Genomic DNA, 72,089 nt, shown 5'->3' on the forward strand with positions numbered 1-72,089 from the left:
TGTGGTACATTTATCTGAAATGTTGTGAATAATTAGAACATGAAACCAGTGAACAAAATTTCATACTGTACTGATGTCGTGTTTGAATAAACTTAAGTTTAACGTGACGAATAAAGCTGCTGCTGTTGCTCATCAGTAAAATGAAAAACAAACCAAAAACCAGAGTTTCAGGACTGTGAAAGAAGAATAAAAAAAAATTTGCCCTCATGATTGAAAATCTTGATATTTTAAATAATCAGATTTATTGTTGTATTACTGGTGTGCAGAGCTAAAGCCCATTATGTGTTGTTTTTTTCAGCAAATGATGCTCCTCATTGGAACACACCTGTGGTCTGAAACTACCTGTTCTCAGATATTTATACTCTGCAGAATCAAACTTCAGATCGATCAGTTCAAAAAATGGCTTCATAGGAGGGGGCGGCTGTTTGTTCTGAGGAGGAGACGAAGGGCTTTTTTAAGGGCTTGAAAATCAAAACCTTTTTTTTTTTTTTTTTGGTGCAGCTGAAATTTTTTTTTAAACCAGACACTCCCCCCCTAAAGGATGATGATGATGATGATGATGATGATGATGATGATGATGTTTTTGTCTTTCCAGGATGATTCTGTGTTCTTGTGCTGGTTGAGAAGAAAAAGAAGAAAAGATGGAGGGAAGGCTTCAAGAAAGGAGAGATCAGGAGAGGATATGTAAGCAGGAGGATGGATCTCCAAACCTAATTTAAGGACAAGCGCAGAAGAGGAAGAGGAGGAAAAGGAGATGGAACTGATGAAGGATACTTCCAGAGACAAAGCCCGAAATGGGGTGATCAGCGGGCACACCCCAGTCTCTGCCTCTTCCTCTCTCACCTCTTTTCCTTTTATCTCCTCCCTTCACCAAGGAAGAGGGGGTGAGGACAGCGAGGAAGAGGAGGTCAGAGTCGCCATACTCACTGTTGAGGAGGAGTCCTGTCCCTCAGAGCCCTTCGGCACCGCCCACCTCGTACCAACCAATCATGCAGTCGTACAGGCAGAGAACACAGGTGATGAACAGGGGGACGAGGAAGGAGAGGGTAAGGTGAAAGAAGGAGAAGAAGATGAGGAAGAGGAGGAGGAGACGGTAGAAAACACTGAGAGAAGAGAAGAGGAAGAGGAGCTGACGTCACCTGCGGCTCATCTGCAACACCAGGTAGGACTCCCCAGTGATAAGTCGTGCACATGTAAGCATAACAAAGACGCTCTTATAGTAACGTGTTAATAAATAGTGTAATGTGTGCAGTTTGTCATGTTAACTTATTTCAGTTTTCATGTAGTGATCTCTGAGCACTGTGTGTTTCACCAGGAAACACCGGGCACCACACGTGTGTGCAGTTTACTGAACAGACATTAAATCACTGTGTAAATTATGCATGTGTGTCTCACATCACATAAACCCTCAGCTGCAAGAAGGCTTTATACCATGTAGTGAAGCAAAACAAGGAATTCTGATGCCGTGTAGCCAACTCACTGAAAACTGCTTCACAGGAGCTGAATATGACAGCTGCTGATAGTTCAGGGCATTAATAAACCAAACGCATCCTGATGTAAAATCATGCTAATCAGTCTGCAACTGTGCTGCTTGCATTTAGTTCGATGCCTGTTTTTTCAGTTCAGCTGAAAGCCTGTGTTCGTTTCTCTCTGTTTGGTTGGTTGTGAAGGCCCTCGGGTACATTATTTGTCTTCAGTTATGCATCATGTAGCAAATGCATGTGTGGGTATGTTAGATTTATTCACAGTCAGTGTTTTTTTTTTTCTTTAATAGCAAAAGAAAAAATGCTGCATCCATTCCTGCTGATATGCAGGATTATTAGATTTCTGAGTCTCTGCTTCTTCTGGAAACAGCCAGCAGGTGGCGACAGTCCACACCCCATCTCCTCAATGTGAATGAAACACTCCTGACCTCAGATGTTGTGTAGTTAGTTGACACACAGATACTGACTGTGTGGTGTGTTGTGTGTGTGTGTGTGTGTGTGTGTTGTGTGTGTGTGTGTGTGTGTGTGTGTGTGTGTGTGTGTGTGTGTGTGTGTGTGTGTGTGGGGCATCTTTTTCTTACAACAGGAAATGCTTAAATGGGTTTAAAGGTGAAGGTGTGACAGGCTTCGTATTCAGCCTGCAGCTTTCAGGATTCAAAGATTGGGATTTCTTGAATAATTCCTGAAAATAAATTCAGTTGGATATGATTTATTCTCTGTGTTAAAGAAGGCTGGGAATAATCAAAGCTCAGTGCAGCACGACGCCAATTAAAGAGCTTTAAATTCTTGTGATGTCGACAGAAAAACAGTCAAAAGTTCTCACATTAAAATCTATCAGATCTTTGCTCTGAAAGATGGCCTCAACCACCAAGTTACTGAAAGCTTTAGTGATAAATATGTTTTGTATATATGTGTAAATATCAACTCTATAAATGTTTTATGTACACAAAATAAGTTTGTTTATTTTTTGCTGGAGGCTGTTACACACTGCTCTGTGAATATTGCCAGTGACAGGACTTTATTCCTGGACTCTAGCAGAGTCATTTTGCATGATTCACACATCAAAATGATCCTCATCTCTTTTTTATACTCGGCCATCTCCGTTCAGTCTGTCTGAAAAGAACTGTTTTAGGTCCTCCGTGTTTAAGCCAACTTTATTCTGATTGGCTGCCCCCTGTAAACCAAAGGTTTGAGCAGCAGTATAGAGACACTGCGTGAACCTGAGTGTTTAGAGTGGACTGAAGCCTGAGCTTTTGGCTCACGGGATTGCTAGCCACAAATAAATGTTAGCCTGGGGAGGGGTGAAGTGTCGCATGAACGGGAGAATCATGACATCGCACAATGCGTGAAAATTGCCACGCCCACTGGTAGATTGCTAATTGCGTTGAAATGACACTGCAGTTATAAAAACGAACCTGTAACGGGCGAGAGGACGTCAGCCCGGCGCAGTGACCTCGTTTGAAACTTTACGTATGACAGGAAGCAGAAAAGGTTCACTTTCAATTATTATTTGAATTCGCTGCATGGTCCTTTTTTGCTCCTTATTTAGATCCATGACCTTTCAGGAACAAGAGTGATGTGCAGAGCTGTAGTTACTGCAGAGGGATAAAGATGATGAGCTGCACCGTGAAGATACAGGAGAGAGATTTTGAAGCTAGGTTAAGGAGAGAGGTGACGATCAGTGAGCAGCAGTATGGCTCCATGCTGAGAGAGCACTGCTGCAGGGTTTGCTTTGTGTGTTGGATGGAGTCTCTGGACTATGATGTTTGCATTTGATGTTGTGATCTATAGTGAGAGTAGGGAGCAGGTGAACCAGGCCTGGAGAGGTGGAGGTACGCTCTGCAGAGAAGAGGAATGAAAGGCAGTAGAAGCAGGACAGATTGCATGTGTGTGAATGAGAGGCAGACGGGTGTGATGGTGAAGGTGGGTGAGTTTAATTTCCTGGGGTCAACCATCCAAAGCAACAGATGGATGTTGGAGACAGAATAATGATGCGCTGGTGTGTTTTCGCTCTGTCACTGGTTGGAGGACTTGTTTGGTAAAGTGTGATGTCAGAGCTGTAAATACTGGTCATGTTCACTGTGCTGTAGATACTGCAGGGGATCCAGCAGCGTGTGCTTAGGGTGGGGCCCATCTTGTGTCTTATAATCTAGTACAGTATGAGCGTGCAGTATCCACCCCTCACTCGAGACAACAAAACATGACACTGGCGAGAGCCCAGAGGCCAGTTTGACACCTCGCAGTAGCTTTAAAAGCTTCACAGACTGAAGACTTCTGAATACGATTGATTGATCATCCGGATTCAAATGTTTCGGTCTCAGATTTCATGAATTTGAATAAAAACCTCAGCTTGCTGTCTAGTGTCCACAGAGAGAACTGCACAACTGATCATCAGGTATCCCATCATGCTCGTGGCTCCATGCTGATAATGATGACCTCAATCCCAAGGACTCAAACCAAATTAGCCATCACAAAGATAGGCATACTGCACACACACAGTAGGTGTGGGTGGGAATGTGCAGCAGTCAACATTCCTCAGATTCCTCCCACAACTGCGGGATCATGGGATATGAAGTCTGTTCCCATGGGAACTGATGGCTTAACGCGCACACACACACACACACACACACACACACACACACACACACACACACACACAAGCACACACACACAGTCATACTGGTGCAGAACCAGTAACGGCGCCATAGACGTGATGGGATGGCCGAGGATAAACTGATGCTTCTGGCAGTTCTCTCTGTGGCCACTAGAGGACACATTGTGGTTTTTATTATAGTGAAAACAAATGGAAGTTTCAAACATCAAATTTGCTGATGGATGATGCATGACTGTCTTTGCAGGGCGTGATTTAAGTTTTAGAAATGGACGGTGAGGATATTGTGGGTTTCTTGGCTCAAGGGTCCTTCTAGTTTCATTAGACTTGAGTTTAAGCTTTTAGGCGTGATGGTTAATGAATCAGCGAGGGTCCTCGCAAAGAGGTAAATACAAAGGTTTGTGTTTGTGAGGGAGCAGACAGAAAAACTGGGGCATTAATCTGTAATCTAAGAGCATTTTTTCTAGATTACTACATGTATATGGGGATTAAACACACACACACACACACTAATACAGGAATTATATTAATAGAGTTTAATACTCTGTGGAGAGGTTTTATCTTTGTTTTATAAACCGATTTAGTGCAAGTCTGTTTCTTAGTCACCTCCAAAAATGTCTCTGAAAGAACGCATGACAGACACACTGACCTCGCTAGGGTCAGATGACTGGTGTGAATAGAAGCACATTAGAGCTGCAGCGGCATGTCTGGTATGTGAGCGTGCACATTTCCTTTCCTTTGCTCATACAGTGAACAAGGTGTTTCAGGAGGAAGGATGGACCTAATTGTGTTACCGTCGCTTCCTGCCTGAGGAGGCTGCGGTTTAATGTCCACGTCAGAAAGGAGGATGTGCCACTTTTTGTGTCACAAAAGGAGACAGTTGTTAGTACAATGAGAAACATCTACCGAGCGCCTCGGATGATTTTATGTCATTCATCTGCTTTGTTAGTCTGCCGCCTCGGATGGAGGAGGGTTTTGTGCTGCAGCCTTGAGCCGACTGATTGACCATCTTTTCTGTGAATGCGTCATATTCCTAGTTTTTAAGGAATAGTCCATCACAAGTAAAGTGAGAAAAGAAGCCACAGAACTGGCAGAGAGGTCTTTGCACGTTCTTCTCTATTAAAGGTGTGTTTGCATAGACTGTATATAAAAGATGGATGTGTGTATCATCTCATTGGTTTCTGGACTCACATTAAAAAAACATTTGCCAATAAGTTGGCGCTTTTTTGGAGTCAGAAGTGAACATATTTGGAGACGAGGGTGGAGTGCCAAGTTATCAGCCAACAAGCTTCATTAGCAAGCTGCTAAATGATGCAGACTAATAAAATACTAGAATTTTAGTCACCAAAACTAAACCACAAACTCAGTGGACAGTCTGTACCGCACAGCAAGCTGTAATATTTCAGATTATTTCATTAAAATGCTCAGCAGGCACCAAAAACCACAAAAGCATACAGTTCAGACACTTGAAGTGATGTTTTCACACGGGATTGACTCATGTTTAGAGACAGCCTCAAGTGGACATTAGAAGAACTGCAGTTTTTGGTGTTTTTTGTTTTGTTTGTTTTTTCCAGACCTGGTGGATACTGCTTGTACCTTCCCTGAAACTACACCCTGAGTCTGTATGTGTGCTTCTTTTTTTTTTCTATTTTGCATCAGTTCACAAACATTTTCGGCCACATGTCGGCCTGTTTTATGACTCATCCTTTTCATATCTGGTCTAGTTTGTCCTGTACAGCCCATTTCTGCCATCAGCAAACAAACCTCCCAAAAAAAGCAGTTAAGACATAATTCACTCGTCAGTCTTTCCTTTCTCCTTCCGACCGTCTCTTCCTTTGCCTCATACACACCTTAACACACCCTCATACCCATGCAATGAGTGTCTGTGTGCGCGCGCATGCAGTCACATTCCAGTGCCGGGCAGCATTCCAGCCAGTCAGGTCCGGCCATACCAATCACGCAGAGTCAGCGCGACACACACACACACACACACACACACACACACACACACACACACCACACACACACACACACACACACACACACACACACACACACACTCTCTCTCCTCGAGCTGCAGCAGCATTCCTGGAGTCTTCTGCTCGTCAGCAGGGCAGAGGCTTGAACCTGCGACCTTCCAGTTACAGTGCAGTGTTTTTGAGGCGGGTTGATTCTGTTACTGAAGAATTTAATTAAATTCTTTCATATCTGACTTTTTTCTAGGGGAAAGTAAAAGAATAGTTCTTACAGTTTTTTTTTTTTTTCTCAGTTTCTCTTCATAATTCAGTCGGCAGCCCGACAGGACACCTTTAATAAACTGCCGGTATTCCCCTGACTAAAGCTTTGGCATCATCACTTTTTTATCTCGTAGTTTTTCTTTAGTCATCTTTTTAATCTTCGAACTTTTACATCAGTGCTTCATTTATTTATTTAGACCTTGCATCCAGGTAGTAACAGGAGTCATTGTCAGAGAAATAAATGCATCCCAAGGGCCAGATTTAAAGAATTATGTTATTGTTTTTAATGCCACGGCTGACCCCTGATTTTTAAGTTCTCTTTTGTAAAGAAGAAGTTCTTGTACTCAGTCATAAACTCACATGTTCTCCTGTCAAAGTTGTCAAATGTGGGAACAGGCCCCTACTGTTAGTATTTTTAATGCAGTAGCTGAATGTAGATACAGTAGTGTCCCCATTTGTAATCCTGCATATTGTGTGCCCAAGACTTAGAACCAGCGCTTACAGCTAATAAGCGAGTCACGCTTCCCCAGCAGGTTTCCCAGGAAGATTAAACTATGAATGTAATTCTGATAATCAGGAACAAAAGTTGTAAAATTTAAAAATGGGTATCTTTTGAGGTGTCTCGTGTGGTGTCATGTGCACATTACTCAAGAGTTGTCAATCATATTGGACATGATACAGCCACCAGTTGCTAGGGAAATGTATATTCCCCGACTGGTTGGCAGTGCTTCCTGGAGGTGGTTGCCAGGGAACCACCAGGGGGGTACTGGAGAATACTCATGGTTGCCAGATGGTTGCAGACCAGTCTCTAGGTACGTGTGACTTGGGCCTTGTTCACCTGACTACATGGTCACCATGATGCTCACACGGATGAGTTAGCATCACATGTCTGGAATACCTCAGTGGTCTGCAGCTTTTTCAATAGCCTGCATCATTGTCTCAGATTAGTCTTCGTCTAAATAAGCCTCTGACTGTACAAACATAGGAATAAAGCTTCTAGTAAACCATGAAGCCACAAAGCTTAACTAGTAAAGGTAACTGCTCAGTCTGGTAATAAAATTGTTGTAATATTTAGTATCTTTGAGCATTTTGAATAAAAGGGAAAATAAAAACTGCTTTAAAAACTCCCGGGTGCTCAAATGTGGAAGCTGAAGTACAAATCGACCTTCTCCTTTCCCTCTTATTTTTTTTTCTTACCACTCGTGTCTTTCTCTAACTGCACCATCACCATGGCAACCACACAGACCTGCGTTCTCATTGGTGGGCCGGTATTCTGCTGACCCTCATTCACACGTGTGTGTGTGTGTGTGTGTGTGTGTGTGTGTGTGTGTGTGTGTGTGTGTGTGTGTGTGTGTGTGTGTAGCACAGTGAGGAACAGGTGCTCTGCTGTCCTGTCTCCTCTGTTTTTACTGCAGCATGTAAGGCGACACCTGAAGAATGCCAGTAAAACCTTGAGGCTTGTGTCGTTCTCGTGCCCCCCCCCCCCCCAGTCTGTTTTTCTTTCTCTGAATGCCGTCTTCACCCACACACCTAGTTTTTCTTCCTCTCCACTCTTTCTGTAAGTCTCTTCATCTTAATATTTTTTCTCTTTCCAAACCTTCGTACATGACGTTTCTGACTGACGTCATCGAATCGCAGGCGAGTAACAGAGATGCGGCATTGTGAGATTTCTGTGTAGAAGTGAAGCTGGTGCTAAAGCAGCTTTTAGTGAGTGGAAAAACAACACTTTTGAGGTGAAGTCTGCAAACTTTTTAAGCCTTTTTTATAAAAAAAATCAGATGTGACTGATGATCATATTGAGGTTTTGCAGACATGTGACAGCTAACTGTGATGTTAACTTGTCCGTCATTTTGGACGTGCAACAAACGTAGTGAATTGAATAAGGTCCCAGCCACAGAGACTTGGAGACCAGTCTGCAACCTTCCAGAAACCAGCTGTCGCTAGGGAAAAACGTGTGTTTGCCAACCGGTCATGACCTCTGTGTGACCTAAAAGTCATGTTTTCATATAGCGATTCGTTCTTCACACAGAGCTTCGTGGCTGATGGTTGGTCACTGTAGCGAGTGTTCAAGGCTGAGGATATTTCACCTGTCATCACAGCAGGTCGCTGGATTGGATTGTGCAGACTGCCCTATAGAGACGAGCCGAGGTGCTCGGAGTAAACTCGTTGCTCCTTGATGTCCAAAGTTTCTAGCTCTGGTGCCCCCCCCCCGAAGGTTTTCTTAGCTCACCCCACTGAGAGGAGCCCCAGCATCTAGCAATCAGATGGCTTTGACATCATTTTGTATTTTTATTGTGTTGTTGTGGTACAAAGTAGGTGGATGGTGTGAGCATTATATTACAGCAATGTTCCAACTCTGCAGATTCCTTAGATTACCCTCTTTACATGCTAATGCTTCATCACACACAAGGCCAGCATATTAAAGGTCCTCTTATACTTCCTGTGAGTGTGTATCCTAATTCTTTCCTTCCTTTGTGCCTTTTTTCCTTCCATCCTCCCGTCCTGATTGCTAGTGCTGTTGAATCTCTATTTCTCCCCTGAGAACGATTGGAGCTTAGACACACACACACACACACACACACACACACACACACACACACACACACATACACAGCTACTCATTAAAATATACATGAGCACTAACTCCCTTACATCCCTCCAACACTGTCTGCATTCATATGGATGAACACACACGGGCGCACACACTCTGCACGGTGCAGTGGCATTGTTTTACTTCCTTTATAACCACTTGTTGTTTGCTGCATTGCACCTCTGTTATGTGTCCCACTGGAAACGGCTTCTGCCTTCAGACCCTGGCAGCGTGTTAGCTTGCTAAGCTTGGTTTCTTCTCACCGTAGCTCTTCCTGCTAATTGAAGATTATTACCGTAGCATTTTATTGTCAAAGTAGTTCTTAATTGAGGGCTGACAGAGCTACAACAAATTATTCAACCACAGCTACACAAGCTGGGTTTGGACCCTCGAAATGTCTCAGTAAAAAAACAGAATAAGAACCGTGTCTGATGGCTTACAGTGAAGAACACGGGTGTAGCATTAAATCTGAAAATGTTAAATGACTTTGATAGTGTAAGAAAATGTTGTCTACCTAAATGGCCTTTAATAAAGGATGGACGTATGGATCAGCTGAACATTGGTAAATGCCTTGTTGACTGATATCAGTCATATTTAGTTGTTTGCAGTATATTAATTTTGCACTGGCTCATGCACCAACATCAGCCCAAAATTTCACACTTGTTGCTTCCTTGCCTGCAATGATGCAGTTGTAGCTCATCGTTATTTGTACTGTGTCAGTTCACAACAGCATTTAGTTTGTTTTTCAAGGGGCTTTTTACTGGGAGGCAAAGAGTGCAGTGGTAGAAAGAGAAGCCCAACAATCAGGCAATCCCCTTTGAGCAGCACTCGGTGACAGCTGAGAGGAAGAACTCCCTTTAACAGGAAGTGACCTCCAGCTCGGGTATGGGCAGCGATCTCCTGCGTGTGGTTGCTATTTTCTCCTCAACTTAAGATGTTAAAATGTATTTAATCTCTCTGCAGCCTAGAGACCAAGGCCAGATGATAAGTGATATTTCTGTGCATGCTTAAGGCTGCTGACCTCCTGACCTCTGAAGCTCTTACTCTTGGTTGTTTGTGCCGTATTATTGATGCTAAAAACGAACTGCAGCTGAGCGCGAGGGTCCGCTTCTGTGGCACTACTCTGCTCTAACACACAGTCATCTACAGAGAGGGAGAGATGAAACATCATCTGCTGAAAATCAATCCTTCACACATTCCTCTGATCCTCTCCCCTCCCCCTCTCTCCTTATTGATTCCTCTCACACTCGAAGGGTAATCCTGCTAACACACACACTCACACACAAGGCCACATCTGCCTCTGTCTTTTTTTGAAGTGTGTGTGTGTCTTTGAAGTGGTTTTCTCTGTGTCGGACTGTTTCTCAGTGTCTGACAGTTGTTGGCTCTGAGGATTGCGAACGCACAAAAAACGCAGATGTGTTTGTTTTAACAATTTTCTTTAGAAACTGAAGTATGAGAAAGTAAAAGGAACAAAGCAAATTTTGTGACTTTACACCAGTTTTAGCTTCAGTTCAGCTGATATTTGTGCATTCAGTTCACTAATTACAGATAGCTGAGTCTAGAGGGTTACTCTCACTTTGTCTTCATGCTGGAAAAAGGAAATAAACTCCCCCGTTTGTCTCCTCTCATCACCTGCACTGTCTGCAAAGATGGAGTACACAAAACTGCATCTTTCTCTTTGTGCCACACAGTATGTGACTGGAAGTACCTCATACGCCTGTGTTGCTGGGTTGCAAGCCCCTCCATCCATCCATCCATCCATCCATCCATCCATCCATCCATCCATCCAGTGTTCTCCCCATTTTAGGGTCACGAGGGCTGGCACCTATCCCGGCTGTCGTAGGGCAAAGTATGGTCCAAGGACCAGAAGGAGTGCCTGGACCATTTCAGTCCAGGCTGCAACATCCTGAAAAGAAAACAAAACCTCCCAAAAGAAACAAAATCATGGTCAACAGCAGTGTAACATCACTTGTGAGTGACTCAGACTGACTTAGTGAGCTTAACCCTGTGAGGTCAAAGTCACTGTGGATGGCTGTGGCTATAGCTGCAGACCATAACTGCTTGGAGACAAGTAAAATAAGTGTTATTTTTGGAGAGCATGTGAATAGTTTTTAATTGCCTTTCCACTTAAATCATGATGTGATTTTTATATCTGTCTGTGGTGGCAAGCGTGCTGTTCTATGCTGCAGGCCTGCTGGGGTGGCAGCATCACAAACAAGGATGCAGGAGACTGGACAAACTAGTGAGGCGCTCTGGCTCTGTAATGGACACACTGGGAGAGATGTTTGGAAAAATGAACACTAAAGACATTAGAAGCCATCCTGATCACCCACTTTATAACATCTTTATGGAACAAAAGGAGATCATCACTGGAAGACCCCTCTCTCTGTTGTAAAATGGAGAGCTACAGAAGGTCATTTGTACCCACAGCCATCAGGCTTCTCACTTATCTACTACAGATTTCCCTCTGGGATCAATAAAGTTATTATTATTTATAAATTTGTTGGAACAATTTGGAAAACACGCACACAGATTCAGATAGTTTAGGGTCAGGATCACCACTGATGGTGACTTATAACTCCAAGAGTTAAGATGAGATATACCTATTATCTAAAATTTTTGGAAGTTATTGTCACAGCTGCTAAAACATGAAAAACAACCCAGCACAATAAAATAATACAGAGCTCAATCAATCAAAGCTTAAATGTTCTGCAATAAAAGATTTTCTGTATCTGCCCGGAGGCAACAGAGGAGAAACAGATGTTAGACAAAGCGCTTGCTGATCCAGTACCAGTTACAGGAGGTGTAATCTTCAGGGTTATAGGCCTCGCAGCCGGCAGTAGAACTACCAGAGCGTATGAGCTGGTGAAGAGTCTCAGCTGCCAAAGGTGTGATTCAAAGAAAAATCTTGAAGACTTGCAAACGGATCTTGACAAGACTGTAAAACCAAAAGTAACAATTTCAGCTTTGCGTAAAGACGATGAGAAATGAAGCTGAGCTTTATCAGGTGTTAAAGACATTAAATAAAGAAAAACCGGAGCTGAGCTGCTGTAACAGGAAGTTTACTTTCTTCCAGAGTGTGTTGATTAAGCTGCAGTGAAGTAATGCATCTGCAGAGTGTGTAACCCTGACTGTGCTGGTGCTGGACTCCTTTACAGTATTATCACACACCACAGTCATCCTCTGGCTATATGTTGTGAAACCTGCATTAATATCCCTGCATTAAGGTGGTTCATGATGAACTTGATCATCAGTGCAGGGCGAGGAAACAGCTGCTTATTAGAGGGAAGAATTACAACTACAAACTGTGGAACTGCTGGAAAACTTGAACTGTACCAAACTTTAAATTTGGCTGAGCGCTCTTCTTTGTGCATCTCTGAGCTGCTTTTAGCATGGCTCGATAAATGGCTCCCTAGAAAACATTTTCATATCTACACCTGAGATTTTACCACAGAGCAAATATCAGCTGCTGTCTCAAACAACCAGATTTCCATCCTAAAATAGTAAAATGCTTTTTTTTTTTTTCACTGCAAACGTATTGGGCCACGCCATTTTCAGATGTTTTCAGTCCCATTGCTGCAGGGTGTATAAAATCAAGCACCTAGCCATGCTGTCTGCCTTTACAAACAAGTGTGAGAGAATGGGTCGCTCTAAAGAGCTCGTTGAATTAAAGTGTGGTGCTGTATAATAGGATGCCACTCCTGCATCAAGTCAGTTTGACAGTCATACTTCCCAACTACATATTTCACAATCAACTGTAATGGCCTCTTTAATGCTCACCACATTGGTCGCTTGCACACAAGCAGTGATGTTGTCACAGCTCTGTCCCATTTACACCAGCGCTGAGGGCGTGGGTACATGTTGCAGTATCTCCTGAACAATACTAGGTGTTGCCATTCAAACTATACTTCCACATCAGCGCTGGGTATAGGAGGAGAAGCCACTTCTCTGTCTGTATAATCTGAGATATCAATAAAAACCAACATGACTGTACACTTTTCTTCAACCAGATGCAGTCGGTACAAAACTCCACATCAGGTTGCAAAAACTGAGAGGTGCACACCTCGCACCAACGGATATGACGTTGCTTTGTCGTACAGTGATGTTCACAAAGATTGAGAATGGCAAGTGAGTGTTATGAACCACAGCGACTCAGCCACGAAGTGGCAGACCACATAAAGTGTACAGAGGCGGTGACTGATGACGCAAAGTCTCCATCGCTCTGCTGACTGCAGAGCTCCACACCTCCTCCCGTATAAGATCAGCACAAAAACTGTGCACTGGGAGCTTCACGGCATGGATTTCCATGGCAGGAGCATGTGCAATTTTTAGGTGGCCCAGAACTTGTCCATATATGCACCTTTTTAAATACTTTGAATCATCATGCAAACCCAGATGAATGCATCGAGGGCAAGCTTCTGGGTTTCAGTTGCTTCGACTGGATGAGCTGGGAGTCAGATCACGACCTTCGACTGAGTAACCGACCCGCTCTGCCTCTGACAAACAGCCCAAACATCGCTTTGGATGAGAGCTGCGAGAGACCAAACAGCAGTCTTCAGTTGTAAAGGCCGGAGTTTCTGAGCCCAAATGCAGCGCATCAGGTGGGAATTGTGACTCATTTTGCAGAGTTGGACACCAATAATTCATCCTCAGTCAGGGTAAGATCAAACTTCTACTTAATGTAAGGCATCTTAAGGAGAACACTGATCAGAAGTGGATTTTTAGCTCCCCGGTGAGACAACCTTGAGCACAAAACTGGCCAAATTTAAGTCCTGGGACCAAGATCGTAGCTCGTATGCTTCCATATTGTGGTCAGTACAAAACTATACAGCCCCCACAGAGCAACTGCAGATTATCATTCACTCTCTCTGCAACATGAACTGCTTCCACCACTTTTATCACACACCACCCATTGTTTTATCAGCTGAACATCAGATCAGCCTCACTCCATTTAACAGGGTCTCCCCACCCCTGCTGCTACATAACAAGCGGCACAACCAAGTGGAGATTAGCTTCTGGAAATTTACACGCACTCCAAGTCCTTCAGTGTGGGAAAGAGTGTGCTTTAATGCAGAACACACACACACACAAAAGTTTCAGGTTTTTACAAGGTCATCAGAGGGAGAGACTCTGTGGGTCTGCATACCAGAGAGGGAGGGAGGCTGAGCTTTGAAGGATGAAACAGGGTGGAGGAAAATACATGAAGATGCAGGCTGGTGATTTTAAAACTGTGGAGAGATACTTTGTGTTTTTAGAAAATGATCAGCAATGTATATGGGATTTTTTAAAAAAAGTACTATCCAATGAGTTGTTACAGAGTTGAAGTAATCGCGGACCGACTCCATGATGATGATGATGAGGTCGGTCTCTGTGTGGGGGTCAGACCATCTGTTGCAGGACTCCTCTTCCTCTCGTCACTGATGATGGTCCTTTCAGATGTTTAAAGATTTACAACTTGGGGCCTAAAAGCTGCAGGAGGAGTGTTTTTCACACACATTTTACCTAAGCAGGCCACCCAAGTATATTTGGCTCATCCAGCTTTTTTGTATTCTTTTCTTTAAACCGTTTGTTCTTTCTGCCTACAACTCCAAACCTCCAGAGTTTCATCGCTGTCGGGCTTTGCACGTTTATTTTTTGGAGGACTGCACGAAAGCACATCTTGGTTGGTTGCGCAGCCACAATGTTTCTCTCTGCAAAGCCTGAGTCCTGTGAAAACAGCCAAAGCATGGCACCATCAACTCTGTCTCTAAGCCTCATTTACCGTGATGGTGGTGTTTGTGCAACTGTGGCGTCACCGCAGCCGCGTATTGTTCTAACGCTTGACGTGCACTAGACATGCTGCAGTCTCTTCCTCTTGTAAGAAAAAAAAATGATAATAGAAGTTATAGAAGCAGAGGAAGTTAAACAGAAACATTATTGCAGTTTTTTCTGACTTTTTTCAAGCTGTTTCCGCACCTTCCTCTCTGTAATCTTTGAGCTTGGTGGTGGTAAATACTGACCTGTCCACGTGCGGATATCTTCCAACACGGCCGCACTACCAAAACTGAGCGCGTCCACAACAAGCCAACCACATTCCTTCACCTGCTTTTATTTTGAAAATTCAGCCATTTAGCCCTCATGTGGGCAAATGGGAATGAGATTGTGGACCACCCTCCATCTGGTCACCAAAACATCCTAAAACTAAATCTAAACAGTCTCCCAAAAATCAATGAAAGCTGTGTGAATGGAGGCACCGGTTCCCACTGCAGCAGGTTCTGGTAATTGTTGCTGTCATGCTGTGAAATGGAATTCAGGCAGCTCCTCTGAGAGGATCTCTAACGCCACTGTCCCCAAGCTTTTGCCTCTAGCTTGAGGGAGAACCTGCAGCAGGCCTGGTTCACGTGCTGCTACATTCAGGAAAACTGTCAGCGGGTGCAGTTCAGAGCCGAGGTGCTGGAGTTCATCCGCAGAGAGGAGACTCACTGCGGTCTCTTCAGTTGGAAAGTTATCGATTTGTTACAAAGTAGCTGGAAAATAGAAATCGTCTGCTTTCTCTGTGCCTGACACTTCGCTTTCAGAGGTCTTCTGTCAAACATCTAATATCAGTCTTTCACTTTCCTAAAAGTGAAAGACGGCATGTAAGCAGCACCGTCTGTGAGCCGCACTAAATCCTCAGGAGAGACCGAATGAAAACATGATCGCTGTTCTTTTGGAGCCGTCTTCATCAGCAAGCTTTCTCCTCTTTAGTTTTTACTCATTACAAAGCAGCTGTAAAATAAAATGTGTGCAGAAGAGAAGCTTATAAAACAGTAATACTTCATCCTAATTCTAAATCTGTGAGAAAGATCAGATGGGTCCGTTTTGATTTGTAGAAAATAAGAAAAAAGGTGGAAATCAGCTGAAGAACAATTCTCAAAAAAATCCTACTATTGACTCACTGATGCATGCTAAAAACACAATTTTTTTTTCTTTAAAAAGGATTTTCCAGTGTTTTCGTGCACTCTTTCTTCACGTTCCGTTCTTTTCACATCCAGGATTAATTTGTGACACATGTCGAGCATGTTCTGAGGAGAAAGCAGACCAGCGGAGGGATGAAAAAGATGTAAATTAGAAGCAGACAGCAGGAGATGCTGAATTCAGATTTATGACAAAATATGGAACTTTCCCCCGGAAAGAAAAGTGGATGGGAGGAAGCGTTGCAACACAAAGGAAATAAAAGGAGAGGATCAAAAGCAGCAAAGAGGAGATGGGAGGGCTGGAGGGTGGAGGACTGATCAGTAAATGATGCGCTGACAGAAAGAGAGATTTACAGATTAACAGGACCTGAGGTCAAAGATCATCCAGGGTCCCGATGATTAAGGTGATCGGGGCCATAGCCGGGAGGCGGGGTCAGAGCAGGTCAGGTAAATGACAGCTGCCGTGGGAGAAGCATTTGAAAGGTGTGTTTGGGGATAAAGCCACAAGTATTTAATCACAGTTTTCAGTAGTTGTGTATTTCCATTCAGTGATACTATCAAGAATAAAAGATACTTAAAGCAGTATGCAGAAAATACTTCTGTCTCACAGTGTGGAAAGTTGGATTGGAGTTTTTCTGTGGGGCAGGCCTGCATAACAGTATAATATAATACAATGTATATTAGTGGATGGCTATTAAGCAGAATTAGAGATGCACTGTATAGAAAAAGGAAACAGCCACTGTGATGTCACCGGTTGATATCTGGACACAGTTTGAAGCCTCAGTTTTTGCATCTCAGTGCAACCGTATTTGGACGAGAGTGAAAATCCCGACATCTTCAGCTCGGCCTCTGTTTCGATCACAGGTGGTCGTTGTTGTTATTTTGGGTTTCAGTGAATTTAATATGAATTTAAGCATAAAATCCCAGCAGAGTCTAAAATCAGTCCAAACTCAGAAGCATTCTGAGGTCGTGTAGGAGGTATCATTTAGCCCCCTATTTTAAATTTTTCTAGCCCAGGTGTTTCATGTCCACATCTGTAAAGTTGCTCACTTAGTGCTGGCTGCCCTACAGCTCCCTCTGACACATCTGCATCCATCTAAGTAGCTGCATCGCTCCACGTTGGAAGCACTGGACACTTAGAGACTGCTGACCTGACTGAATTGGCAGATTGTCGCTTCCTCTTTGACCGGGGTCGTGACCTTTGGTTGGCTTTGACAGCAGAGGGTTTACTGATCAGCAGGAGGATTTGTCTAATATATCCCATCTTTAACGTTTCTTAAAGTACTCTTCAGTCACTCTCAGAGGGCGTTTGGAGTCCTTAATGGACAAAATTGCCCGATCTGCATTTGGTTTGACATCATCACTGATAACCAGCAGCATCAGCTGCTAAAAGTGTCACATTTTTGGAAGGTTTGTGTTTGATTAAGCTCAGTATGAACAGGCGCCAAATGTGTCTGGATCTGCTCTGTGAATGTAATTTCAAAAAGCCTGAGTGGATCTCAAGTGTTAATCAGGCTCATGCGTTATACATTCAGGTGTTTTTAATACACAGCATTTTACATCCAACGCAACAGCATCACAAACTCGTCTGAGACTAAACAGAGTCCACGTAACCGCCTCCATGCTGATGCAGTTTGACCGCTGCAGGGCTGCAGGGCTGCTGGATTACAGGTGTTTCCATTTTTCTGGACGCCAAGTTTACATGATAACTTCCTCCTTGCACACATACGTAATCGAGATAACACGAGGAGGGGAAAGAACGGGGTCTGAGGCCTGCGGGTAACAGAGGGAAAGATCCAGAAGGAGGAAGATGAGGCGAAGAGACGGCTGAACAGGTGAGAGAGGAGGGAGGTGCTGGATGTTTTGTCTCTGCAGGCAGTGAGTGAAAGGCTTGACCTCCCAAATTAACCCCCTCCCCTCCTGAGGCAGCTGCTGTGTGTGTGTGGTGTGTGTGTGTGTGTGTGTGTGGTTAAGCGTGTGCGCCTGTGGGAGGTCAGTCGACCTTAAGGTCAATCAGCTGTGAGAAAGCTGCAACCTCCAACAACCCCCTGCTGCCCGTGTGTAGGTGTGTGTGTTTGTTTTTCTGTGTGGCCGCTCATGTTTTCAGAGGAATGTCACAACCTTTAAGGTTTAGCTCACACAGAGTTGTGCTTTTGGTTTTCTGAGTGCGCCGTAGACACCGTCACAGTGATGGGTTATAATATTAGACATGCTCATAATTTAATAACGAATGACATCAGTGTATTTACCTGCAAGCTGAAGCTCGGGGCTTCATACTGCTCTCATTTACTCTTGAATCTGCGTGATGTCAAAGAGGGGATAGTAACACGGTCATCTGAGGCACACAGAAGCCCCGCCCACTATTCAAACCTCATGTTTACTAGAAGCAGCCAGTCGGAGTACAGCTGGCTTAAAGGGGTACTAACCTTACCTGTGCTGATAAATGAGCACCACACCTGATCATCTGCATACTTACGCAGCCAAAATGCGAACGTTAAAGCTTCAAAAACATGTTTAGTGTAATTATGGGACAGTCTGGGATTTCTTTCTTCTTGTGTTTAAAGCCCAACACTTTGATTTACTCCAGCAGTGTGTCAGGATGTCTCAGGCTGTTTGTCAGTTTCAGGAATGGCTGGCTCAATAAAAGTGAGAATTTTCACAAGGTACCCAAATCTTTTTGCATGAGAAGGAAGGGAAACTATTTGAGGTGGTGGTCTGACTATATTTATATACTATATTATAGTTGATCAGATTGGATTGTACACTTACAGCCATTTCATTAGTACCGCCTCCTTTTGCCTTCAGAGCTGCTTTAATTCTTCACGGCACAAATTCAACGAGCTGCTGGAACCATTCCTCAGAGATTTGGTTCATATGACATGATAACGTCACACAGTTGATGCAGATCTGTCGGCTGCTCATCCATGATGACCACATCATGGGGGTGCTCAGCTGGATTGAGCTCTGGTTACTGTGGAGGCCATTTGAGTGCAGTGAACTCATCGTCATGTGAGAAACCAGTTTGAGATGACCCGTTATCGTGCTGGAAGCAGCCATCAGACTGCTCTGTGCTCATAAAGGGATGGATATGGTCAGCAGCAACACTCAGGAAGGCTTTAGGTTAAACCCTCGAGATGGTCATGCAGGAAAATCCCAGCAGATCAGCAGCTTCTGAAGCACTCAGACCAACAACCATACCACCTTCAGCTACTTAAACCACCCATTCTGATGCTCTGTCTGAACTTCAGCAGGTCTCTTGGCCATGACTACATGCTTGAATGCACAGAGTTGCTGCCATGTGATTGGCTAATTAGATATTTGCTGAGCGCTTGAACAGGTGTACCTAATGAGGTGGTCGGTGAAACATTTTGTTTTTAAATAATAGTTTTACTCCATCCTGATAGGTACATAATTGGTGTCTTTAGTCACCTAAAAAACAACAGCTGCTTGTTTCCCTTTAAATGATTCGATTGAAACTTGAGTATATTCGGGGTAATTAGGCTACCACGATGATAATTACCGTGCATTGAACACACACACACACTCTCTCTCTCTCTCTCTCACACACACACACACATACACCCACACACAGGCTCCACCCTCCCTCTCACGAGGCACGGAGAGGCATGTCCCTGCGTGTTCCTGTGGAGGTCGAGCCGCATAGAGCCGGAGCGCGGAGAGAGAGTCAGTCAGTGAGTGGATCCTGGATCAGCAGCAGCGCAGCGGTTCCTCTCCAAACTCATCCATTAACACCCCATGGGTCTGTGACGTCACGCTCATTCTCGGATATCCTCCTTTATTTATTTTAAGAAATTTTAAAACATTTTATTCCCGGATTCTTTTTTTAAATTTTTAAGTTGTAATACATCCATCCCGCTCGGGGCTCCGGGAGGCTCGTACCTACCGGAGGGGGCAGCCATGGGTTTCTACGGCACCTTGAAGCTCATCTTCTACAAAGTGAGTATCGATTAGAGGACGGGCCCGATCAATGCGCATGGCCGCGTGTTTGTGTTGAACTGGCAGCCGCGGTGCAGATGTTGAAGGTTGTCAGGCTCGTGCACCGGCATGACGAGGCGTTTCTCTCCCTGACGGCGAAATGCCTCGGCGGCGCGTGCGTGTTTTGCGCGCGTGCGTGCCTGCGCGGACCACTGCGGAACCGGGGTGGGTGGCGAGGGGGGGGGAACTCATTTATGTCCTCCTCTCCTTCCTGTACCCCCCCCGTCTGATTGATTATTGATCATAGATTTTACTGCCGAGCCGCGGTTGTACGTCTGTGTCAAACACAAGGAGCAAGGCACCGCAAAAGGTGCTACAGGCTGCATGTTTTTGGTTAAATATTGTTTATTACACTTAAAAATACTGATTAAATTCCTCACAGCCAATCTAAACTTCACTATCACATATTTCCTTTCATATTTATTGCTATAAACCTCAATAATTATTCATTTTTCCCCTCTACCCTGTGAAATGCAGGTGGAGGTGGTGTATTCCACAGTTCAGCCACTAAACCCACAGTTTTTGTCACATATGATTTATTACTGCTGGGTGGGGGGGGATCAAATTAAATGCAAACCTGCAGGATTAAAACCTTCAGAACAGTGACTTTTGCTCCCTGAATTGTGGATAGTGATGGTGCAGCTGCTGTAATCTGCATTGTGTGGCTCAAAGTTGCTGCTTAAACCCACAAAAATCAGTGAAACGTATTATTTGTTCTCCTTTATTTGTGTTGAATATGGCTGCTCCACTGTGCAGCCATAAATGGCATAAATGGCACCTTTTTGCTTATATTCTTTAGTCAGTCTTAGGCGTCTAATGTTTATTCATCTTTCAGGCAGATAACCAGGAATAAAACCTCATGAAAATGACGTTTCTCCTCTTTACACTGTGAAAATGCAGAGAAAAGGTGGTTTACTCCACTGTGCAACCAGCAAACTCCACAACTGTGTCCCAGTAGGGTTTACTAAAGGTGGGAAAATACCTGAAATCAAATTAACCTCATATTGCAAGATCAACACTAAAAATGTGACTTTTTGCCCCATTTAAAATGGGGATATTTTACAGTACAGCTGCTGTAATTTTACAGGACAGCTGTGTTAATCTGTAGCAGCTGTTTGGCTCATACATGCTGGTTAAGACTTGGAAAGTGACATTTCTTCATCTCTGCAGCCTGAAAGACAATCAGAGGGCGCTTCACGGTGTCTGCGTTAAAATGCCAGTTTTTTGGGTCAAATGTGATTTGTTAGAGATGGAAAGAAAAAACAATAAAATCAAAGGAACATCCTAAAAACTTTCCCACCACTTAAAGTAGGGATCGTTAATGGCAAAGCTGCTAAAACTTGCACTATTTGGCTCAAATTTGCCAGCAAAACTAAATATAAATTCATCTTTTCTTCTCTTTAAGACAAATAAGTGGGTTTGAGAGTGTACTGTAATGTTTACACCACCTTTTTTGGTGCAAATATGTTTTATTACTGGTGAAAAAATGATCACACAACTGCTTTAAATCAAGTGAACTCTAGTTTGGAAGTTTAAAAGATGGAGAAACAGGTGTTTTGGTTGTTCAGGTATGTAAAGAGGGTATATCAGTGTGTGGCTGTGGTTCAACACAAGAGAAACATCAGTGAAATTCTTTACAGGAAGCCTAAATGTAATGTTTGTTCATCTTTGCTGCTAAAAACCATGAAAAATCAAACATTTTCCCTCCATGCACTGTGGACGTGCAGGTTTACTCCTGCAAATTCAGTTGTTCTGGTCAAATACTGACAAGATGAAAGTCCAACAAATGGGTTATTTAATGAGCCTGCTGCTTAAACCAGTCAAACTCAATGATAAGTCAAATTTTCTCATCTTTAACACAAATTAAAAAAAAATATTTCACTGTACAGGTGGGTTTGAACATGGTTTAATAAATAAAACCTTCACCTTTGAATCTAATGTTTATCTTTGCTCCTCCACAACCTTAAACACCCCCTAAGAAAGTAACTGTGTGGCTCTGCCTCAGGTATGCTGGATAAACCAGAAAAGCTCAGCAGTATCTTCTGTTCGTTGGTGCCGCGAACCACAGGAATGAAACCTTCACGGTGACATTTCTCTCTCCTGCACTGTGAAAACAAACAAAGGTGGAGCCTTTGGCTTCTCTGGCACGTCAGCGGCAGTTTTCTGAGTTATGGTTTAATACACATGAGAAAAATACATAAAATGAACTGCAGCCAAACTCAAGGTCAGGATCCATGCTTGATTATTGTAGGAGCTTAGAAATGACAATATTAAAACCTAAAAAAACCCACGGCCATTATTCCTCCTCTGAAGAGAGAAAATGAAATGCACAGCTGCTCTAAGATGCATTGTTGGGCTCAGACTGCACAAAACAACTAAACTCACACTGAAATCCAGCTAACGCTAATGGTCCTTTCATGTCTTCTGTCACAAACCGCAGGAAGGAAACCTTAGAAAACGACTCAGCTTCTTCCTTTTCTCTGAAAACACAAATAAATGAGGTTTCCACCGTGCAGCCGTGTGAACAAATAGGGTTCAATACGGGTCAGAATTAATGACAGTCAGGCTTCACTTAGCACCACTGCTTGGTTATGATTTCAGCTTGAAACTAAAGATTAAAACCTTGAAAAGAGGCTTCCAAAAGAGACACGATACAAAGGACATGAGCTGAAATGACGCACAAACGTGCACACTTCAATCTGAGCTGTAACATCTGTCCATCCTCTGCTCTGCAAACTGCAACAATTAGAAATTAACCTTGTAAATATTTTTCCTGCAGCACAGGATTAAATTACATTTTGAGTCCAAAGAATCGAAAAAAAGATCTAAAGAATTAAAAGGATACAAAAAATATCATCTGAATGCTTAAATATCATTACGTTTTCAACCATTGAAATACTGAAAATGTGAAATTTTCACCTCAGAGGAGAGATGGAGCAGAGAGCCGCCGTCATCTGCACGGTTTGGCTCAGATAGGCTGCATAAACCAACAAAATCAAGGTAAACTAATGGCTGCTCGTCTGTTATACAGCAAACCAGGAAAAGGGAGAGAAAATATATTTGTGATTCCAGCACTACCACGTAACCTCATTTTAATGTCAGAGAAGGAGCAGAAACCTCACTGCTGTGTAAACGCCAGCATTGAGCTGGAAAAAGGTGCTAAACTAGGAAAAGCTGATAAAAATCTGATCAAACTGATGCTGGACTTTTATCTCAAACACTTAGATGTCATTTTGCTTCAAACTACACAATAAAAACCCTGAAATTGAATCCTGTTCCTCGCCACACTTTGAAAACTTAAATTAAAGACGTACCTACAGACAGCAGCTGCTGTAAACTTGAATTTGGGGGGCAAAAATCTGATAAAACTTTAATAACCAGTGTTTATGTTTATCTTTCTAGCTTCAGATGGACATTAGCTGCTTCTCTGTGTTGTAAAAACACAGATTATAGAGGCAGACTTCACTGGAAATCCTGTCAAAATTGCTCCTAGGTCAGTGTAAGGCCACAGCGTACCCCTCTGCTGATCGTTACAGACCTGATTGGAGTCACTGGGCTGAAGCTGCAGAGCTGCCAAAGATCCAGAAGGTCCTAAAAGTCAGTGTGGGACATTTTTGATGCTGAAACGCAGATGTGTCCTTCCTCCCTGCCACCCATAGCCGAATTCTTCTGGTTTTTAACAGTAAACACATTCTTTAGCTTTTCACCCCCCCGAGTCAAGTTTCTTCCTCCGCTTTTGTTTTATTTATTTATTATTTATTCCCGGCTTAATCAAATCCACACAGACGCGACATCTGTTATTAAAAGCCAGCGACACGGAGTCGGAAATGAAAGCAGATTATGAGTTTATGCTGCTGAGTGAAAAACCCGCTCTGATAATCCACACGCTGAAATATTTACAGGTGGCGCCTTCCTCTTGTTTAATTTTGTACACACACGCGTGTGCAGGGGGACAGCGGTGTGTGTGTGTGTGTGTGTGTGTCTGTGTGTTGGAGGCTATTTTAGAGCAGCGCAGCACCACCGACATTCCTCTGATTTTCCTGCATTCCTGCGTTCATTCACAGCGAGAGACGCTCAGAGCAGAGAGGGCTGATTCAGTTTTGGTGTAGCTCGGCGGCGTAGTGTTTCCAAGCGGCTCTGCAGTTCAAAGAGGGCCTCAGGTTTATCTGCATCTCCTTGATGATGTGGACTCTGCACCAACTGTGTTTGGGCTTCTTTCTGACTGCAGGGACGACCCAGAAACCCAGAAACATTCGTGGGAACTTCTCTTGCTTTTCCTCTGCCGGCACGACGAGTGCAGATGCTGGTTACAGGCTAATATGAATTAGATTGCCTCACATTGGACTTGTGAGATGATTGTGAAGATGATTAGGGCATGGCAACTGATTGACCATGTGGACCGCGGGTTGGGCGGACTAATTGGGGTCACACTAAGTTAGATAAGTGAAGGGCTACACGGGGGAAAACACGAACACACAGAGCTGAAATGTTAAACTCCATGAATCATGGTAGACATCAAGATGGCTTTTATTTTCTAATATAGTCCTATTTAATATTTTAATTTGCAGCATGCAGATTATAACTCTGTCCTTTTCAACTAAGGACCATATTGGGCAGCACAGTGTTGCAGTGGTTAGCTCTGGAGTCTCACAGGAAGAAGGTCCTGGTTCAAACCTGCCAACGGGGTAAAACTGACCATAGGTGTGAATGTACAGGAAGCTGCCTGGAGCATACGGCAAATTCTCCCCCATGCAGAACGCAATCATTAAAAAGTAGCAAGAACACAGATGCCTGTGTGAAACCCTCACACTCACTTTCTGATGACACACCCAGGCGACGCAGAAAATGTAATCAGCCTTGAACTTGAAGCTGTAGGGAATGTAGGACTAGGAGTAGAAGAAGGCAAAAAAGTAAACGTAGTGATCACAGAAGTTTTATTTGAAGTTTCTTCTGCAGAACATTTTTTTTTCCAGCTCCTCCAACTCCCCCTCTGAATCACTCATTGAAATGCATTCTGTGTGTTGGTGCCATCCAGCCTGGGTGAGTGCAATACTCATTATGCTCATGACAAGTCCAAAACGACACCAGAGAGCAGCTCGTTTGGCAACATATGCCAAGCATAAACTGCTTGTTGGTCTTCTGCAAAGGGAAAAGGCCAGTCGACAGCCCCCAAACTGGAAGAGTTTACTATCAAATATATTCATGGGAACATCAACATCTAACTTCTAACCAGTCTGGACTCAGAAAAAACAGCTAAACTGAGTATTTTCAGCCTTCAACAGGGACTTGAAGCTGATTGACTTATATGTCACATTCATTTTGTATTCGGCTTACAGTCCTGCTCTCCTCTTCATGCAGGATCTCTTCAACTCCAGCAGAGCAGTTCATATAAACTGTACATCCAGGTTTGTTTCAGTATGAAGACCAAGTGCTGGTTGGGTATTTGTGGGTTTGCCCATCTCCATGTCCAGTTTATTTACTGTGAGCTTATTTTACTGGGGAAGTCATATCCATAGTCCTCTTTAATCAAGTGGGATTAAAGTCCATAGCCAAACACACAGTCCTTGGTGTGTTCTGATCTTTCCAAGTTATTGGAAACAGTCTTTGTGTGGTTTGTTTTTTCTGTGTAGGTTTGTTAGTCATTAGCTTTGTTGTCAGCCTTGTCCAAGCTTTGGGCATATATACATTATGAATGTCTTTGTTTTTTCTGAGCTGGATGCTAATCTGCTATTCTAGCAGCATGTGTTTTATTTTAGCTGATTTCCACGGAGGAAGGATATGGCCGGATTAACAGTTTTGTGGCCCTTGGGTGAAAACTGCTATTGCAGCTGGTGCTCCCATGGTGTTTGAATTGATTTGTGGAGGATTTACAGCTTTTTAAATGGATCTTTCACATAAAGATTCTCTGAGACACAACCCCACAATTACCTGATTATGACAGACTGATTTTATGCCATTTGCAAATAATCAAATCCCCAGCATGCACTGAACCGAGGCTTTGGGAGCCACGTTTGTAATCCAGTTAGTTCGGCCGACAAATCTCCATTTGGCACCATTGTTATTCCAAAAGATGGAAGTTACAATCTCTAATGGTTTCTCTTTTTATCTTTCATCAGATGAAGAGGAAGTTGGACCACGGTCCGGACGGTCGGCCGTTCCCTTCGGGGAAGAAGCACTGCAAAGGCAACGGATACCTCAGGTACCACATTTGATTTATTAACGTCATTTCAAATCTCTGCTAGAAACATGTTGAGCTGCTAAACTAAAATCCTGTCACTAATTTAGCTGCTTCGCACCAAAATGGTGCCCAATCCAGAGCTGGTTTCACCCTTTTCCACTCAAAACAGGTCAACATAAACAGATCCACATATAACACAGGTCATCGATGTAGTTGAACCTCCGTAATCAGCCGTACCCTTCACACTTCAGTTGCTCCTTTAAGTTTAACTTTCTACCCGCCCAGCTCACATCACTGTTATTTGTCTGCCACTGCTAAAAGTTGTTGAATTTCATTATCAGTTGATGATGGTCTTTGGTTGCCACTAGCCTTTTTTTGTGTGGATGAACCTTAATCTGTTAACTGGCAGCACCGAAATCACCTGAAAAAACTACATAACGCCCTCTGGTTGGTCCGCGGCACGTATGAAAGGTGTTTTATATGGCATGCTAGACCCTCCCATTTTGATTGACACCTCAGTTGGCCAATCATGTTAAGAAATGGGTTTTACAGAGCCAATAATATCCAGAGGGCGTCACGTAGATTTGTCAGGTGATTTGGTGTGGCCAGTTATCTGATTGGCCGAATGAGGTGTCAATCAAAATAGGAGGGTCTAGCCTGCCATATAAAAGGAGCTACAAAGGACGTGGCCAGTTAAGGGGTTAAAGCAGCAAAATTCATGAGTCCAAACTTCAGTGTCTCTGGCTGCATGAGGGGTTACTGCAAAAACTTCAGATGCTTTATAGCTGTAGCCTGGCTTAAACTATCAGTTTCCTCCCATGGAAATGACCCTATCCTCTGCTTTAGCAAGTATTTTTATTTATTTATTTATTTTTAGATCTCTGCTGTGATTTTTGATTTCCACTGATTATCACAACAAGCAAAAAACGAGAAAAAAAAAAGAATGAGAAACAGTTTGGGGTTTTTTTTGCATTTATTTTTGCTACGAAGCTTTTTTTGTGTGCATTTTCACCCTTCCCCAAAAGCCCAAACCTACTTGCTTTGTGGTTCAGATCTAGCAAACATGACTAAAAGTGAATGAGATCTATCTGAAAGAAGCTAAACTCCCAAGGTTTGTGAGGGGGAACCTGTGGAAAGATTATTAGTTGCCTGCAGCTTCCTTTATCACACTGATGGCTCAGTGTCTCACTCAGTCTGCTTTTGGCAGCGTTCAACAGTTGGCTCTCAGTTCAGTTCTCTATTGCTCCCCCCCGGGGCTTCTGTTTGCTCTCTTCTGCATGCAGACATCCTGCAGCAGATGCAGGCCGGCAAGACAGGATTTACAGTCACACACAGTCACCTCGACCTAACTCTGTACCAAACATCGGTCCCTGTGCTGGTTTTGACTGGTGATTCTGTCCATGTGATTTTTGTTACCTGCAATCCAAAGAAATATAAGTCATGGCTCTCCTCCCACTTATTTATAAAGGAGCCACATGTATTAACTGTTTGTCCAATTTAAAGACTAATTAATTATTATCTAAATTAGACTGTTAGACCAATGGCTAAACCTAACCTCTGCATTTCTCTGCAGTCCCTCCAGTCTGGTTCAAGCCACGCCCACCACATTCGGTGACCTACGGCTGGCCAATGGACATTCAGCTCAGCGACGCCGCGTCACCTCTGGCCCCCCACCCTCCGGCCTGCAGGACTGGCTCCATACCTTCCAGGTCAGCACACGTACAGTCACCTTTCCTTATCATGAAGGCTGTTTTCCAGTGCTGCAGCTAGTGAGCTAATCCAGAGATGCTGACATATTTGCAGAACATAAGTGCACCATTTACATGCATTCATTCACTTCTGAGCTCAGAGAAACTGGTCCAGGGTTTCTGGGACGGCGTCTAAAACACAGACTCCACTTCTCTTGATTTTCGGTAAAGAGTAGTGAATCTTCTGCTTGCTGCACAAACACAGTGGCTGAGTGGTGCTGCCTCCAAGCTGTTCTTATGTAACTAAAAGAAAACATACAAGTACAAACACACACACACACACACACACACACACACACACAGTGCATATGCATTTAAATGAAAAAAACAAAACAAAACATGGAGGTCTCTTTGGTAGCTTGGGGAGGCAGTTCAAACGATTTCAGAGATGAGGGGAAAAAAAACAAAAAAAAAGCTCACACACCGTCAAACACACACACACACACACACAAAGAGGAGAAATCTACAACACAACAAAGCAAGGAAAATAAGATTTATGTGCCAGTACACTGAAGATTTGAATTGGAGAGGAGATAATTAAGGAACTATTAAAATAAAAAGTAAATTACACAGGAAAACAAAACCGTAAACAAAAATCTAACTTTATTCAGAAACACTTTATTACCAGCAGTAAATATGAATCTATCTCCATCCTCTAAAACTAGTGCTTTGTTTTATTTTCCTGTTCTTCCTCTCGATCCTGGCTAATATTCCCCTCCCCATCTTTTTCCTCCTCTTTCGTTTTCCTGCAGATGTGGAGCGGCCCTGAGAGGCTGCTGGCTTTGGACGAGCTGATCGACAGGTGTGAGACCAGCCAGGTGAAGCACATGATGCAGGTCATTGAGCCTCAGTTCCAGAGAGACTTTATATCACTCCTACCCAAAGAGGTACGAAGAAGCAGTCCCTCCTGCTGACTGACAGACGTGGCCTGTTGACAGCGCTCTGCAGCTCAAAATGTTTTTTTAATCGTGTTTGCAGCTCGCCCTGTACGTGCTGACATTCCTGGCTCCCAGAGACCTGCTGCAGGCCGCCCAGACGTGCAGGTACTGGAGGATCCTGGCTGAAGACAACCTCCTGTGGAGGGAGAAGTGCCGCGAGGAAGGTAATTACATAATCCACTAGATGCTGATTTACTCGCTTTGTGTTTTCTTTTTCTCCTTCTCAGACTTGCTCTGCTCTTTTTCAGCTCTGCATTTTAATTCTGGGACTCAGTAATTTTGCATGATTCACAGTTCCAAAATAATCCTTTAATATTATTTAACTTTAGCACCCCCACCCCACCCTTTACTGTATATAAATGATCAACAAAGCCATCTTGGCACCACCAGCTTGTTAATTGAGCCTCAAGCTGAGTTTGTACAACTTGATGTTTTGAAACTGGAACTAATGAGTGAGAGGTGGATCTGGCTGTGACAAGTCTTCAGCCGGGGTTATCCTCCTCTCTGACACTAATGAGGAGCATAATTAACAGAGTGAACATCACGTTTTATTCAGAAAGTCTTGAAACTTACAATTGAGACCGTAAAGGTACCAACAAAGTGTTTCCTGAAGGAGCCAAAAGTCGCCTGCGGGAGAGGAGACACACACACACACACACACACACACACACACCACCCCGCGGGTCATTAGAAAGGGAAAAAAAAAAAAAAAACGCATTTAAAACTCCTCCATTCACTTCACTTCAGACACTGAAGCAACACTCGTCCATTTAAATAGGATGAAACCAGCTGATTTAGCCCCCCGTCCCTGAAAGCCCTCTTTCCTCTGATTGGTCTCCCTCTGGAAGCCTGCAGAGGGGCAGCACACAGTCTTGTGCCTGTTTTTTGTAAGCATAATGTGCTGGTAGCAGGATGTAGTGTTCACATAAGTCTGAAGCCTGAGCTTTGAGCTCACAGGGGTTATTTTTGGCTACTTTTACATATAAACGTCATACAGCATCATGGGACGTTCTTCATGGAAAACTCACCTAAAATTATATTAAATACACTTTTCTAAATTCTAAATTATATGTCAAATTTACGTTCGGTGAATACACAGAAATGACACCCAATGGTTGAAGCATGATATTGGATTTTGGGCTACAATGAAGAATTATTTTTATTACCTATTAATCCTTTGCTATATATATATATATTATTTTCTTATTCATCACAAAAACTCCATTTTAAATGTTTGAAGTTTAAAATGACGTAATTACTCTGCTTGGCACACACTCCATGATCCAGAGAAATTCACTTTACTGTATTTTATTAAATAAATGAGCAAATTCCCAGAATTAAGAGCTTTTTATTAGATAAACTTGTTTGCTTCAAAAACAATTAGTAAAGCGGTCAATATACCTTGGAGCAACTAATGATTTCAACCCTAATTCAGTTGTAATTAAATGACTGAAAATTTGACCATGAGAGTTTCTCAGCAGATTTAGCAAATTTAAAAAATGCAGAAAAACAAAAAAACTAAATTTTGACTTATTAAGTGAATGGTAAAAAGTAGTTTGCAGTTTATTTCGAGGTCGAGGGCAGATGATAATACCTAAGAGCCTGGACAACAGCAGATTGTTATTAATTTCCTCCTGTTTTCTGGTGTGAGTTTTATCATGTAGCTCCTGAACCCTCCCTGTTTTTCCAGGCGAATATGAAAAACAGAACACAAATAGAGAGACGGGAACTTTCTGGATGTGTGGTGCTTTCTAACCTGCATGTTACATGCAAATACAAGCCACACACAGTCCATCACTCCTCCTTCATTCAGCGCAATGCAGTGGCTCTGTGTGTGTGTGTGTGTGTGTGTGTGTGTGTGTGTGTGTGTGTGTGTGTGTGTGTGTGTGGTGTGTGGTGTGTGTGTGTGTCTGGGAATTTTGCCAGTCGGCCGAGATTCACTGCCAGCACTCAGCAGCCATACCAATGAGGCTACCTAGCGTTAGCGCCCACAGCACGGCCATACTAATGAAGCCAGTTGCTGACTGCAGCTCACCAGCTTCACACAAATAAAGGCTAATTATCAACTCCCCTGCTGCACCGCTGGGATCGGTGTCGGCGTTAGCGAGAGCTCACTGTGAATACAAATGCTGCTAACTTTCTTCACTGCACTCATCTTACATACTAATGAAACCACCACTGACGCTAGCTTAAAGTAGCACAGTCTGACTTTAGTAAAGTCACAGTAGATGCTGTTCTACTACAACTATGGTGAGGCCACTAAGGTAGAAATGGTGTACTTAGCATTTGTTGCCATTTCTTCAGTTGAATCTGTGAAAAATACCAAAGCTAACAGTCTGACAGACATTAAATCGTATTTTTTGAACCAACCGGGTGATCCCAGATGTGCTATTAGCTGAAAACTTGGCAGAACGGTGTGCAGTGGTGTCCTTAAAAATTTGAGGAAACTGGAGGGCAAGAGAAGAAGAGGCAGGCCTAAAACATCTACAGCAGATAAAAATTCAGCAAAGACCTGACATCAGAAATGATCTCAGTGGAAGGGTGGCTGTCAAGAAGCTGTTCTTAAGGAAGGGAAACAGGGAGAAAAGGCTGAGATATGCCACATACCACTCAGTGGCAGCAGGTCTGATGGAGTGACGCATCCAGATTTGACATTTTTGGTTCAAATTGTCATCAGTATGTTTAGGGGAGGTCAGAGAGTGTCTACAGCCGTCTGTGAAACATGGTGGAGGCTCTGCCGTGGTTGGAGCTGCATTTCAGACGGTGGTGTTGGAGATCTGAGCAAAACTGACTGAATTGTAAACATAAAAGTACCATCAGATTTTGATCCACCATGAATACTATCTGAAAAGCATCTGATTGGTAACAGTTTAATTTTTTTCAGTTTGACAATGATACCAAACACACTGCCAGTACATAAAAGTGTACCTGCATAGAAAAACACACAATGGGAAAACTGTCAGTCATGGAGTGGCCTCCCCAGAGTCCAGACCTCAGCGTTTCTGAAGCAGTGTGGGATCGTTGTGACTGAGAACAGAACAAAAAGCAGAAACATCCAGAGAACAGCTCTGATTGTCCTTCAAGAAGTCTATTTCTGAAGACTCCTTAAAGAAATGGCAGAGAGCTGCCTCAGAGTTCAGGCTGTGCTGAAGGATAAAGGCGATCACAACAAATACTTTCAGTCTCGTTAAAACTGCACAAACTCTGTTTTTGCCTCATATACTGCATTTCCATGGATGTGTGCACGTTTCCAAAGGGAAACATGACAGGGACAGGAACTACATTAGATGCTTTTTTTTTTGGGGTTATAATTGTGTGAATTATCAGTTACATTTGCTTAATTCATCCTTTCTTTTATCTCCTCTCTTTCCAGGTATATCAGAGTGTGTGTCATCTCGTCGTAGGCCATCAGGTGCTGCAGTCAGCGCGTGGAAATCGACCTACATTAGACAACACCGCATAGAGACCAACTGGAGGAAGGGGGACACACGGGAACCCATGGTAACAACACACACGCACGCACACACAAACCCTCCAACTCAGTTTAACAGCGTGCTGTTTGAGATGTAAACACGTACTGACTGTCTTTAAATCTCTTTGCAGGTGCTAAAAGGTCACGATGATCATGTGATCACGTGCCTCCAGTTCAGTGGCGACCTGATTGTGAGCGGCTCAGATGACAACACACTGAAGGTCTGGTCAGCCATCACCGGCAAGGTAGGACGCTGCAGCAGAGACGGACGTATTGATTACATAAATTAATGGTTTCTGCTGCTGCAGCTGCAGCTACTCTGTGTGTGTGTGTGTGGTGTGTGTGTGTTGTGTGTGTGTGTGTGTGTGTGTGTGTGTGTGTGTGTGTGGTGTGTGTGTGTGTGTGTGCGCGTGTGCGCGCGTGTGTGCGTGCATGTTGCATAGCAAGGAGGGTGGGTACTTTTATTTTGTAGTGCTGTGAAAATTCTAGAAATGGTCCTTTTAGTTTGAAATTCCCATATTAAAGTAGCTTCAGTGTCAGTGTTTCTGCAGCCATTCTTTTACTTTGGAGGGCCGCAGTAGCTGGATTTCACTAAAGAGGCGAGGCTTTTATTTTTGTAATGATGAATCCAGTTCAGGGCAAACATGACTTTTATTTTGTAGTTCTCCCAAATAAAATGTGTTGCAGAAATGATTACCACTGCATTTAAGAATAAATCATATAGAGTCTGAAAAAATTAAGATTATGAAACAGGGATAGAAACTGATGAATATCATCTAAATACTGCATAACCCATAACCCATCAAATGACAAGCAGAACCTAAAAGTGACACGTTGTGTGTTAATGGCTGCTGCATGCCATCAGCAGATCTCATTACACAACTTTTCCCCCATGAGAGTTGTGTGATGTGGACCGATAATTGAACTGGGGGGAAAATAAAGGAGAGTTTTCATCAAGGCAATAGAGGCACATTAGAGGGGCTATTTCTCTTTAACATGTTAAACTAATAGGATCATATAAGTCACTATAATCTGACTTGAATCACAGATGTCAGATATGGAGGCGATATTGATGTAGAGGGGTGGCAGTAGGAGTTGAACCTGTTGGAGTAAAAAAGCAGCTTCTTGTCAGATTTGACTGACGAGTGTGTACACGTCCCTTTACGTTATGGATCGCTCCCCTTTCATTTAACCAGGGTGTTGGGACCCCTCTCCCGGTGGCTGAGACACATTTTCCCAGCAGCCGCAGGACACACCTGTTAAATTTCAGATGTGATGTTTTCAGGGTTAAAAAAAAAAAAAAAGTCAGTTTTATTTGTGTAGCCCAATATCACACATAGACGTTCAAAGGTCTTAATATGTCCAAGAGAATTATAACCTGGGTGACCTGACCAAGGAAACAACCCACCTTTGTGTGTAACGTAAGCATGAGAAAACCAGTTCAGTATAAATGGGAGCTCACGCCTATGAATGCCTTCAAACTGATGAGCAAAGCACAGGGACAGCTCTGCAGGTAGATGCAGGTGTGGCTGTCAGCAGTGAGGGAAAGATGAATGAATCTTTTGTCCTGGGCGGCTGCCATTTTGGCTCTTTTGTAGGAGGTTGTCATCAGGTGGAAGCGAGTTATCAGCATGTCAGTTAGTGTGCACACACTCATTCACACCGCGCAGACCTTTTTATACAAGGGAAGAAACAGAGCAGATAAAGAGTTACAATAACTGCCTGGATTTGATCCAAAATGGCTGCTGAGTTACCAGACTAGCTTCTAAAAGGACCTTTGAGTGTCAACAACAGGTCCAAGATTTCATGGGAACACATCATGGTGTTGCCAGAGGAAAGGTCAGGCTGTAGGATTAATGAATCACCTCAGAACCATAAATATTTTTACCAAGTTTCACAGCAGCATGTTGAACATTAGCCGGATCATCACAGCCTGAATCAAACAGTCGTAGCTTGAAGGTCTTTGGGTTTAAATTTGAAGCTATCAAGTGTTTAATGAAGGTAACCTTCAGGATTGTCAGTAAAAGACATCATGATGAAATAATGGGCTCCTCCGTGTGTTCGCTGCGCTCGGCTTCAGATTTGACCTGAATGAGATTTTAATATGTAGGCCAGCATGAACGAGCTGCTGTGGCTGAAGACGGGTGGACCAGCCGTGACAGCCGGGGTGTGTCACTGTTTAAACAGTCTTTGTACACACACACACACACACCGCCAAAGGCATCTCTGCTCGAATACTGAAAGCTGGAGAGAAAGTGTGTTTCTGTTGGCATGTTTGTGTTTCACTTGTCGTACACCCTTCCTGTTTTAACACCAGCAGACAGTTAAACACACAATACGCAATCAAAGTGTATTCAGAGAGGTGACAGGCTGTCCTTTACCTTTTTTCAGACCATGACAAGCTTGTTAAATAAACAGGGAACATTACTACACCATAAATCCCCCTTTTTGTCCTCTTCTCAACGACGCCTGGACTCGTCTTAAGCCAGCTAAGCTTTTGTAATTGTTGCTGGTTCTCCGTCTACCCACTCCACCAAGATGAGGATAATGTAATGTTGACATAAGCACAGCCCTCTCCGTTGCAGCTGAATGGCTTCATGGATGCAAGTGCGCATCTACAGTACTCCAAGATGAGACTGTTTTACACAAAGTAACAGTGTGTTGTGTTTGCATGGCCAATTGTAGAGCACATCTGTGGGTCCTTGGATTAAAGAGAATAGTTCAAAACCTTCCAAAATGAACTAGGACCTATGAGCAGGACGTCACAGACATCTGTGGGTTGTGATGACGTTAAAGTCCGGCCGGACTGTAACTCTCATGTAATACAGATTTGTAAAACAAGATGAGTGATGCGTGAGTCCTGAATCATTACAACCAGGCAAGTAATTAAGTGCACAATTTTGAGCCAAAGGAAAAGGCTCTCGAGGAAAAATAATATCCAAAGCACACATCTGAAAATATTTCAGTACACTCACTGGTGATTTAAAAAAAAGCTGCTGAACTTAACAGGCTGTTAGATTTCCTGGCTGGCATTACCCAGCATGCTGCTGCATTTTATCTGTCTGTCCATTTTCTGCCACTTAGTTGAGTTTGGGTTGTGGGTACAGCAGCAGCTCCTTCACCCTGGCCACCTCCCTCAGCTCTTCTTGTGGGGACGGGAGGGGAACCAAGATGTTCCCAAACCAGCAGAGAGGTATAACCTTCCTCGTGTCCTCAGTCTGCTGTGGGGTCCTTCTCCCAGAACACCTCTCCTAAGGAGAGCTCGGTGTGTGTGTGAGTCGGGGGGGCGGGGGGGGGGGGGGGGGGGGGTGACTGAGCTCACCCTGTCTCTAATGCCTCTTTTCCATTTGGACCTACTTGACTCGACTCAGTTTTTAGGGTTTTCCATTAGGTGGTAGTACCCTCTACTTTCTTTAGTACCTACTCAGGCGGGGTTCCAAGCAAACAGAGTCGAGTCAAAAATGTGACCCCAGTAGACTGAATGCCACTGACTGGCCAGGCAGTGATGTCACCAGGTGAGTCATGAGAGCGATTCCTTTGCAAGAATCAAACCTGCTGTTTTTGAAACCCAGCAAGGAGGGAAACAGCTACACACTAACCAACACAGACTTTTTTGTGTTTGCAATTGTTGCTGATGCTCCATCTACTCCATCCAGATGAAGATAATGTAATGTTGGCATAAAGCACCGCCCTTCAGACACCTTGAAACAGCTCCACTTTGTTTGTCTGTTCAGTATTTGAAGAATTTCTATCATTCATTAAATTATGTCAAGCACATTAATGAATGTTTCCCTGAATTTTTTCTTCTTCTTTTTATATTTTGCCCCCTCACTCCAGCAGCAGTGCATGCTGGGATGCAGTGCTTGGATAGTGATGCTTGCTTGTACACTACTTATAGTTAGGTGGGATACTTGGAGTGCACAGTATAGGCTACAGTAATACTCACTCACATGGCGCTACAGAATGGTGAGCTCAGTATCAGAGTCAGCTCATCTGTCTGGTTTCAGTTAAACATTCTTTAATCTGCCACACCTGCGCTCTCATCCGTCCAGACCTGCCCATTCGTGTGTGTGTGTGTGTGTGTGTGTGTGTGTGTGTGTGTGTGTGTGTGTGTGTGTGTGTGTGTGTGTGTGTGTGTGTGTGTGTGTGTGCGTACGCACATATGTTTGTATTTCCCATGTTTTGGGGACTTGGTCTCATTGTGGGGACCTGCATGTGTGTTGGGGACAAGATGACGAGTCCTCAAACTGTTTGTTGACTCAACATTTGGTTTGAGGTTAGTCGGCCTTAAGGAAGAGTCGAAGTCAGTGTAATGTCCTCTGAAGGATAGAAACTCAGCTGTGTGTGTGTGCGTGTGTGGGGAAAGTCCTGTAGCTCCCTGCAGAAAGAAAAACACACACACACACACACACACACACCCTCATGTTGTTTTAGCCTGCGGAGGCGGTGGGCGTGTGTGCCGCCGTGTTCGGGCTGCTGGCAGCCACGTAGTAACAGCGAGCGCTGGCGCCATCAGTGTCTTCCTTCGTCTTTGCAACAGTTGCCAAGGCAAAGTTTTGCCACCGTTACCATGGCAACTATCACTACAATACCTTGAAGGTGAAACTGCATTTGTCTGTCAAGGCTGTCTGTGAAAGTGGAACAAATATTGACTCACACAGGTTAGCAAAGAGTGAGAGAGACGTGTGCTGCTAATATTTGCTCTGCTGTCTACTTGATGTTCTCTGTGTTTGTGTAAATGTTGAGCTCCGATTACGTTATATTAATTTAATCCATGCAGGAGAACCCCATTTCATTGGCCCTGACACGATTATTTCTTTATCTTAAATGAATGTAGAAGCATGTGTTGGCTTTTCCTCTCGACTGTTTAAACTGTTCAAACTGTAATATTTAAACTGGTATCAGAACATGCAATAAGAATGCAGCTTTTTCAGCAATCACTGGTCTTAGTCTGGATGCTTCCTGACATTTTATTGTTTAAATTAAAATCAATGTTTGTTCTTGAAAAGGTGCTTTCAAATAACTAAAATGAATTAAAATAAATGCTTTCCCTCACTGTATAACTTCATCTACAAATTAAATCGTGTCTCTCTCCTTCTCTCAGTGTCTGCGGACGTTAACGGGTCACACCGGCGGAGTGTGGTGCAGTCAGATGGCGGCCACCACGGTGATCAGCGGCTCCACCGACCGGACGCTGCGCGTGTGGGACGCCGAAAGCGGCGAGTGCGTGCACACGCTGTACGGACACACGTCCACCGTGCGCTGCATGCATCTCAACGGCAACCGGTAACAGTGTGTGCTATACATCTACACACAGACGCAGTAAATTCACACTAACATTATAAACACATAAAGACAGCACACACACACACATTTGCACACCTACACACAAGCACCAATACAAGCTACACATGAGCACATGGAACTGGGTCAGCACAGCTTAAACACACATGCACACCTCTGGTTCACCTTGACCTGATTGGCTGCTGCTGCAGTGATGTCATGCCTCTCTTTCTCTCTCTCAGGGTGGTGTCGGGCTCTCGGGACACCACGCTGCGCTTGTGGGATGTGTCGACGGGCCGCTGCGAGCACGTGCTGACCGGCCACGTGGCCGCGGTGCGCTGCGTTCAGTACGACGGACGCCGCGTGGTGTCGGGCGGCTACGACTACATGGTGAAGGTGTGGGACCCCGAGACGGAGGTGTGTCTGCACACGCTGCAGGGACACACCAACAGGGTGTACTCGCTGCAGGTAAACACTCACACACACACAGCAGTGACCTTTGAGCTGAACTCTATATATGAAGCAGTTTAGGATCTTTCAGCTTCCTGTTTTGGTTTTGACCCTCCCTCCCTCTCTCTCTCTCTCCCTCCTCTCTCCCCTCTCTCTCTCCTCTCTCTCTTCTCTCTCCCCTCTCTCCCTCTCTCCCTCTCTCTCCTCCCTCTCTCCCTCTCTCTCTCTCTCTCTCTCCCTCCCTCTCTCCCTCTCTCCCCCTCTCTCTCTCTCTCTCTCTCTCTCTCCTCTCTCCCTCTCTCTCTCTCTCTCTCTCTGCAGTTTGATGGTGCATTTGTGGTGAGTGGTTCATTGGACACTTCAATCAAAGTGTGGGATGCAGAGACAGGTAGAGACTTTAATCACCATCAATTATCATTAAATTCTTTAAGAGTTACTTAATTATTTTATTTCTGCATTTGGACACTAGAGGGCAGTCACCTTAATTATTTTTAATTTATTTTTTCAATGTTAAGGCCTTTGCACACCGGACATGTAAATTCCGTGTAAATGCTTCATGCGTTAAAATATTTTTCGGACTCGCCTGTTCTTAATGCAGCCATTCACACCAAATTATTCTCTCAGAATCAGAATCAGAATCAGAATCAGAATCAGAAGGTTTTTATTGCCATATGTGTGAACAGGTTCACAGCATTAGGAAATTGCTGCGGTACTTCGTGCGTACAGAAAAAAACAAATAAGTATAAAAACTATAAGACAATATACAAGTATACAAATTGCAAATATACAGAGATATTAGAGCTATAACTATAGCACAATATTACAAAATTACAAAATATACAGTGCAGAGACTAATTAAAAGATAGAAGAATGTAGACTATATTCCACTAATATGTACATCAGTGCAGTCAGACAGGTGCATAGACATAGGGTCATCAGCGTTTGTGGAGGGTGGTGGTAACAGTCTTAGGGTAATTGTTCATGAGTCCAACAGCAGAGGGGAAGAAACTGTTCTTATGGCGGGAGGTTCTGGTCCGTATGGACCGTAGCCTCCTGCCTGAGGGGAGAGGGTCAAAAAGTCTGTGCCCAGGGTGAGAGTGGTCGGCTGTGATCCGACCTGCACGCCCCAGTGTCCTGGAGGAGTACAGGTCCTGGAGAGATGGGAGGTTACAGCCAATCACCTTCTCAGCAGAGTGCACAACGCGCTGTAGTCTCTGTTTGACCCTAGTGGTGGCTCCAGCGTACCACACAGTGATGGAGGAGGTGAGGATGGACTCAATGATGGCAGTATAGAACTGCACCATGGTCCTTGCTGGCAAGTTGAATTTCTTCAACTGCCGCAGGAAGTACATCCTCTGCTGGGCCTTTTTGATGACAGAGGTGATGGTGGGCTCCCACTTGAGGTCCTGGGTGATGGTAGTTCCCAGGAAGCGAAAAGAGTCCACTGTGGTGATGGGGGTGTCAGTCAGGATGATGGAGGGTAGAGGGGCTGTGTGCTTCCTAAAGTCCACTATAATCTCCACTGTCTTCTGGGCGTTCAGTACCAGGTTATTGTGGCTGCACCAGGACACCAGACGTTTGACCTCCATCCTGTAGGCCGACTCGTCCCCGTCTGAGATGAGTCCGATGAGAGTCATGTCGTCTGCAAACTTAATAAGCTTGACAGACTGGTGGTCAGAGGTGCAGCAGTTGGTATACAGGGAGAAGAGCAGAGGAGAGAGGACACAGCCCTGACACAGCTCCCTCCCTCTCTCCCTCCCTCTCTCCCTCCCTCTCTCCCTCTCTCTCTCTCTCTCTCTCTCTCTCTCTCTCCCTCCCTCCTCACATGTGGTCCCAACTCTACCAACAATAGCTCAAACTGCCCACTGACATCCTGAAATATGCAGCTTCAGCTCCGGGATCAAACCATAAAACTCTCCCTGCTGCTGCTTTCTTATGAGTTGGATGAACCCAGAATCTGTTTCTTCCTTCTCTTGTTTAGAAACATCACAACCTCATTACATCATCGCTTGATGTCGACTTCATTTCTTTCACAGTGCATTTTATGAGGACGATTTATTTGCAAAAACGGAACATGTCCGGTGTGTATGTTGGGTTACACGACAAGTTCGCATCCGAAAGATTTGGAATTTCTTGTTGTTTTTACGCAACGCATCTGGTGTGAAACGGCCTTAAGGCTACAAAACTGGAACCTGAGGTGCCTGAATACAAACTGCCTGTTTCTCAGTTTAAAATAATGCTCCTCTATCGAATGCTGGGCTGTGGTGCAGCCACTCATTTCATCCTCTCTCTGAAAAAAGCCAGTTTAGCATCTCCTTCATTAAGCCAACTTTATTCTGATTGGCTGCCCCTTCCAAACAGACAGTTGAAACAGCAGGTGGGTGGGGCTTCTGTTTCTGAGATGACCATATCTGCTCTCACTGATGAGTAGAAAAAAACTGCAAGTGTTCAGAGCAGTCTGAAGCCGGCGCCTTCAGCTTGTACATACACTGGTGTCATTATTTGAAACTTTGTATTATATAAATCTTTATTAATAATTTCAATGCAACTTCCAAATGTGGTATTCCCTCTTGGTGCCATCTCAAACAAAACTGTGTGATTCCTGACATGCTGTAATCAAATCAAACACATTGCTTAAAAGTGGCCCTTGTGTCCTGATCAGGTGGGTGCGTCCACACGCTGACGGGCCACCAATCGCTGACCAGCGGCATGGAGTTACGTGACAACATCCTGGTATCTGGGAACGCTGACTCCACTGTGCGAGTGTGGGACATCCGGACGGGACAGTGTCTCCACACGCTGCAAGGTGAGATACCGGTAACGTCCCTCAGAGGGAAGCTGTCAGAGAAAACAATGAGAGCAGCTTGAAGGTGAGTCGCTGTGTGCGCGTGTGTTGGCACTCCGTCGTGTCGCCGACTCAGCACTAAAACGGCCTGACTCAAAAGTCTGCAGCCCTCTGGGAGGAAGTGAGGAAACAGGGAGCGTACACCGATGAGTAGGGCACTATAAAGGCTCTGAGATGAAGTGAGTAATCACGTTGAGATCTCAGACCGACCGTGAACTCGTAGTCATCGAGTCACATGTAGGAGAAACAGGGAAGTGTTAAGACCTGAGCTGTGGTCAGAGAAGGGAGAAATGGAAAAAAAAACCCACAGGGTTTTTGTAGCTATGAGCTCTGAGCGTACTTCCAGGCAAAGTCTGCTGAAGGCCTGTTTAGTCCCTTTGCGGCTGGTTTAATGAGTTGTGGATTTCGGCAGCATTTGCTTTTCATCTGTTAAGCTCACATGTGTGGGACATTCGAGGCACTTGGATTTAGCCAGAAAGTCGAGCTGAAGGGAATGTGAGTGGTTTAGTAGGTTTTTGGTGACTGGATGAAAACGTGGACTCGTTGCCAGAGTTATTATACTTTATTCTCTGAGGACTGAATCCCCTTTTTTGAAATCCGCCCAGCAGTTGTTAAAATATTTTAGTCCGAGCCAAAGAAGAAAGAAAAGATTCAGTATGAGAATTCATGAGCCTGGAACTCAGTGAATGCAGGTGTTTTAATAAGCTTACATGTCAGTTTTCCTGCACACCTTAACAGATGACTAAAGTAATACCACTCAGCAAAAATGCTGTTAATGTAGAGACCTTTATTGACTAGTCACATCAGAAAGTTGCTCCTGGTCGAGGTCAAGGGTCACAATGTAAGGGTGCATCCTTTTCAGGTCCCAACAAGCACCAGTCGGCCGTGACGTGCCTGCAGTTCTGCCGAGGGCTGGTCCTGTCCAGCTCCGACGACGGGACGGTCAAACTGTGGGACCTGCGGACCGGAGCCTGGCTGCGGGACGTGGTGGCGCTGCAGAGCCGAGGATCAGGTCAGGACTTCACGCCAATACATCACACCCCCACCATCCACTCATTAGATATAAATAAATCCAAGGCTCAGGAATAGGCATAGTTCAGCGTGGCTATATCTCAGGAGGTAGAGCAGGTCACCTACTAATGGGAAGGTTGGTGGTTTGATCCCTGGCTGCTTCATTCTCTGCATGTCAAAGTATCCTCAGGCAAGATACTGAACCCTGAGTTGCTCTCAGATGTGTTCATTAGAGTGTGAATGTTAGAAAGCAGTTAGGTGTTGAAAAGTGCTACATAAGAACCAGTCTGTTTATCATAGTTGGGTGATTTGAATATCAGTGTGGTTGAAGGCAGCAGCTTGAGCCTACTGGATTGTTATTAAATGAGCAGTTTGTCTCTGGTCTTACAGGCCACCCCCCCCAAGCAACTTTGGGCTGCTTGGGGAAAAAACTTGTATTCCCAGCTGGTTTGCATGTAGTTGCAGGAGGTTGCTGACTGTCACTGGGTAAAAATGGTTGCAAAGAGCTGTGCAGTGCTGCCCCAAAAACTCCTTTGATTGCTTTAATTGCTGGACGTCAAGCTGTGGTCATCTGTACTTTGCATGGAAGACATCCACTTGCATCCAGACATTTGCCGTTTACTGAGTTGTAGCGACTACTGAAAGTGCGACGCAAACTGGCAGGTTCTTTTACTTTGAAGATGAACAGTTTCCGTTTCCAGTTTGCGTTGCACGTTTCATTACCAGTAGGTGAGTAACTTGCGAGTGTTTGCAGAGGGTTCAGCATCTTCCATGCAACTTACTGGTGACACTGGCAATTTGTTAACAACCAAAGCAGTCACTTGGTGTAGCACTTTATACTTCTTTGCAACTAATGTCACCCAGCAACCTACAGCAACCAATCTGTAATAAAATACACATTTTTCCCAAGCGACCAGTGTGACAGTCCAAAAATATACAAAATTAAAAGTGAGTTAAAAAGCACTGATCTAGTGATCTAGTATCTATTGATTTGAAGATGTCAGTATTTTAATGTTGAATATTTGTTCTGTTAATTTCAAAATTCAGTCCTAAAATATATTAAATGAGCCTCAGTGGTACAGGTAGTTGCAGTTTATTTCACTGTATTATTAAATATTATTAATAATAAATACATTGTTAGTACCTGAACTTTACTATACTACTATACTACTATACTTTTACCTGGATAAGTGCACTCACCTGTTATCACAAGTTATCTGAGGCTAAACCAATCACGTCTCTGATTCTCTCTCAGGTGGGGTCGTGTGGCGAATCAGAGCGTCCGACACTCGTCTGGTGTGTGCCGCCGGCAGCAGGAACGGCACCGAGGAGACCAAACTGCTCGTGTTGGACTTCGACCTGGACGACAAGAAGAAAGAGACAGACTGAGGAGGAAGTGACATCATGAGCCCGGGTTAAAGGCCAAAAAAATAAGGATTTTGGGGGCTGGTTATTTTATTTTATTTTTTAATGTTTTTCTTTTTTTTAAAGAAAAGTTACACAAAACTCTCACACTTTGACTTTTTTTGACCAAAGTCCTGACTGGATCCGGTTCCTCCCATCAGTCAGACAGGTTTGAATGTTACAGCTCGTCCCTGATTGGCTGGCAGGGACGGGTGGCTGAACCCAGTGTGGATGATTCAAAACGGCATGACTGACAAATCCACACAGGACACAAACATGGATGTGAACGGACAAATAGCATTTATTTCAATCGAAATGTCTCGGAGAAGATGGATTATAAGAGAAATGTCGGATTTCTTGAATGTAGCGAATGGGAAGAACGAGGGCATTCACTTTGTTTTGTTTTTTTGCTGCTGAACCAACGAGGAGGTCAACGATGCTGTTTAACCAATCCAGATGTACCAAATCTTGACAGGTGAAGAGACACGGGCGACTTTTGGAGGCAACAGAAATGAGCGACGTTCCAGCCTATAAACTTCACCTCATATTTAGTCAGTATTCTTTTTTTAAACCATCATATTGTTCCACTTTTTTTGTTTTTTTCTCAGCAGCTGAGCCAAAGTCCTCATCTCCGTTGCCTCTAAACGGCATGTTTTGATCCTGCGGTAGAGTTACATGCTTAGTGTTTGGAAATCATTGGAAAAGCTGGTGAAATATGGGAATAAAAGCTTCTTTTCCCATCATGCAAATGAGGGGAGACTAACCTCGAAACACGTTGGCCACAGGCAGAGCCTCACATCTGCAACGGTTGTAACACTGGAAACTTTGCTGAAGCTTTACAGAAACATTATTTTTAAAGACAGAAAGGGGGTTTTCTCCGGTTTACTGCACGCTAAATCACTCGCAGACCCGCACGTCTCAATGATTTATGGTGCTGTTTTCCTCATAATGCAACAAATTCCTGCCAAAAGCCTAAACATTTTCAAAGGGGGGGGGGGGGGCAGGCTGCTGCTCAGCTCTGACATTGGCCCGTTCCACTCGAGACATTCTGAAGTATTAAAGCAGAGAAAGCGCGAGTTCAAAAGGTGGCTGAATTCCATTTAGCGCTTTCAATTTCAGAGTCGTGGTTTTTTTTACATGCTGTCAGAGCTGGAGTGGGGTGGGGGGGGGTGGGGGGTCTGCGTGCGCACACACACACACACAGGCTGTGTGTGAGAGAGGTCTTTTTTCTGCTCAGTAGTAATGAGTTTGTCTTGAATGTCTTAAAACCTTAGACCTCAATCACAAAGGCTTAGAGACGGCCCGTCTCTAAGCCTTTGTGACGTTCCCCCGACCGGCTGGCTGCTTTTAGGTGAAATTGATCAATTGTGATTGCTTTGGTCGCTGGCAGATTGCTGTGGGCACATGTGGGCTGCATGGAAGACACTGACTTGTCTGCAAACACTCGCCATCTACGAGTGATGGTAAAACAACACAAACTAGAAATGGAGACAGTTCACCTTCAAAGTAAAAGTTGATCCTTTTGAAACGTGCCATTCCAGTGATAAGATGCAAATTTTACTTTGAAAGCTAACAGTCTGTTTCATGTTTGTGTCGCACTCTTTAGTTTTAACCGTTTAGTGAGTAGTGCAATGTTCAAACTATGGGCAACCGCTAGCAACCTCCAGCAACCACTCACCAACCGGTTTGGGAATACCCATTTATTCCTAACAACTGGTGGTTGTCAGGCAGTCACTGAGTTTACATCCCTGCCTTCACAGTTAGCTACTAGCATTAGCATTAACAACACAGGTTTCAAAATGAAATCTAGCTGCACACAAGTCTGAGACGATGACCCTTCAACCCTCCTGTCGATGCGTGACGTCAGTGGACACTTTCCTCCTCAATGGATGACAAATATTTTTATACATAGATTGCACTCCCAAGTAATTATGTGCTTTTACTTTAGTGAATCATAACACAGGCATAAGTCCTATTAATGAGCCAGCTTTAAGCTTTAAACCTGCCCTCCACATTAACTTCATGTGTTGATGCCATTTACACCTGAAATGGTTCATCAGAAAACCAGCATTAATTCTCTGATCAATGTTTATGTATATAAACTTTCCCACACTATAGTTCCTAGAATTTTCACTTTCCTATGGAACACTAAGCTGAGTGATGAGGAAATGTTCAGCAGTTTAATGAATAATTTCACTGTGCACAAAAACTCTAACATGCATCTGTTTTCCCCTGTAATTTCCCCACAACTTCACATTAGATATTTAAATTTTTTTTTTTGCATGTTTTGAATCACCTGTTTTTCTGTTTTGACTTTTTTTTTTTTTTGCTTCTGTAGAATAAATCGCATTCCCCCCATTCTCACACACACACACACACGGGGTTACTCCACGTTTTACTCAGCTTATGAAATATTTAGGAAAAAGGATAAATAATTTAAAACAATTCCTCTTTGCCGATATTAATCCGATAAGCTGTTGTTGCCAGGCAACGCCTCCAGCCAGCGAGCAGAGGCTCGGTTGTTCATTTCCCCCGGCAACAGGTGATATGTTTCAAACCGGAGAGTTGACCTTTTTGCAGGTGTGAGGCTCTCTGGTGATGTAATCATGTAAAATAATGTAAATACAAAGAGGATGTACATATTCAGCTTTTTATAAGAACACAGCAGAGAAAATATTGTCATGGATGGAGAACCATGGACGGATGAATATGAATCAATAAAGATGAGTTTTATAAAGTGTTGACTGCTTGTCTTTTATATTTTGAGCATGACGTCTTAATGTTTTCTGCTCTTTTCTTAAGGCAAAGCTCCTCTGGCTTTTATTTTGAAAAACTCAAACTGAGGTGACCAGGAAGACAAGTTGAGCAATAACTACAAATATCTCCCCAAAGTTAATATGTAAATAACAGTTTTATGGTAGTTGGATTTCTCTAAATCACTCCTGTTTGGACACCTGTTTTAACAGTACAGTATCTGCAATTTCCAGGTGTTTCACCTGCAGGTAATCCTAAAGATGAGGAGATTCAATTTAATGTCCATTTGGTTGCTCAAAAACATCCAAACACGAGAGAGCTGAAGGTGTCTGTCACAGAAAAAATAACATCATGCACCCCATAAAGCAAAGCAAAGCAGACACTTCGTATTTTTAGGCTGCTTTTCTCAGCCGGCCACATGTTCAGCAGCTCTAATGAGGTCGTCACCTGAAATTAACAGGTGAGCCAAAAGCTGACTGGCAGAAATGATTTTCTTCCTAATGAGACATCAGCCGTGATGAGCCGAGTTAATGTTTGTTCACAGCAAACAGTCCTACCCAACAAGAGGAGAGGGAAGAGAGGGAAGAGGAGAAAGGAAAGGTAGGGGAAAGGAGAGATGAAAAAGGTAGTAAAATGAGGAAGAAAGGAACCATATTCACCCAGGAAGAATCACTGAGCCGAGTAATGAGTTCTTTGCTACATTAAGACATGAAATCAGACTGTTTATTCAAAAACCATCAAATGCACGAAGTGGGCTCTGATCGCTGCGTGAAAGCTTGTCAGATTCATCAGCCTCTGAAAGCAGCAATTAACAGCATCTCAGCAGAAAGTGCTGGGAGGACACTGAATCGTATCAGTGTGGAGGAGTGTGGATACAAACTACTGCGCATTAAACCAGTGCAAACCTGGATTCCAGTCTCACGAGTCCAGTGGATTTTAGCAGCATTTAAGAGCAGACTGCACTGCATTCACAATGAGCCATGCACAGGAAGCTTTCTGTTATATTTATTTATTTTAACCAGAATGAGACGAACTCTGACTTCAAACCTCCGTCTTCCTACACATCCCCTGTCTGCGCCTCGCACAGAGCTTTCTGCTTCAGCATGTGGGAGTTGGGAGAACAGAGCAGATAAAATTATGCAACAAGAACTGGCTACAACACCCCGTACGAGGGAAACTGAAGCATGTAGGAGGTGTTTTTCTTTAATATTTCTCTGAGCTTCATTGATAAAATTAATGAATTAAATCATAACTCTGCAGCAGGTTCGTGCGGCTGCTTGTCAGTGCTGAGCACATGTGGATGCTTTTCTTCCTGCCTAATGCACCACATGAAAGAGACGTATTTTATGGGCTTCCTATTTTTATGACCTGCTGCAAACGAAAGGTGTAAAATGTGAAAATGTGTGCAGAGTGTTTTTGTGGTAGCCTGATAACACAGAGGGAGTCAACACAGCAACAAGCAGACGGCTGCAAAACCCAAGCAGAGCTCCTGGAGCTGGAAAAGACGGAGAGCAAAAGCTACTGAAGAGACAAAGAATGAACAGGAAAGGAAACAAAAGAAGTGAATGGATGGGAAAGAGAAGAAAAGACAAAGGAGATGAATTAATGAAAGTTGGAGAGGAGGACAAAAGAGGGAAAAAACAAGGAAGTCAGAAAAAATGGAATGAAAGGAAAGGAAGCAAGAAAAAAACAGGAAGGAAAGAAAGAAACAATTGGAAAGGAAGGACAGGTGAGAAAGGAAACAATGAAATGAGAAGAAATGGAGAAACTGAAAAGGGAAAAAAAATACGGCAAAGAGGAAACACACGAAGTAACAAAGGAAATGAAGGTTGCAGAAAAAAAGTGAAGAAAAGAAGGAAAAGAACAGAAGGAAAGGAAATCAAATGAAAGACTATAAAACAACAAAGAATAAGATGCAAAGAAAAGGAAATCAAGGAAAAAGGAAACAGAAGAAGAAAAGGCAAATGAAAAGAGAGCAAGAAGGAAGGACAGGAAACAAGGAACAGTGAGGAGGCATGAGGACAGAGGGAAGATGAAAAGAGGACGTAAAGCCAAAACAAGTAAAAGAGACAAAAGAAGTAACAGAAGTAAACTAAAGGAGAGAATAAGTGGAAAATTAAAGAGTATCAAGGAGAGGAAACAGGAAGGCAAAGAAAGGAAATGAGATGGAAGAGGGAAAACAGTGAAGGAAAGGAAACAAAACAATTAAAAGAAGAGAAAGTTGAGGAGATGAAACGAGGAAATGAGGAATGTGAGAACAGGAAGTAAAAGAAGGGAATTAGAATAAAAGTAACAACTGAAAGAAAGGAAAGAATAAACAAGAAGATTTATTTTCTATTATAAATAGTATAAAAGGAAGGAAGAACCATGACACACAGGAAAGAAAGGAGGACAAAAAGGAAAGAGGAAGGAAGTAGTAGAAAGGAAATGGAGTGAAGGAAATTAAAGAAAAGAAGAGAGACACGTGTTTTTACTCAGTTTTATTTGATATGAACTTATTTTAGCCCCTTTGCTGCGACCCCTTCAGTTAAGAACAGCCAATAATGATGATGAGGAACGCCGTCAGTCTGAGCCTGATGTCGGCACCAACAAGGACGAATCCTGATGTAACAGTTTAAAAAGGTTTTGCAATATTTTTTACATTCAAATTTTTAACATTTGTTCTAGCATCAACATGACAGAATTGAAATGGGCCAGTTTTCATCCACCCATCCATCCATCCATCCATCCATCCATCCATCCCCACTTCAGGGTCTTGGAGGGCTGGAATTCCAGTTGTTACAGGGTGAGATGCAGGGTACACTCTGTACAGGTAACCATTCTGACATTGTGCTATAATTTTGATCCAGATAATTAAAATAACTAATTAACCTTCTTCAGACTGAGCTCTGTGATGCTTTCATGAGAAATTAAAGTTGGAGATCTACTAAAGGACAGAGTTAAACTCACACTTCAACCCAAAAATTAATGATTTACATTATGGAGGCCTTTCTGTCCCCGAACCAGTGATCACATCCCTACAACATTAACAATACACTTACACACATACACATTTTTTCCTAGTAAAAAGAGTGTGTGTGTGTGTGTGTGTGTGTGTGTGTGTGTGTGTGTGTGTGTGTGTCCGCGTGTGCGCGCTGCATCCTCTACAAACCCTCACACTTTAATGAGTCCCAGCCGGATGTTTGATGTTGAGTTTTACTGTCTGCGAGTCAGGCTGACACCTTTTCTCTGACTTTATTAGACATTTTAATCTCTCACACACACACACACACACACACACACACACAGCTGCTCTGATATCCATAGCTTCCTGTTGTATGCGTGTGTAACCCATATTTTTAACTGTGTAGCCCATGCTGATTGATTATGTATGTTCTGCTTGTAGCACTGCAGTGTGCTGCTTGACCTTCTTCTCGTACACGATGCACACAGAAAAGCACAAACTGTCGCACACTGTAGTTGGACAAAGTAACACCAGAGCAGCCTCTAATACGGCGCATACAGCTGTGCGACTCAACACCATCATGCTGCGAGGTGTTCCTGTTATTTTGTCCTCCCCTACTTATATAAAAAGAGAGAGGACTGTTTGTGCTTTCAGTGAAACCAGCCTGATGTTTGTCTGCTTGCTGCAATTACATTAATAGCTCACAGGCGTGTGCGCGCACACACACACACACGCTTCTATGCTTGTGAGGACCTTCACCAACAGTGTCCTGACCACCTTAGAGGTTAGGGTAAGTCCTCTGAAGTGATGCAAGAATGTGAAATAGTCACAGAAGTTGTTGAGTACATGGGTACGACGTGTCATCCAGCTACCAAATGTGAACTTTTTCACCCTATATATTTTTCACAGGGCTCCATCATGCAGTCCTGGTTAAAACTAAATTGGTTTAAAACTAAGTCCAAACTTTCTGCTTCCATAGGAATTAAAAGGGTAAGGAGCAGCCCGGCACTGCTAATCAAATGCACTTTGCTTAATTGATCATCAGCAAGCGTGAGCACCTCTATAAAAACAGAAGATTGGGAAGTTTGCCGGTCTGAAGCATTCAGGTGTGTGTTAATGCAGTGAGACAATCTTCTCAGGTAGACATCCCAGAAAATTCACCCCAAGATCAGAAACTGCAAAAATCAATAAATAAATAAATAACCCAGAGCTACATCTCAGGCCTCGTTTACATGACACTGTTTCAAAATGAAAAGGGTGTCGTTTTGATGCGTTTCAGCCTCCCGTTTACACGAGAACGGAGTGAAAACAATACTTTTTGGAAACGGGCTCCAGAGTGGAGCGTTTCTGAAACACTCCAACATTCATCTCCATGTAAACAGATGAAAACGATGCTGTTTGGAAACAGGGGCACTCACACATGCACACTGTGGTTGTGGCTCCTATATCCACACTGCCAACTTGTGGCCTGGCAATAGGAACTGCAGCGTTTTGAGCATCGTTTCTGAAATGTCTCCACATAAACGTGTCACTTTTCAGAAACAACAGCAAAACGACACCATTTCCACTGGAAATGCTGTTGTGTAAACGGGGCCTCAGACTCTACAGGCCTCAGTTAGCATGTTAAAGTTCATAAAGGTACAATAAGAAAAAGACTGGACAGCTTTGTTTTTTAAAAATATTACGAGGAGAAAGAACACGGCAGCATGGCTTGGCTTTGCAAAGCTGCATCTAAACAAATCGCAAGACTTCTGGATTAATGTCCTTTGCACAGATAGAAACAAAGTGGAAATGTTTGGCCATAATGCATGAAAAAACCCACAGTATATCAGCACAAACACCTCATACCAGCTGTAAAGCACGGAGCTGCAGGGGTGATGTTTTGGATTTGTGCAATCACAGGACCTGAGCACCCTGCAGTCATTGAGTTGACCATGAACTCCTCAGAGTAACAAAGTATTCTAGAGTCAGATGTGAGGCCATCTGTCAGAGAGTTAAAGCTTGGTTGAAATAGGGCAAAGATGGCTGAAAAAAGAAGAATCGAGGTGCAATGGCCCAGTCAAAGTCCAGACCTCAACTTGACTAAAATGCCATGGAGGCACCTTAAGAGAGCTGCGCATAAATGACTGTTCATAAAACTCAATCAACTGAAGCCGTGCTGTAAATATGAGTGAGCTAAAATTCCTCCACAACAATGTGAGGGCCTGTCCTACAGTAAATGATCACTTTAAGTTAAAGGTGCTTCTACAAGCTACTGAATCCTGGGGTGCTTTTACTTCACAGGTCTGCTGAGAGTCCAGTGAAAACTTTACTACAGGACTGTAGATGGTTTTCAGGTAAACATAAAGGGTCCAAAAACATCAACCAAAGCATTAAATGCTCTGTTTCAGAAACTGCTGCAAGACTGTATTGCAGTGCGTAAGTGGAAGGAAAATAACAGCCAGTGGATCTAATTTACAAAGAAGACCTAATATTTTTTTTGTCTGTGTAGCACCAAAAAGTCACTGAGCCCTTGAACTCATCAGGACTGACTGAGCTTAGATTTCTTTTTTAATTATTTATTTAAGAATTTCATTTATACACATATAACAACATAACCAAAATAAAAACAAATGAACAAAACAAAAAGAAAACAAACAAACACCTGAAACAATACACACACACACACACACACACAAAAAAAGGGGAGCTGGGCATATACAGTTATTAAGAGCACTGGTGCATCAGTATAACCAATGTATCTATGTAGATTTACAAAACTGAGGAGAGTGGCAGAATGTGGTCAAACAGTCTTGTTGGGAAAGTAGGTCCAGGAATGGCTGCCAGATATTTAGAAAAGATTTGGGTTTGTTCATTATGTCATATCTAAGTCTCTCCATATGTAATACCCCAGTCATTCCTTAAATGTAGGCACAGCTTCTGTTTTCCACAACCTTAGGATCAGTCTCTTGGCGATTATCATTCCATACTTAAAAGTGATTTGAATTGAAGAACTACATTTAGCAATGGAAAGAGAGTATCCAAACAGAGCAATATTGGAATCAGGCTTAAACTCACAATTATACATTTTGGAAAACCACTTAAATATATCACTCCAGAAACTATACAGCTTTGGGCATATCCAGAAAAGGTGGGCCAGAGACCCTTCAGGAGACCTGCATCAATCACATAAAGGAGAAATTGTTGGATAAATTTTGTGTAGTTTAGTTTTGGAATAATGAAGTCTTTGTATTACCTTAAATTGAATTAACTGATGTCTCACATTAACAGAACAAGGCTCTCCTCCCATTCCGTTTCACCAATCTGTGCATCCAGGTCTCTTTCCCAAGCTATTTTAATAGAATGAGTACCAGAGTTAGAATCAGAAAATAACTTAACAAAATTAGTAATCACTTTTTTTGAATCTGGGGAACTCATCAAAAGCGTGACACATCTTTTGTCCTCTGGAAGATGTTCAAAGTTTTTTTATATTTTGACGGACGTAGTTTCGAATTTGTAAATATCTGAAGAATTGTGTAGGTGGAAGAGAAAACTTTTCATTTAATTGTGTAAATGAGGCAAATTGTTGATTGACACATAAATCTTTCAAAGAATTAATGCCTCTGGACTTCCAGTTTTCAAAAGTCCTGTCTGTGAAAGCTGGAGGGAAAGCATGGTTATAACAAATCGGAGCATAAATGACAGTGTCTGGTAATTTACAACTCCTCCTAATTTACTGCCAGATTCTGAGACAATTTAAAATTATTCTGTTCTGTATGTTCAAGCTTGTAACGAGTTTGGGTGGTGCAAAAAGAAGAGCTGGTAATGAGCTATTAGTAGCGTCTCTTTTTTCTATTGCTATCCAGGCCGGGGTATCCTTAAATATCTTTCTACTGTAACCCTCCTGCCAGTAAACTAAGGCCCACAAGTTTGCTGCCCAGTAATAATGTAAAAAACAGGGTAGGCCTAGCCCGCCATTCTCCCTGGTTTTATATAAATGAGCCTTAGATATTCTATGAGTCTTGAAGTTCCAGATAAAGGCTATGATAATAGAATCTATACTTCTGAGCTTAGATTTTACCATAAGCTCCTGCAGGACCAGAAGTATTTTTGCTTTCGCAGTGCCCCCTGGTGGTGATTAAAAAGAATGCAAGTTCTTTTTAATCACCACCACCAGTGTTGGCTTCACTTTTCACACCTGGAAGCTTTGGCAGATGCAGCCCATCTGCATCTGCCAGCTGTTAATGAATTGCTTGTCTTAGCACCCCTGATACCTACTGACATCAGTGCTCCTAAATGTGGGCCCAACAACTATGTGCTCCTGCTGGTGTCAGCGTTTCTGACACCAGAACATTTCAGTCCACAGTGAATTCAATGACTATCAGTGAGCTGTTTGTCCTGTAGTTTATCTCTGGTCTCTGACACCCACAGTGGGCTAGCCCACGGAACACACATATGGGGACCCAAAAGGCAAAACGCTTGAATTATGGTCAGTGATGACTTTTACAACCCTAGTAAAGATTGAATACAGAATATTTCAAGTACAATTTTAAAAATTCTGTCTTTATATTGTGCTTTTGGCCATTAAAGGCAAACCTTTAATAAACATCCATGGCTGCATCCTTCGGTCGATGCACCTTAGACAAAGCTTTAGTGGACGTGACCACAAAAGGTTCCCCTGTTTATTTTTTTATATAAATATTACAGTGAGTGGCACAAAACTGATCATAACTGAACATGTACATGTACATAAGTACACAATGATCAGGTCTATGTACAGTTACTTTGTAGATTTTTAGATTATTTTTCTTTACACAGGTTAGTTTAATCCTTTCTCGTTCTCGTGCAAACTTTACAGTTTAAGTGAAAATGTTCTCATGTTAAACAAGACATGAGCTTTTTTTTCCGGACTGTTTCAAAGCATTCACAGTAATGAGATCCATTTTGTTGCCGACTAACAACTTCAAAACTGTTATACTTAAAAAAACAAAAAACATTCAAATGCCATTTGATTCATCTTCTTTTGGAGAACTGTGCGCTTGTATGTTGTTCCCCTTTCATTATAATTATAATTATATTAACATTTTCTAATAATTTTTCCCCCTTCATTTGAACACGGAGAGCCTTCAAATCCTCTTTTAACTCTAACTACTAACCACATACTTTCAGCTAGAGACACCATTCAAACTTTAAAATGATGCAAAAATATTGAACTGTTCATCTTGTATTTATCTTCTCGATATCTTTTACAGTTTTTTTTTCAGTTCCAGTTTAAGTTTGATACATTTTTTCCACCCTTTTCAGACTTTATAAAGAGTGTGTATTTCATCTCAAAATTTTCTTTAAACTGCTGCCATTATTTTACCCTCAAAATGTAGAGCCGCTCCTCTATTTTCAAACAGAGCATCTCTCAACCTTGACAGATGTAAACTTTTTAAACTGTGAGGGTTCAAGTAGAGGGAGTACCTTCCATTAAGGTCCATAATTTTGGACATTATATATATATATATATATATATATATATATATATATATATATATATATATATATATATATATATATATATATATATATATATATATATATATATATATATATATATATATACATACATATATATATACATATATATATATATATATATATATATTAGGGGTGGGACTCGATTAAAAAAATTAATCTAATTAATTAGAAGCTTTGTAATTCATTTATTAATCGAAATTAATCGCATTTTAATCACATTTCAATATTTAACATGATAAATATTAATTTAAGTTTGGTTGATGAATAAATCAATATACATAAGCTTAAACTTCAAAATTTTGTTTATTTTCCCACCAGTCTACTACACAGACCAACGAAGGGTGGAAGTGCTCCTGTGATAAGCAAACTCCTGAAATTAAAGTTAAGCATCATAACTGGATAGTTTTATTCAACATTAATGTCTCACTTGTTATAGTTGGAAATTAATCATTCTCTCAGCTGTATTCCTTGATGTTGAAATGTGTTATGCTTGTTTTAACAGCTTATTTTGAATTAAAGACTTAAAATTAAACCACAAAAAGGAGAAAAAGTTCGTTCTCCGTTTAAACAGCTGCTTTTACACAGCTGTGCTTCGCACTCACGGTTGCTAGGCGACATGAGCTACGCAGAGGTGACGGCAGCTGATATGAAGGCTAGCTGCTCACTTCCGGCCTTTGTGGTGTTCGTGGGCTGCGAAAGACGTGGGCGGGTCCTTCGAAGGATGCGGCCCCTGAATTTTTGATATCGTGTGTCGATATAATCTGTATGCCTGGAACTCGTGCACTGAGAAACGTTCCACAGTGCAAAGTGCGATTAAAATGCGTTAAAATTTTTAACGCGTTAATTTCCCCGTAATTAATTAATCTAAATTAACGCGTTAAAGTCCCAGCCCTAATATATATATATATATATATATATATATATATATATATATATATATATATATATATATATATATATATATATATATATATATATATATATATATATATATATATATATATATGCAGGAATAAAACGTATGTACACACACACACTTTTTTATTTTTATTTTGTTAATTAGGTTAGAAAATACAACCATGGCATTATTTGTCAAACATCGATGATCTGGGTATGAAAGTAACCTGTAGATTAGATTATATTAGATCAAATTTTATTAATCCCTTTGGGAGGGTTTCATCAGGGAAATTAAAGTTCCAGTAGCACTTTTACATCATAGGCACACAAGCAGAAACATAGTAAGAAATACTGTCAGTCAGGAAAATACAAGAAATATAAAAGCAAATTAACAAATAGATAAATAATAAATAAGATACAACAAAGACAAAGAAGGTATAAAATGTCTGTCAGATGATATTGTATTGCCCCTTGATATTGTCCATTATTTGGTACTTCTTTATGCTACCTTGTGTTTGTGGTCAGGCTCTGGCTGCTGAGGGAGGCCTCTAAAACTAATGTTAATTCCAGTAAAAATAATCTCCTAAGTTGGATCATACGAGTCAGCTTTTCGCCTACCTCGGGTGAAAAATCTGCTCCAATTGAAACAGATTTCCAATTAAATGTGATCGCATAAGTCGGATGAGTTTAGCGCTAAATCCCTACTCAGCTCCCGCCATGCCCACTTCCAATATATATGATCTACGCAAACTCCATACATTGGCTTGTTCATGCACAACTACACACACTAACAATGCCTGGAAATTGCGTGAGTATCTATGAAGTTGCTTGACATCTGGATTGGCTGCACTGGGCAAATAAGTTCACTGGAGACAATTATGTCAAGTGCAGGAATAAAACATAAGCTACAAACTCGCACTTAGGAGCAGAAATATGAGATTCTAAAATTTGCAGAAGCAAATTTCTCTTCAGCTCTCAGCGGAGACTGTCGCACTTTTCTTCTCTCCCCAGCCCTTCCTTTTTCCCCTGCTTTTCTGCTTAAGGCCTCTCTTCACACAAGCTTCCAAACTGGAATTTATAATTATCGATCTGGTCAGCTGGTCTCTCAATGCCATTGTTTTGATCAAATTTTCACTATGAGGAGATTGGAGAAAGGAGAATGATATTCCCTCTTATCCAGTTGACATTCCCGGCTGGCTACGTTATGGCTTCCTGTGTGGGTGGAAGATGACATGCCTGGCTGTACTGTCGATGGAGGACATACACATTTGGCTTATTGACACTAGGATTTCTCTGAATTTGACCTGGAGATACCTGGCTTGTTGTTACAATTTGGGAAGTCTGGGCAGCTGTCTGGGCCTTGGTAAGGCTGCTTATGATGGGAATGCAGAAATGTACAGACTCAAACTCAGACTCTGTATTTCTGGAACTGATTCGGAGGGATTAGATCTTGGAGACGTATCTGTTTCTGCACGGCGAAGGAACGAACCAAGAAAATTCAGATGATTAGGTTTTTTCGCCACTGAGAGGTGCCAGAAAGACTAAAGGCTGTCAACAAATTAATCAGTACAGCCTTTACCAAAATAAGTTATAGAATCAGAAATTTGGCTCCCTGGTGACCTTGGACTGCCGGTGATCTCATTCTTCTCCTGGATGTTCTGTAAACAGATGCTCTACGCCCCCACTGTCCTGTCTTCTTCTGACCTGTGTTGAACTGATCTCCCTGACCTACCTGCTGATGAACATTCCACCTCTTATCAGAACTGATTGCCAAGAAGGGTGGTGTTTGAGTGAGTCCCACAGTAACCCGACCCCCCCTCTCGCCTCTGCTGCCTTCCTTCCATCCCTGCCCCTTCCCACCCTAGTGCTCGCATGCTATATGCCATGTGTTTCCTGCACTATCGCAGAGGTTTTTGTAACCTTATACTGTGTATGTGTGTATGTATACAAAGTATGAGATTTTTTTTTCTAACTCATCCATATATGTTTTCACTATTGTTTCTGTCTTTTTAATGGCAGCGCCTCCAAAAGGGGGCAGCGTGGCCACAGTTCACGTATCGCCGAATGTTTGTTTGTTTGTCTTCTTGGATGGGTGTTCTGTTAACTGTAATCTCCCCTTTGTGGGATCAATAAAGTATCATTCATTCATTCATTCAAATCCATAAACGAAGCAGAAAGTCATTACCTCGAAATTCAATATTAGACCCCAAACTGTCTGATATTTTAAGAATTTTGAAGAATCTGATTTTATCCGACTTTCGCATAAAATTGATTTTTTACAAGTGAAAAAAAATCCCTTTTAACAGGAAGAAACCTCGAACAGAACCAGGCTCGGGGAGGGGCAGTCATCTGCTGCATCCGGTTGGGGCTGAGGGGAGAGAGACAGGACAAAAAACACTGTGGAAAAGAGCCAGAGATTAATAATAATTAATAATTAAATGCTGAGTGGAGTATAAACAGAGTAAAAATAGGTGAATGAAAAGAAACGATCAGTACATCACAGGAACCCCCAGCAGCCTAGGCCTATTGCAGCATAACTAAGGGATGATTCAGGGTCACCTGATCAGCCCTAATTACTGATCCTTATCAAAAATAAAAGCTTTAATGCTACTCTTAAAAATAGAGAGTGTGTCTCTTTCCCAAATCCAAGCTGGGAGCTGGTTCCACAGAAGAGGGGCCTGAAAGCTGAAGGCTCTGTCTCCCAGTCTATTCTTAAGTATCCTAGGAACCACAAGTAAGCCAGCAGTCTGAAAGTGAAGTGCTCTGTTGGGGTGATATGGTACTGTGAGGTCTTTAAGATAAGATGGGGCCTGATTATTCAAGACTTTGTATATAAGAAGAACAATTGTAAATTCTATTCTAGATTTAACAGGGAGCCAATGAAGAGAAGCCAATATGGGAGAAATCTGCTCTCTCTTTCTAGTCCCTGTCAGTACTCTAGCTGCAGCATTTTGGATCAGCTGAAGGCTTTTCAGGAAGCTTTTAGGACAGCCTGATAATAATGAATTACAATAGTCCAGTCTAGAAGTAATCAGTGGTGGACAGTAACGAAGTACAAATACTTCGTTACTGTACTTAAGTAGATTTTTCAGATAGCTGTACTTTACTTGAGTATTTATTTTTCTGACAACTTTTTACTTTTACTCACTACATTTTTACACAAGTATCTGTACTTTCTACTTCTTACATTTTCAAAACAAGCTCGTTACTTTAGGTTTAATGCATCTGAGAAACGTTTGCATTTCCGGTCAGTGCTTTTGATTGTAAGTGGTTTTTTTCTTGGACGTCGCAACAACAGGGAGGGAGGGAACAGACACCCCACATGGTAAAGGGAGAGGCTCCTGCAATGATCGCTCGGAGACCGGAAAGAGCCAGAGGAAGTTGCGCTTTACATAGAGGCTGCACGCTGGAACGGTGAGGAAAATAAATGACAGAAAACGTAGAGGGCAAAAAAAGTGTCTGCAATTTGTCACACAGTGTGTCTGCTAGCTAAAAGAACAGCTGCTGTATTTTAAGGGATAGCGGAGAATGAGCGAACTTCACTCAGATGGAGAAAGATGTAAGAAAGAGGTAGAAACATCCTCCAAGGAGCTACTTTTACTTTCTTACTTTGAGTAGATTTTAGGGCCTGTACTTTTTACTTTTACTTGTGTACAGAAGTTGAACCAGTACTTCGACTTTTACCACAGTAGTTTTTAACACAAGTACTTGTACTTCTACTTAAGTACAGAATGTCAGTACTTTGGCCACCACTGGAAGTAATAAATGCATGAATTAGCTTTTCAGCATCAGTGATGGTCTAGTTAACTTGAAAAAGTAGTCTGACTACTGATTACTGATTACTCCTTTAAAAAGTAACTTAGTTACTTTACTGATTACTTAATTTTAGAAGTAACTAAGTTAGATTACAAGTTACTTTATTAGTTACTTTCAACAGCGGCCGGTCTAGTGCCAAAAAGTGATCATCTGTCATAAAGTGATTCAGATGTTTCTGTATGTTTTTATGTGTAATAGCTCTGCTTATATTGGTAAATAGAGTGCAGTCAAGTTGATTTATGAAGGGCTTATATATAAAATGCAGAAATAACCTGTTTTTCAACAATCTTTAGGAGTCTGTGTTATTGTACCTACATTATAATCAATCTAGAGCTTTTTGGCCACTTCAAATATCTTTATATAACTATATAACTGTCACAGATTATAGGTCAACAAGTCATTTACAGCCGTTTAAATACAGGGAATGATTTTTTGGTAAATACCGAAAATTGCTGTTTGGCAGATGATCACTTTTTGGCACAATACCAGCCTCTACTACATACTGTAGTAGAGGACTTTTCAACTTCTTCAGCTCTCTCCCACTTTCTGGTTTGTACGAAGTCCAGCTTTTGTTGTTTGGGTGCTGGGGGGCTCCTGCATTAGCAGCAGCTCTGCTTCGCTCCACCTGTTTGTGACTCGCTCTGTAAGTTTGACTGTGCCGTGACTCCAGATGTTTCCTCATATTTAACGTAGTGTTTTTGAAGCTAGATAGCACTATGTCGCCAGCACAGAGTGCACAAATAACCTTGATGTTGTCATCTTTAGCTGACACAAACTCAAAACAGTGCCTGTATTTCAGCTAGAAAACACGCATCTCTCTCCTCCCTCCATTGTTTACGTTTGTGTCGCTGCGCTGTTATTGTCCTCATGCTGAAAATGGGACTTAACTGTCGCATCTGCCAGACGTCACTCCCCGAGATGCAAGAAGAAAGCAAAAATATATCTTTGTACTGAGGAAAATGACAAAAATAGTAATGCACAGTGACTTTGATAAGTAACTTTAATCTGATTACTGGACTGCAAATAGTAACACGTTAGATTACTCGTTACTGGAAAAAACTCAGATTAGAGTAACGCGTTACTGACATCACTGTTCAGCATCACTCTGAGAAAGGATGTTTCTAATTTTAGAAATATTGCGCAAATGCAAAAAAGCGATCCCACATATTTGTTTAATATCTGCATTGAAGGACATATCCTGGTCAAAAATGAATCCAATTTTTCTCACAGTGTTACTGGAGGCCAGAGTAATGCCATCCAGAGTAAGTATCTGGTTTGACAATATGTTTCTAAGATTTGTGGGGCCGAGAACAAGGACTTCAGTTTTATCTGAATTTAGAAGCAGGAAATTAGAGGTCATCCAACCTTTATGTCTTTAAGACATTCCTGCAGTTTAACTAATTGATGTGTGTCATCTGGCTTCATGGATAGATAAAGCTGAGTATCATCGGTATAACAATAAAAATTGATGCAATGCTTTCTAATAATACTGCCTAAGGGAAGCATGTATTGTTGTTTTTTTTACTCTATGAACAAATTGATAATGCTTAAAGGAAAATAAGAGAAATTAATTATTAAGTAGTGGCTGAAGCAAATAATAGACAATTAAAAAAAATAATTAGATAGCGCAGACAGATAGTGGACCAGTGGACACCAGGCTGACTTCACGGCTTTTGAGAAACATGTTTATCGGATTTATGGACTTCCCAGTCTCAAGGAAAAATATGTTTATCTTATCCTTGAGGGGTTTGCCACAATATGTACAATAAGGTGTACAGGAGAGTGAGTAAATGTCACCATGTCCTGTTACTAAGCTGGATAAAACTACCTTGTCATGATTAGGGAAATGTCAGCACGGGAAGACGTTTCTTTTACAGAGCTTTTATCACTGATGGAAGAAATCTGAGCCATGAAGGCCAGCCGCTGGATGGACCAATGATGAAGGCCAAACCGTGCTCTCCATATCTGTTTTGCTTGTAGATAGTAGTAGTATAAAGTGCTATGCTTAGCCTAGATTTTCTGCCCTTCTCAGGAGGAGAGTCACAGCAAGCTGCTTGTATGGCCTGTGATTTCCTGCCCATGTACATGTCTAAATCTTCTGATTCTTTAATATTAAATGTTTTAAATGTGAACTAAGGTGATGTCTTCCTTCACAAAAGTAAGAACACCTTACAGTATAATGTAAATAGAATTGGTCCTAGCACAGAACCCTGTGGTACTCCATAAGTAAACCTTAGTGTGTGAAGAAGACTCCCCATTTACATGAACAAATTGGAGTCTATTAGATAAATATGATTCAAACCACTGCAGTGCAGTACCTTTAATGCCCATGGCATGCTCTGATCTCTGTAATAAAATGTTATGGTCAACAGTATCAAAAGCTGCACTGAGGTCCAACAGGACAAGCACAGAGATGAGTCCACTGTCAGAGGCTGTAAGAAGATCATTTGTAACCTTCACTAATGCTGTTTCTGTACTGTGATGAATTCTGAAACCTGACTGAAACTCTTCAAATAAACCGTTCCTCTGCAGATGATCAGTTAGCTGTTTTACAACTACTCTTTCAAGAATCTTTGAGAGAAAAGGAAGGTTGGAGATTGGCCTATAATTAGCTAAGTTGGGCCAGTGATGGCTTTTTGAATAATGGTTTAATTAATGCCACCTTAAACACCTGTGGTACATAGCCCACTAATAAAGACAGATTGATCATATTTAAGATTCAGATGGAAATGTTTCAAAAACAATCTCCCTTTACATGTAAACGCAAACCGTTGAAAGCACTACAGTTCCCATTGCCAAGCCACTAGTTGGTGGTGTGGATATAGGAGTCACATCCATACATGTGCTGGTAACCTCGTTTTCAAAAAGAGTAGCATTTTTGCCCATTTACACAGAAATGGAGCCAGGGGATTTCAAAAAATGCTCCACTCTGGAACCAGTTTTCAAAAAGAAGAATTTTCATGTCATTCTTGTGTAAACAGGAGGCCAAAACACATCAAAACTTTACCTTTTTCATTTGAAAACATTCTCATGTAAACGGGCCCTATATGCTGTAACATATAGCCAGGCCAACCTGAAGTGGAAGATTCAGTGAATACATGGATCTCCAATGCAAAATGCTAGTATTGGGGAAGCAGCTAATGGACTTGACAATGAATAGTACTGGTGCCTTTGCAGACGTTGCCTTTTGATGCACAGCAAGAAAAAGATTGCAAATCTTTTGGTAACATCTGAACTTCTAAGTAGTTTTATGAGCAACTACAGCAAACTGTTGTTGATGAGTTCTTTACATTGTCCGGCCTCTATAAATGTTTTGTGTTCATTTTTTTGTTCAATAAACACATGACCAGTACAGCTTTTGGACAACCAACAATATGATGTCAATGCCATGAGCATAAAGTGGGACTGACGGGTAATCTCTGTGCAGAGAAGAAACAGCATAACAATGATGAGAACAAAAAAAACTAAAACACACATTTAACCAACTGTCCCTCAAAGACTTCTGACTATTTCACTTTAACCAAATCAGCAGTGGCTCCATAATCTAAATAGCAAATACCAGCATAGAGCGGCTGAGTGAATGTGGTCTGGACTCTGTGGAGGAGAGTCATGGTTTCAGAGACGCTGTAGAAAGACAGAATACCTGCTCTGTGATCCAGGTACACTCCTACTCTGGAGGACCGAGGACCTGAGAGGACAGTTTGGACTTTGTTGTAGAAAAAGATATAACTGTTTGTCTCACAACATAGTGACCAAGATTTGTCATTGAATCCAAATCCACATTCATTTGAGCTCCCTGCTCTCCTGATATCCTTGTATGCAACTGCTACGTTAACGCCTTCCCCGCTCCACTCCACCTCCCAGTAACAACGTCCAGTCAGACTCTCTCTACTCAGGACCTGACACCATTCAGTGAATCTGTCTGGATGATCAGATTGAAACTGATGTTGTTCCATTAAAGCAGCTTCTCTGTTTCCCTCAGATAATAACAGATATCTGTATGCTGTGTTTGGATCCAGTGTGATTTCACGTGAATATTGTAAGAATCCAGCTCTGGTCTTTGGCTCTGATGGTGACAGTAAAACATCCACCTCAGTGACTGTCAGTGAGATGTTTGTCCATTCCTCTCTCAGGATGTCCTGTAGTTTATCTCTGGTCTCTGACACAGCTGCTGTCACATCCTCAAAGTACCTCAGAGGACCAATATTGATGCTGGATGAGTGTGTAGACTCACTGAGTGCTGACAGTGAGGGGTAGTTGTGTAGAAACTGGTTGTGATCCTCTGTGTGTGAGAGCTGCTCCAGCTCGGCGTCTTTCCTCTTCAGCTCAGCGATCTCCTGCTCCAGCTTCTCCTGAAGCTCTTTGACTCGACTCACTTCAGTTTCCTGCTGGGATCTGACCTGCTGCTTCACATCAGAGCTTCTTTTCTGGATCAGACGGATCAGCTCAGTGAACATCTTCTCACTGTCCTCCACTGCTTTATCAGCAGAGCCATTGATGGCCTCCACCTCCTGTTGAAGCAGCTTCACATCTTTCTCTCGGTCCTGGATTCTCTGCTGGATGTTTAGTCGTCTCACCTCGAGCTCCTTCTGCTTCTCAGTCCTTTCTGCTGCAGCTGGGACTGTTTCATGGCCTTTATGTTCATCCATTGTGCAGCGATAACAGATACTCTGCTGATCAGTACGACAGAAAATCTTCATCACCTCATCATGACGAGAGCAGATGTTCTCCTGGAGCTTCTTGGAGGGGGCCACCAGCTTGTGTTTCTTTAATGGAGCTGCATCATAGTGAGGTTGGAGGTGTTTCTCACAGTAAGAGGCTGGACAAGATAAACAGGACTTGGTGGCTTTCAGCTTCCTCCCAGTGCAGACATCACAGGCCACATCTTCAGGTCCAGCATAGCAGTGATCAGCTGGAGCAGCTTGGAGTCCAGTCTTCAGCTGCTCCACTAAAACTGCTAATATGGTGTTTTTCTCCAGGACAGGCCTCCGTGTGAAAGTCTTCCTGCACTGAGGGCAGCTGTGGATCTTCCAGTCTTCATTGCAGAATCTTTTAATACAGTTCATGCAGTAACTGTGTCCACAGGGAATAGTCACCGGATCCTTCAGTAGATCCAAACAGATGGAACAACAGAGGGTTTCTCGGTCCAGCTGAACTCCTTTCTGTGCCATTTCTCCTCTCAGTGTCAGTGACTGTGTGAGTTTCACTTCCTTAAAACTGAAACTAGCCTGAGCTCTGATGTGTTTCTGCAGTGAATGGAGCCTTTCAGCTCTTATACGTCACCACATGTTGGTTACACCCATCGTTGAACTGCAGATCTGAGCGGGAGGGAACGAGGAAATGTGGAAAGAGCGGAGATGCTGTGTTTCAGGTAGAAGAGGGAGGAGTTATCAAGTTGTGACCTATGACAGGAGGAGGGGTGGTTTCAAGCAGACACTGTGTTTTTTTTATACAGAGTACATCTTAAAATGGTGGTCAGCTCTGTTTTTAGGTGGTTAATTGTAATCAGTCATCATATAATCAATTGAAAATTAGTAAAATCATCACTGAATCCACTCAGAAAGGGCTCTGTGATAAAAGTATGTTCAACAAATACATCACTGCAGCATTTACATCAACACCTGCAAATAAATATAACTTCTAAATGAACCTAGACAACGTCCCCAACCACTGCAACTAACTAATCAGAACACATCCTGCAACTAAATCTGCTACTTAAATTACAAGTTCTATAAAACCATGTTGACAGTAATGGCTCCAACCACATATGAAAACTTGCACAACTAAAGCAACCAACAAGATTTGCAGCTAAACTAACCTGTGAATCTAATGCACTGAAACTAATGCATCATCTATAATAAAGCATGGTGACCGCTGGCACTACACCTGTAACTAACAACAACTACAACTACAGCAAAATTGCAGCAAACTTTAAAAAATCCAATTAATGTGGGGCAAAATAATATCTTACTGCTCGCATAAGAAAAATAAAGAAAAAACACTTGTGTTAGAATTAGAACAGAAAATTAAATCTTTAGAAACCATTAAACCAGGCTAAGGTTGTCTGGGACCCGTTATCAAAAATAAAGGGATTATTTGGCGGGCACTTGAATATCCGCAGTATGAGGCCAAAACGTGAACAGCTGGAACACCTGCTCTGTAATTCCAACATTGACTTTTTAGGACTTTCGGAGACGTGGCTGTCCCACTCTTCCCCAGAGGCTGTAGTAAATATGCCCGGTTATAATGTATTTAGGAAGGACAGAGAAAGTGGGAAGGGTGGGGGAGTATTAATATATGTTAGAAATACTCTTAAGTGTACAATGATTGAATGGCCAAGTGAAATAGTTTTGGAATGTGTTGGTGTAGAGATATCACTTTCTGAAACAATGTCTTTTATAATAGTATGTATGTATAGAAAGCCCACAGCAAAAAATGATTTCTATGATCAACTTAGGATTCTTCTTGATCATTGTGATAAATTTAAAGAAATTATTTTACTGGGTGATTTTAATATTAATTGGAATGTAAAGAAAGAACGAACAAATCTTAAACGAATTACTGATTATTTTAATTTAACACAAATAATAGAAAACCGGGCGGCACGGTGGCGCAGTGGTTAGCGCTGTTGCCTCACAGATAGAATGCCATCTGGAAGGCCTGGGTTCGATTCCACCTTGGCCCAGGCCTCTCCCTCTCTCTGTGTGGAGTTTGCGTGTTCTCCCCGTGCTTGCGTGGGTTTCCTCCGGGTACTCCGGTTTCCTCCCACATTCCAAAGACATGCACTTACTGGGGTTAGGTTAATTGGCTATTCTAAATTGCCCATAGGTGTGAATGTGAGTGTGAAAGGTTGTTCGTCTCTCTGTGTTGGCCCTGTGACAGGCTGGCGACCTGTTCAGGGTGTGCCCTGCCTCTCGCCCTATGACAGCTGGGATAGGCTCCAGCCTGATCAGGATAAGCGGAAGCGAATGGATGGATGGATGGATAATAGAAAACCCAACTAGATTAACAAATCATTCTGAAACTCTCATAGATCTTTTATTTACAAATCATGCTGAGAGGATTCTTAAAACATATAATCTCATTACAGGTCTTTCTGATCATAATATTGTACTTTTCTCCCGCAAATTAAGTAAAAAACGATTCAATACCGCTAATTTTAATAATCATCATAAATTTATTCCAAAATATTCACATTCAAATCTTGAAGATATTATAAATGAAATAAATTGGCCCGAATTGTTTTTGGAAGATAATATTGAACTCAACTCTCAAATTTAATTCAAAAATCACAGAACTTATGGAACCTTTTCTTAAAAGAGGAAAAGAAAATATAAGGAAAAAACAACTGCCATGGCTAAATAACTACTGTAAAAAACTTATGAAAGAAAGAGACATTTTGCTTAAAACCTCTTTGAAAACTGGGTTGACTGTTGATAGGCAAAGATTTACTTCCATGAGGAATAAAACTACTAATGCATTACGTAAAGCCAAAGCAAATTTCTTTCTGGATGTAATCAAAGGTGCTAATGGAAATGTCAAAATCATATGGCAAAACATAAATAAACTGATAGGTAAGGAACATAAAATGATCAATGATAGATTGGAAATAAAAGTTAATAACAAGTTGTTGATTAATCCAAAAGAATTAGCAACTGAGTTCAATAACTTTTTCATTAAGTCTGTTGATGAAATAAGACATATGTTTAGTCAGTCAGAGACAGTTTTTTTTCTAATGACTCTGGACAGCCTCTTTTTAGATTAGATCAAATTACAGATATGGAAGTCGCTAGTATAATTCAATCAATGAGGGCTTCAAAAACTAAAGATGCATACGGGCTTGACACACACTTTTTAAAAACACACAAAGATGCACTGGTTTGTCCAATAACACATCTGATAAATTTATCCATCAGAATGGCAACAGTCCCAGCAAGTTGGAAGGCTGCCATAGTCTCACCAATTTTTAAATCAGGAGACAAATCAAATATTTCTAACTATCGTCCCATTAGCATCCTCCCTGTTGTTTCTAAGGTTGCAGAAAAATGGATTGCCAAGCTGCTGAACAAACATCTCAGCCACCATTCTCTTCTGCACCCCATGCAGTTCGGGTTTCACCAGCATCATTCCACAGAGACGGCAAATTGTGTCCTTATAGAAACAGTGAAATCCCTGCTCGATAAAACCACCTGTGTTGGTGCAGTCTTTCTAGATTTAAAGAAGGCATTTGATACAGTGGACCATCAGGTCCTTCTGTCCAAACTGACTTATTTTAACTTTGCCGAAGATGCATTAGCTTGGTTTCAATCTTATTAATCCAACAGGAGACAGTCTGTGTCTGTCAGGGGCACAATGTCGTCATACCTTGACTGTCCAGCAGGGGTTCCCCAGGGCTCTATTTTGGGACCAGTTCTGTTTTCTTTGTATATAAATGATTTGCCTAATGTGTGTCAAAGTGTCCACTTCCAAATGTACGCTGATGATGCTGTTATTTTTACACCTGCCAAAAGTCCACAGGAAGCATCTTCAATCCTCACATTAGCCTTGGAGAATATACAACACTGGCTCCTTCAGTCCTCCTTACTGCTGAATAAGAAAAAAACAGTTACAATGATGTTTACAAAAAAATCTATAAAACTGGAGCGGTCTAGTGTGTTCCTGGGGGGCGAAGAGCTTGATCTTGTGCAGGATTTCAGGTACCTTGGGGTCACACTGGATCCCACACTGTCTTTTAAAAAACATATAAAACTTACAGCAAGCATAATTAAATTTAATTTAAATAACTTCAAACAAATTAGACCATCAATGACAATTATTTCAGCTAAGGGTTTTCTACATTCAATGATATTATCACATATAGATTATTGCATTACATCTTGGTCACTCACTGGAGATACGTTCTTAAAACCAATAGAAATATTATTTAAAAAGGCTATAAAAATCCTTGATCAAAAGCCCTTATCATATCATCAGTGTAATATTTTGGAAAAATACAATATGCTCAATTTTGAAAATTTTATTAAATTTAAAAATAGCTGCTTGATCTATAAAGCTCTTCATGGACTAGCTCCAGTTCCACTTTCAACATACATTAAATCAAGAACTGACCGAGGTTTTGGCACCAGAGCCTCTTCCAGAGGAGACCTTGAGATCCCCCGTAGAAAAACAACCTTTGGACAAACGGTTCTGTCAGTCAGAGGGGGTCATTTCTGGAATACTGTACCGACTAACATCAGAGAATGCTCCACTTACAGTACTTTTAAAAAGCACCTTAAGCAGTTCATTAAAAGTTCCCAGACATGTTCGCACTTTCACTAATTTTTTTTTTTTTTTTCTTTTTCCATTTGTATATTGTTTTAATGTTTGTCAGTGTGTTGTCTTTTACTACTATTGTATATTCATGACGTTTTCTGTTGTTTGTCCTTCTGCCTAGGGACTACAGATGCAAATTAGCAAATATGCTATAATCTGGCTCATTGATTGTTTTATTAATGTGCATTGTCCCAAATAAATAAAGATTAAAGTAGAAACTGCCTATGCTGCTTCACCACAAGAACATATAATTAACAACCTGAGGAAACTGAAACTGCAGTTAAATGAAATAATTGATAAAAGCACACAATTTATGTTGCAGAGGCTGCATTTGGAAAACTTTGAGCATGGAAATAAATCTGGAAAATTCCTGGCCAACCAGTTAAAACTAAACAAAGAAAAAACAGCTATTTTTTTTATTAAATACTCAACTGGTAACATTACTCATGATCCACAACAAATAAATAACTCTTTTAAAGACTTTTATGAAGCTTTATACTCACCACAGATTAACCCATCTGATTCTGAAATTGAAGAATTTCTTAATAATATAAATCTACCAAAACTAAATGACTAACAGGCTGCAGCTCTGGATTTACCTCTTTCATTATTTGAATTTATTGAAGTAGTACAGCATCTCACAAATAATAAAGCCCCAGGCCCAGGTGGTTTTCCAGCTGAGTTTTATAAAGAATTTTGGTCTGAGCTAGCACCCATTTTTTTCAGAATGGTGACTCAGATTCAGAATGATTACACGTTATCTCTAACCATGAACTCTGCTAACATTAGCCTGCTTCTTAAACCAGGCAAAGATCCCACACCCCCATCCAGCTACCACCCAAACTCTCTCATTAATGTAGATCTTAAAATAATTTGTAAAGCCCTTGCCAAAAGATTAGAAAATATTACTCTATTTATTGTACATCCAGATCAAACAGGCTTTATCAAGGGTCAGAAATCAGCCAATAATACAGGTCGACTGATAAATATAATAGACTCTTGTTCTATTAACAAATAAAAGATGACAGTCCTGTCTTTAGATGCAGAAAAGGCATTTGACCGGGTAAATTGGAAATTCTTACTAGCAGTTCTATAGAAATTTGGATTCGGTTCATCCTTTATAAACTGGATCAGAACACTACACAGCTCCCCAAATGCACCTGTTAGGACAAATGATCTAATTTCCCAAAGCTTCAGTCTGCAGAGGGGCACCAGGCAGGGCTGCCCACTCTCTCCCTCTCTTTTTGTCATTTTCATTCAGCCACTAGCAGCAGCAATCCGTCAAAATGCAAATATTAGAGGGATTCAAACTGAAAATACGAACCATAAAATTAGCCTTTATGCTGATGATGTATTACTTTTCCTTGGGAATTCACAAGCTTCTCTTTTGAAGACTATCACACTAATAGATAAGTTCTCATCTATATCTGATTACTCTATCAATTGGAGTAAATCAACAGTTTTGCCTCTGAATTGTAATTTCCATATCACCTCTAGGACCCCACTAAAGTCATGAAATATTAGATATTTAGGCATACATTTTTCCACCAGGCTCTCAGACTTGGTACGATTAAATCATACCCCCTTATTAAAAACAATAGAGGATGATCTATCACATTGGAATAGTTTACCTATATCACTCATGGGGAGAGTTGCTGCCATGCAAATGATGGTTTTACCAAAAATTAATTATCTATTTCACTGATCCCTAATAAACCTTCTCTTCCTTGGTTTAAGTCACTAGATTAAAACATCTCAAATTTTTTATGGAGAAACAAACCATCAAGAATAAGCTTAAAAACTTTACAAAAGCCAAAACACAGTGGCAGTCTAGAATTACCAAACTTTTATTTCTATTTCTTAGGCAGTAGATTACAGCATATTTCAAAGTGGATCAAATCCAATTCATTAGACAACCCACGGGATCTAGAACAGGCACTTTGTGGAAAAATAAAAATCTCAGATCTACCTTTCATTAGTTCCAGTATTAAACATCATAACTGCTATAAAAGCCTTAGTATAAATACCTCTCTGACAGCCTGGTGGGAATTTTTAAAAATAACTAAGTCTTCACTTATCCCTTGTACACTAACACCCATTTGGAACAATCCATATATTTGTCAGAAAATGCTGAATTTTCCGTTATGGCGTGATAAAGGTGTAAATAATTTAGAAGATATTATCTACAATGGAAACCTTATTAATTCCAAGAACTTATATCAAAATATAGAATTGGCAACGGTAGATATCTGGGATATCAACAACTTAAGTCCATCTTACAGGGAAGATTTAACCTTAATCAATTGAATCTAGAAATGCCTACATGGGTAACAGAATTTCTTAACCTCTGTACCCCAGAATTGTTGTCAAAATTATATAAATTATTACTAAAAACTTATGATTCAGTTTCTGTCCCAATTGCAAAATGGGAGCGTGATCTTTCTGTTAACCTGGATCAAAATTTATGGACAGAAATATGTTTAAATATCTTCAAAATGACTTTTAGTCATTTTGAGAATGGATGGGTGGAAGTACAACTTCCACCCATCCATTCTCTTATCTGGGGGCTTATCTGTGTAGCACCCCAGCACTGGGCTCACCTCCCCCTGCCCTGTGCTGGGGTGTGGGAAGTCAGGGTGCCTATTGAGCCAGTGGACAGCTGGCTCTCTTCTTCCAGGTTGTTTTTTTTCTTCCTGGTCATATGCCCCCCACCACACACACACACATACACACACAGAATACATATCATTCACAGATGTAGGGTGGAGAGGCCAATTGCAGAGCCTCGCGGCCACTTGCCTCTCTTTTTTAATTGCACTGTAGTCACTATAATTCACAGCACATACACACATACAACTCGATACACATAGGACCTTTGGGGCAGGCATGTTACCCAGAGGTTGATGAGATGGGGCCGCTGAGGTGGCCCCATTCAGATCCTCATTACTGTCTGTCCCCAAATTATATTTGCACTTTAGACATGGAGGGTTTTGGGGGGGCAGTGTGGGCGAGCACTGATGACCAGCAGTTGGTGCTTGTGGCACAACTGTCCCCTCAATTTTAACTGCACCCTATACACCTTATTCATTCACAAACATAAGCACATGGCTTCCACTCACCCCATCTTCAGAGGGTGGGTTGCTATGGATGAATGTGTGTCTTTGTATTTGTCACAGTCTTCGTGAGTATGGGTGTGCGTGTGGTTGGACCTGGGTCTGGGCCTGTGCCTTGCCTCCTGGCCACTTCTTGCTGGTTGCCTCCTCCCCCCTGCCCCCCTGGGGTGTGGGTGCCTCGGGGTTCCTGGGTGGGGCTGGATGTTCTGATGTGGGTGGTGACCTGCTCCCCTGGGGGCTGCGGCGCGGGGCTGCATTGGCTTCTTCGGCATTGGGGGGGGGGGGGGGGGGGTCTTTGTGGGGAGTCGGGCAGTCCTCGGGTGCTGGGGGCCCTGCTGCCGTTCTGTGCAGGGGGCTGGCCGCTGGGGGGGGGGGCTGGCTTCTCGTTGCCTTGGATTCTCTGGTGCCCTTGCTCCTTGACTGGGGGGAATCCATCTGGGACCTCCCTCCCCCGTCTGCTGGGGTGGGTGTACGGTTGTCTTTGGAATGAGTGACCACGGCTCTTCGTAGGTCTTGATGGGCTGCTGGTGGCCTGGGCTTCCTGGGGCTTTCTTTGCCTGCCTCTAGCT

General features: G+C 42.2%; 1 protein-coding gene and 1 pseudogene across 1 annotated transcript; one reads left to right on the forward strand and one right to left on the reverse strand.

Moving 5' to 3' along the window:
• Window positions 1-641: 641 nt before the first annotated feature.
• Window positions 642-44,330, forward strand: LOC115797192 (F-box/WD repeat-containing protein 7-like; annotated as a pseudogene).
• Window positions 44,331-62,601: 18,271 nt separating this feature from the next.
• On the reverse strand, window positions 62,602-64,266 carry LOC115797374 (tripartite motif-containing protein 16-like). The gene has a single exon (XM_030753939.1). The coding sequence runs from the start codon at window positions 64,264-64,266 to the stop codon at window positions 62,602-62,604; it is 1,665 nt and encodes a 554-aa protein (XP_030609799.1).
• Window positions 64,267-72,089: the final 7,823 nt, after the last annotated feature.

Source organism: Archocentrus centrarchus, chromosome 18 (assembly GCF_007364275.1).
Source record: "Archocentrus centrarchus isolate MPI-CPG fArcCen1 chromosome 18, fArcCen1, whole genome shotgun sequence".
Lineage (NCBI taxonomy): Eukaryota > Metazoa > Chordata > Actinopteri > Cichliformes > Cichlidae > Archocentrus > Archocentrus centrarchus.

What these genes read in the sequence shown, in the direction of transcription:
- LOC115797374 (XM_030753939.1), bottom strand. Translation starts at nt 64,266, where the DNA reads ATGGCACAGAAAGGAGTTCAGCTGGACCGAGAAACCCTCTGTTGTTCC.